This window comes from Pituophis catenifer, unplaced genomic scaffold, assembly GCF_029215685.1.
Source record: "Pituophis catenifer annectens isolate HBS135680 unplaced genomic scaffold, rPitCat1.0.hap2 SCAF_5, whole genome shotgun sequence".
Lineage (NCBI taxonomy): Eukaryota > Metazoa > Chordata > Lepidosauria > Squamata > Colubridae > Pituophis > Pituophis catenifer.
Window position 1 is genome coordinate 56,941,028 of NW_027256885.1, and position 72,089 is coordinate 57,013,116.

Here is a 72,089-nt window from a genome sequence, read left to right on the forward strand (position 1 = left end):
GTTGTCTCTCCGTTTATCCATACTTTTGCTTTTTGGGTGGAGTAGATCTTCTTAATCATATTTAGGAATTTCTCTCCAAATTTCATTGCTTCCAGCTGTAATATCAAGTATTTCCAATTGAGATTGTCGAAGGCTTTTTGCGCGTCTAGGAAGATTAGTGCCAATTGTTTATCTGGTTTTTGTTCGTAATATTCGAGGACATCAATTATTAGTCGTGTGTTATTTTTGATTTGTCTTCTTGGGATAAAACCAATCTGGTCTGGGTGGATGTATTCATGAATATTTTTTTCCCAGTCTCTTTGTAATGATTAGTGTAAACAGTTTGTAATCCACGTTTAGGAGTGATATCGGTCTATAGTTTTTAATTTGTGTCGGATCTGATTCTTCCTTAGGTATGAGTGTAATAGTTGTTTCAGTCCATGATTGGGGGATTTTGGCTTCCAGAAGTACGTCGTTAAAAACCTGTAATAGAATATCGTCCATTGGGTAGTGACATATTTTATAGAATTCAGATGGTATGCCGTCTGGTCCTGGTGTTTTATTGTTTTTCTGTTTTTTCCTTGCTTCTGTCAATTCTGACATTGTAATCGGTCTGTTCAATAACTCTCTTTGGGTTTCTTTTAGTTCCTGGATGTTAATTTTACTTAGGTACTGTCAGCACTTCAACCTGCATTTACTCTAGTGCTGACATAAGAAGGAGAAGAGGGGGCAGCTGGCAAGAGGACGCTTGACTTCTCACCTACTTATTTTCCCTGAAGATAATATCCCCTAGGAGATGAGATGGGAGGGGGGACATTCCTGGGAGCTTAAGTAGTAGATATGGGGAGAGTGATTTGGAAGAGGGCCAATGAGACGCAGAGAATTGGGGAACGGAAAGGGAAGGTTTGGGGTCAGGAAGTCAGAGTTGGCTACGCCACGATCGGGGACAGGTTGTCGTGCTTAATAAAATGAAAGATTTCTTCAAAGACTATCTGTTTGGAAATGCAATTTATTTTATTTGAGACGACATCGAAACCTGACAGGTACCCTTTAATATCTTCTTCTCGGATTTCTTCTTGTTTGTATAGGTTCTGAAAAAAGTTTCTTGCAATTCGTTTTTTATCCTCATTTCTATGATACATTTGCCCTTCCTCGTCCTGTAATTGGTGTATTATTCTTTTCTCCTTTTCTTTTTTCAGTTTATAGGCCAGCCAGCGTCCTGTTTTATTTGCGTGTTCAAATTGATTTTGTTTCGCCAGTTTGAGTTTCCTAGCTATTTCTGTTGTTATGGTTAGGTTTATTTTGTGTTCTAAGAGGTTTATTCTTTCTTTAATCGTTTTACTTTGGGGTTCTTTTTGTAAGTCTAATTCATATTTTTTGAGTTCTGTTAGTAAGTCATCTCTTCTTTGTTGTTTGTCTCTATTTTTCTTTGCTTTGTAGGCAATCGTTAAGCCTCTTATATAGGCTTTAGTTGTGTCCCATAAATTTTGGAGTGAAGTATGTTCTTTCATATTGAATTGGAAGAATATATTCATTTCTTTCTCAATCATTTCTACATATTCTTTGTCTTTTATAATTTATTTATCCATCATCCATCTCCTTTGTTTTCGGTAACCTTTCCATGTTACTATTATTGGGCTATGATCTGCCCATGTATTTGTCGCTATTTCGATTTCTTTTATATCTTTTCTGAGCTCTGTGGTCATCCAGGCCATATTTATTCTGGACCATGACTGGTGCGGATTGGAATAAAATGTGTATTGTTTCTTGTTTTTATTCATCTCCCTCCAAACATCTTGTAATTGCAGTTCCTGTGCCATGTCTTTAAATGTATCTGGGAGTGTTTTCTTCCTGGTTTTATTTTTTTTGCTGGTCTGATAGTCCTTTTCCTTGTCGGTAATTGCATTGTAATCTCCTATGATGCATATATTTTCATATTCTAATTCTTTAATTATGTTGTGTATTCTTTTAAAATATTCATTTTTGTTTCCGTTTGGTGCGTAGATTGATACTAATAGTATGTTTTTTGTTTCCATCTTAATGTCTATTATCAAAATCCGTCCACTTTCATCTGTATATATTTGTTTTGCTTGTATGTGTTTTTTAATATATATTGCTATCCCCCTCTTTTTTTGTTCTGCTAATGAGCTGAATAATGTTCCTAATCGTTTATTTTCTAATAGTTTTTGATGTTGCTTTTTAATATGGACTTCTTGCAGGTTTATGATATCCATATTTAATTTCTGTAGTTTTTTAAATGTATGTGTTCTTTTAGTTGGTATGTTTAATCCGTTTATGTTAATTGAAATCAGTTTTAATTCCTGTTCCATTCTTCCTTTTTATCCGTTCGTTGTCCTAAGTCTTCTTGTGTTTCTTGTTATGATTTGTGTTTTTTCCCTCGCTCCTTCTCTTTTGATCTTCTCTCTTTCCATTCTTCTCCTTTCTTCTTGTTCTCTTTCCATTTCGTCTGTGTGATGTTCCTGGGTCTTATTGTCTGGTTCTGGTCTACTTTCCTGTTCTTCTTCTAATATGAAATGTTGATCGAAAAATTATTGTGCTTTCTCTAATGTATCAATTTTATGTTTTTTATCTTGCCAGGAGATCAGAATCCCTTCTGGCATCAACCAGCGAAACAATATTTTGTGTTTATTTAATTGTGTTGTTAAAAAAATATAATTTTTCCTCTGTTCTCTTATCCTTCTTGGGATCTGTTTTAGGGTTATTATTTCTTTCCCCTTATACATAATTGATTCTTCTCTCATTACTTTGTAGATCTCTTCTTTCACGGTTTTCCTTGCAAATCTGATATGAACTTCCCTGGGTAGCTTATGCCTGCGGGCATAATTTGTATGGACTCTATAAATTTCCTCCATTTCTCTTCTAATCTCTTCTTTCTCTTTCTGGGTAGCTTCCGCTATGATCCCTGCCATCAATTCTCCTAAATCTTCTTCTTTATTTTCAGTTATATTTTGAAACCTGAGATAGAAGGAAGCTTTTTCCATCTCTAGGAATGTAATTGAGTTCTCTAGTTCTTTATTTAGTATTGCTTGATTTTGCTCCATGTTGTCTATTTTCTTATCTGTTTGATCCATTTTAGCCTCCATGTTCTGAATTCGCTGTTCATTTCTGACAATATCCTGTTGTATTCTCTCAATCTTATTGTCCATTTTTTTAATATTATCTTTTATTTCTCCCACATCTGTTTTCAATTCTTCATGATTCCTTCGAGTTTCTTCATGATTATTAGCTATGGACTCTTGCGTTTTATTCATCCCTTCCTGTATCATGGCTAGAACTGATTGGATATTTTGTATGTTAAATGTGGAGGGAACCTTTTCTTTCTCTGTATTTAGCATTGTATCAATTGTTTTTTGCTGCACAGGTGAGGCTGTAAGTGATGTCTGATTTGAGATTGCCTTTTTACTTGTCTTCATTGTCATTGTTAGGGCTGTTGTTGTCATCCTTATTTTCTGTTTCACACTTTCCCAAATTTTCATACACTTATCTGTCTTATGGGATCAATGTATTTCTACTTCTGTATTGATATTTAATTTATTAGGTATATATAAGTTAGAATATACGTTGATATATAGAATATCCTATTTAATTTTCATCCAAATTGGTCTATAATTTACTTTTCTGTTGTATGATCGCTATTTCCAAATAATTTTTAGTATGATTGTTTGGGATTCTATACAGTTCTTTCAAATTTCACTTTTCAATATCGTTATATATGGGGTAGAAAGATCAATTAGGAGGAAGAGGGAAAAATCTAGTATTTCAGCAGTTCATCTGTCTATCCTTATTGTTATTAAATCTATTACTGGATTAATACTTATATATAGAGTATTATAACCACTAGATATCAATATTTGCTATAGATAGTAATATAGATAGTAAAATAAGTTTAGTCACTTTACGTACACTGGGATAGTAAGTAGAATTAGTCTAAACTTATGACTTCTAAATAATATCAGTAAACGAAATCAATAATTAGGTATATGAATAAATATATGTGAATATAATTAAAACTATATCAATCAGTATATCAATATATAAGCCTACTTTTTACACAATATCAATCTTAAATTAAATAATTAAATATATAAGAAATACAGTAAGTGTACTCAATAATATATCAGTCTCTTAATGTCTAAGTCTATATATACATAAATATAATACTAGTTTAATTATTTATATTTACCACCATAAAAGACTATGTCTCAAAGTTCCTCTGAAAAGTACTTATATTCTATGTTAAATCAATTAATGTTCGTTGTCTCTCTGTCCTGCAATTTCTTTTCGCTCTTATGTCCTCTGTTTGGTTGTGTCTATTGAATTGTTTTCAAACTCACCGCTATTGATTGTCTTAAATTTCCTACTGTTCAAAGTTCAAAATATTCGCCAATTTATAATCCGTTCAGCTTTCCTGGCTTGTTAATTAGTCAGGTTGTCTTCTATAGCATTTGTGTATTGACACTCACCAGTCTGTCTCCGACAGAGATTAATCCACCCTTTCCTCTCTCTGATGTTCTTCTTTCTCCGTATGTATGGATTTGATTGGAATTTTAAAGTTTTTAAATCTGTTTAAAGTCCAGGGTCTAGATACAAATAGCAACTATTAGTGCAGTGTTACAGTAGACCCAAGTGCTTAGGTTGTCACCGCCGCCTGGCAGTCGTCTTCTTCCTTCCTTTCGCTGATCCACACTCTCCTATTTCTCCAAATCCTCCGGCTTCTCTTTCGTCGCTCCCCGCTCTGTGTTCCGTCGCTTCTATTTGGTTCGTGAAATTCTATCTTTTCCAGTCCTTTTCTCAATAGGTCTTCAGGCGTTTCTCCATTTCCACCGTTCTTCTATTTTGCGCTGTCACTGTCAATTCAAAATGGAGTCGCTCCTCTTCCTGCTTCCTCGCCGCTCGCCTGGCTTTTGTTCCACCGCTAGATTAGAGTCTCACTTTTCTCCGCTCACTTTTCACTTTTCAGGCAATCTTGGAGGCTTCAGAGTTGCCACAAAGCAGAAGAAAGGGAAGGGAGGGGGAAAATAGTTAGATGGGGTTTTGTAGCCAAAACAAGAACGTTTTCCTGTGGGAACCAAGGACATTCGGACAGGTGGCTGGCCAGGGCAAGAGTGAAGTAACCAAGCAACCAGCCAGCACCTTGATTGGACAGCGTGACCACTGACGTGGGGGAAAGGGGAAATTTTTACTTTTTAATTAGGATGAAAGCCACGGGAACTTTCAGAGTCGGCTTTCACCAGTTGTGCCAATATGATGTATCTAATAAATTGCTCTTTGAGGAATTTGCCTGCCTCTGAGTTTTGCTTTCTATGGGTGCATTACTTGGAACGTTGACATCCAGTTTCTAAATAAAAAGGATTCACTGGCCAACTCTATGTTTTGATACACTCTTTTATCAATAGCCTATAATAGATTTGCATCTGTGTGCTGGGATGATCTTTTGATAGAATAAAGTAAATATTTTTGGCAGCTGACATTAGTTATCACAATCTGCCAGCAAATCAGCAGAATCTGTGGTATGTGCATGTTAAACACTGTAAGAAGGCATATGCAGCATCCTGAAGAAAAGATCTGCTACTTCTGTAAGTGCCATGATGTCATACAAATAGACAAAATGGGTCCATTTTGAACACTTGAACACTTCTCCCCTATCTACTTTTGACACCCATGTAGCATATATCAGCTATTTAATGGAGCAGGAGGATATCCTGTCTAGACATTAATGGATGGATTTTTAATTATGAATTCTACTATGAATTGAAAGATCAACTGCTTTCAATCATTGTAAAAGTGATTATGAATTATCCCAGTGGTGATTAAAATATTTAAAAAAATAGAAATATTAAAAAGATGAATTGAAGGTACCCAAAAGTAAGATGTTGCTGTTAAGCCACTTCTTCTTCTTCTTCTTCTTTTTTTTTGAATCAAGTTTTATTGATTTTTCCCCCCACATTCACCCGCATCTTTTTTGAACAGAGTATTGGCCATATCTTATCTTATACAATTTTTCTTTTTCTTTTTTTTTTTTAATATATAATTTTTATTAATATATTCTATACACTAATACACAAATAAAATATACAATCCTGCCACCATGGTATAATATGATTACATTGTCCATAAGTATAAAATCATTCCTTTATACATACATATTTGCCATCATATATATACATCATCATATGTCTATTCTATCCCACCTTTTCTGGACCCAATCGTACCATACTTTCCAACTGTTATAAAATTCTGAATCTTTTTTACCATTGATCAATCTAGTTAGTCTATCTGATTCCGCACACTCATTAATTTTATATATTATTTTCAAATCTATCGGTAAGTATTGATTTTTCCACTCCTGCGCATACGCTAATCTTGCTGCAGTGATAATGTGAATCAACAAGAACCATATATCTGATTTAACATTCAAAGGTTTTGCCCCCAATAGGAAAATCTCAGGTCTTAATTCCAATTTAATCTGTGTAATTTCCAAAATCCATTGCCGTATTTTTTTCCAATATTTAACCGCCTGCGGGCAGGTCCACCATTGGTGAAAATAGGTTCCATTGCTGTAACCACACTTATTTATTATTTTATTTATTTGATTTGTATACCGCCCTACTCCCGAAGGACTCAGGGCGGTGAACAGCCAACAATAAAATACATAAATACACAAAATTTAAAAACCCGATAAAATCAAATTAAACTTTTTGGCCCAGACAAATTAAAATACCCCAATAATTTAAAAACAGATTAAAATTTACATATTTAAAAAGGGAAGAGATCAGGCCAAGCCCGCTTGATGGAATAAAAAGGTCTTCACAGCACGGCGGAAGGAGCGCAGATCCGGGATCCTCCGTATCTCCGGGGGGAGCTCATTCCAGATGGTAGGTGCCCCCACAGAGAAGGCTCTCCCCCTAGGGGCCGCCAGTCGACACTGTTTGGCTTCCAACAGCAGGCAGATGTCCCGGGAAACATTTTAGCTAATCTCGCCGGGGGTAGATGCCACCGGTAGATCATTTTATATATGTTTTCTTTATATGAGGAGGCCATGGTTAATTTCATATTTTTCAACCAAATCTGTTCCCATTGCTGGAAGTCAAGGGGATATCCAAAATTTCGCCCCCATGCTATCATACAATCTTTCACTACATCCTGTCCTATCTGCAGAGACAATAAATATGCATAACATTTAGATAATATCCCTTTCCCTCCTTCTAATAAGATCTTATCCAATTCTTGTCTTTTACGGTAGATTCCTTCACTATGTAAATCTTTTTTATACCTGGAGTGCACTTGCGAATAAGACCACCAGTCTATCTTATATCCTTGAAGAGTTAATAATTCTCGTGACTTTGGATTACCCTGAACATCCAAGAAACCTTCATACGTCAAGGTTTTCTCCCCTTTATACAATGTCGGGTAAACCTGAGCTTCCTGCGCCGAAATCCAACATGGAACTTTTATATATACTCTTCTTCTAACCTTTTCCCAAGTGTACCCAAGCGTCCTACGTAAATAGTGATCATCAAAGTGTCTAGGACGGCCGGATGCTCCCGGCCATAGAAAATAGTGCCAGCCATGTTGAAGACCGGTTCCCTCAAATGTCAAAAGTCGTCTCTTTTGTAGGACCATCCATTCTTTCACCCAAATCAAGTTCGCTGCTTGGTGATAGAGCTCCCAATTTGGGAGTCCAAATCCTCCTCTATTTTTGGGTTCTTGTAACATTTTAAGTCTAATCCGCGGCCTCTTTCCCTGCCAGATAAATTTAGATATACTCCTATCCAAATTTGTAAAAAACTCTTTATTCAACCTTACCGGGGCTGTTTGGAATAGAAATAACCATTTGGGTAACACGCACATCTTAATGGTTGCCACCCTTCCCAAAATTGATAGCTGGAGATTTTTCCATCTTTCTAAGTCTCTGAGCATCTGGCTGTAAAGAGGAAGATAGTTATCCTCCTTTATGGAGGAACATCTGGCGGTCAACCATATACCCAGATACTTAATTTTATTTGTTATTCTTAAGCCCATTAACTGCTCCAGCTGTTGCCTTTGCATCTGAGTCATATTTTTCACTAGGATTTTAGTTTTTTCTTCATTCATCTTTAACCCCGCTACCTTCCCATACTCTCTAATCAAACATAATAATTTCAGGCCCGAGTCCAGTGGCTGATCCAAGATAAATGTCAGCGTTCCAAATTAGGCTCTCTTCCAGCGCTGACATAACAAGATGAACTTTTACCTAGTTTTGTATGTACAGATAGTGTTTCCTGGGAGACGAGGGTGGGGGCTACATTCCTGTGAAAAGAACGTGCCGGGAGGTAGAGATGGATTTGCATGATGGCCAATGGGACATTGGGGTTGGAGAGCGGAAGAGGAGGGGGTTGGAAGGAGGGGCCAGTTTGGCTGCAAAAATGAAATCAGGATTGTCGGCTTTTTATGTTCTTAAATAAAAATGTTTCATTAGAGAGATTGCGCTTGAAAATGAAACTCATTTAAGATAGCACCGAAACCTGACAATAAATACAAGATCGTCTGCATAAGCCTGAACTTTAACTTCCTCCTGCCTAATCTTCATTCCTCTTACTTCCGTGTTTCCTCTCACTTCTCTAAGCAGGGGCTCTAAAGTTAATACAAATAGCAATGGGGAAAGGGGACATCCCTGTCTTGTACCTCTACGAATTTGAATTCTCTCCGTCTCCTCTCCATCTATGAGAACTCTTGCAGTCTGCTCCCGGTAGATAGCTCGAATTGCCCGAATAAAATTCCCACCAAACTCCATATATTCCAATTGAGAAATCATAAATTCCCAACTGATTCTGTCAAATGCCTTTTGGGCGTCAACAAAAATTAAGGCTAATTGTTTATCCGGGCGATTTTCGAAAAATTCTAATGTATTCATGATAATTCTAAGATTATCTCGTAGATATCTATTAGGAAGGAAGCCGTTTTGGTCTGAGTGAATGAATTGGTTAAGAAAGCAGGTAAGCCTAGCTGCAAGAACCCCCGCAAATATCTTATAATCGGAGTTTAGTAATGATATTGGCCTATAGTTCTTAATAAGAGATAGATCAGTTCCTTCTTTTGGGATAATAGAAATATAAGCCTCAGTCCAAGATACTGGAACCTGAGCCTCTTTCATAACCGCATTGAATAAATCTGTCATGTGTCTTCCTATCACGTCAAACACTATTTTGTATAATTCAACTGGAAGGCCATCTCTACCCGGGGTTTTGCCATTCGCCTGTGCTTTCATAACTGTTTCTACTTCCTCCATCATAAATTCCGCATTAAGAATTTCCTTCATTGTTTCCGAGACTTTAGGCAAGTCTGTCTTTTCCAAATATTTCCGAATTTCACAGATATTTTCCTCTCCTTTCTGATAAAGCTGTGTGAAAAAATCCTGAGCTACCATTCTCTTGCCTTCCTTAGTACAATGGAAATTCCCAATTACATCTTTCAGCCCTTCTATTCTCCGTTGTTCCTGCTCCTTTCTAAGCCGGTAAGCCAACCATTTTCCTGTTTTATTCGCCCTTTCAAAAAATTTTTGTTTAGTCCACTTTAGTTTATTTGCTAATTCCTCTTGATCTAATAATTTAATCTGGTGTTGCCAGTACTCCCTTTCCTCTATCAATGTTGTCTGGGTTAATCCATTTTGCATCCTTTCTTCCACCCGTTGTAATTTATTCAAGAGGTTGTCTCGGTGTTTCTTACCCGCCCTACGTTTGTCAATCATATATTTGATTAACCATCCCCTCATCACTGCCTTAACCGTATCCCATGTATTGTATATTGAAGTATCCTCTTTCTTATTTTCCTGGAAAAAAAGATATAACTCCTTCTTAAATTTACTCATGAATTCTTCATCTTTCAGAATACCTATATTCATTCTCCATCTACTCTTCCTACAATGTGGGATCTTCCAAGTTACCATTAGCGGGTTATGATCCGCCCACTGATTGGGCCCTATTTCCACTTCCGAGACCAGCCCCCTCAACTCAAGAGACATCCATATCATATCTATTCGGGTCCACGAGTGGTGTCTGGGAGAGAAATAAGTATATTGATTTTTATTGGGATTTCTCAACCTCCACAATTTTTCAAATTCAAATACATTTTACTCAATTACAATTTTTGCCAAAATCTTCTTCTTCTTTTTTTTTTTATTTGATTTATATGCCGCCCTTCTCCGGAGACTCAGGGCGGCTTACAATGCGTTAAGCAATAGCCTTCATACTTTTGTATATTTTATACAAAGTCAGCTTATTGCCCCCACAATCTGGGTCCTCATTTTACCTACCTTAGAAAGAATGGAAGGCTGAGTCAGCCTTGAGCCTGGTGAGATTTGAACTTGCAGTAATTGCAGGCAGCTGACGTTAATAACAGTGCTTTAGTCTGCTGTGCTACCAGGGCTCTTCATATTCCCCCCCCCCATTTTTTCTTTAATTCATATCTCAATATTTCTATGCTTATTTGTATAAACAACATCTTCATTCGCTCTCAAGTTCTAATTTTCCTACTTATTCACATTTATTCTCTTTTATTTTTTAACAATTTCTTCTTTATCTTAATATTTATATGTGTGCTCGGGGTTGCCTTTCTTCCATTTCCTCTTTTTTGTTATACAGCAATCTTTCTTCTCAGTCTCTTCCGTCTCCCTCTCTTCCTTCCTTCTTACTTTCTTTTCCTCTTCTCCTGCTCCTTACTACTTCCCCTTCCTTTCTCCTTCTCCTCCTTTCTTCCTCCCTGACTAACCCTCTCTCCTACTCTGATTTCCCCTCCCTCCCTTCCTCCCCTCTCTTCTATCCCTTTCTCTCCTTCCCTTCTCTCCCATCTCTCTACTTCTTCTTCCATCTCTCTCTATTGCTGTATAGATAATATTTTCACTATGGTGTCCAGGCAACCCCGACCTTTCTTTCATTTATTAAATATCTTTCTCAAAATTCCTCTTTTTTTTAATTATTAATAATATATGTTTATAAATCACATCTTGATCATTTCTAATTTTCCCCAATCTAATTAGTTCTTAATGTAATCTTAATTCACCTTCTTTTCCCTTTTTTGATTACATTTCAAATATATAATTTAAAATATTACAATTATTACAATTCCCCCAATTAAATTTATTCATATTATTACAACTTATCATTTTATAAACCTCCAACACTGCAATTAAGAATATGACAATTCTTGCAATTTCTCTAATTTTCAATATAGCATGTTTAAAACATGAAACATAAAACATAAATCTTACTTCATTTACTTCATACATCTCTGTTTTCCTGTCATTTTAAGTCACTTAATTGGTATCACTATTTTATCTTTTTTCTAACATTCATCTTATCTGTTACATCTTACAGTTCTAAATGTATTCCCTCTTTCATTTCTTTCTCCCTTTCTTCCTTTCTCCTCTTCTATTTTTTTTCTTTTTCTTTTTCCTTCCTTTCTTTTGTGTTTTAAGATTCTGAGCTCTCCTGTTCTGCCCTATATTTCCCATTATTTCTCCTCTCTCTTTCCTTTTTCTTATATTTCCATTGTTAATCCCAGTATATTTGTTTTGTATTTTAAAGTCATAAAATCTTTTGTTTTGCCCTTTATTTCCCATTATTTTCCATCCCTTTTCCCTCTTTCTTGTACTTCCACTGTAAATCCCAGTGTAATCATTTAATCTTTTTATATTTTTTCTATTCCATTCTCTTTTCCTTCTTTGTTTCTTTCCCTTTTTTCTATATTCCCCATTATTAATCCCACTGTTGTCCTTAAGGTTCTCCCTTTTATTATTACACCCCATATCATTGTTTAATTTTCCATAGTCAGTCTCTTTGTCTTTGTCTTCTTCTTCGTTATCAATCTCTCTTTCCTGTTTTTCATTGGTTATTTCCTTTTCAGCTTCCACATATTCTGGCTCAGTCTTTGATTCATCAAGTTTTGATTTTCCATGCAAGATTATAATCATTTCCTTTATTTCCAAGCACATCATCTTCATCATTTCCTTAACTTCCTGCCCCATTTTATTCTTTCTGGGTTGATATTGTTCCAATTTAAAGCCACATTGTAATCCTCCTTTTTTAATCATCAAAGTCTAACCTCTTGTAGTCACACAAATCCTCCTTGGTTCTCACAGTTTATCATTTTGAAAGTTCAAAGTTTTATTTTTTTTTCTCACTAGTTCAAAGTTTTCCCTCAAAATAAAAAGTTTAGTGCCATACTCTTATTTCTCCTGAAGATGTCTCTCTACAATCCACAATTCCACTCAGCTGGTTAAAAAGTGTCCATTTTGTATTGTAATCCGCTTTATCAATCTTTATGAATTCAAAAAAGAGAAAAAGAAAGTTTTCCCACTTCTTCTTTAACTTTTATATCCAACCAATCAGTTTATAATACAATCCAAATCTGAAAAGTCCAAATTCCAACTTTACATTTCCATTCACATTCAATTTTGAATCTTTAGTCGGGCTCTCCTATAGAGCGCTTGTCATTTCTGTATTTTCTCTCTATCCGTTATCTCCCCCCATCGCTATTTAGCCGCTATTGTTCTATCCCCATCCCCACACACACACAAACAGCCAGCCGGGGGTTAAAGAATTACTTGGCACACACAAGGTTCGTTATCAGGAACTTGGCAGCAATACGATAACCGTCTGCCAAGTGCTTTACTTCAAGAAGAGGGAGTTTTCCTCCACCAGATAAACACCAACAAATACACACAGTTTTCAAAAACAGTCCAGCTCAAACAGAAACCTTCAGCAGATTCAGGCGTTGTACAAAGTGACTAGCAAGAAGCTTTGTCCGTCACAGAGTCTAAATGGCCACCACACTCTGTTATATAGCCTGTGGGGTGTGGTCCAGTGACTCAGCTTAATCCCTGGCACGCCTCCTCATCTGCTGCAAACGTTTATCTCGCCTTCGTTGGCGTGGATCCAGGAACGACGTATCACCGTCATCGCTGTCATCGGAGACACCTGGCTCCTGGCCAATCTCCTCCCCCTCGACAGACACCTGAGGCATAGCCAGAGATGAGGGGCCTGGAGAGGGAGGCCTGGCCGGCTCCTCTCCTTCATGTTCGGAGCCTTCTCCCTCCGATAACATGGGCTCGGGGGTCGGAGCCACAACACTATCCCCCACCACAGGGCCCTTTTCCTGGGGCTGCCGGTTGGGATGTGGTCGGGACGGGAACTGGTCATGAAAGGCCCGTACCAGGTCAGGGGCCTGAACGGCAGAAGCGTCCACCCAGGTGAAATCCTCGGGCCCGTATCCCTTCCAGGCGATGAGGTATTGGAAGCGCCCCTTCAGCCAACGGGAATCCCAGATGCTGTCCACCTCGTACGCCACGGAGTCGTCCTCGTCGGCTGTGACGGGGGGGCAGGCGCCGATGGGCGTCGGAGGTGACACGGTGGGGCCTCAGGGACCAGGAGGGACCGATGGAAAACAGGGTGGAGCCACATGGAGCGGGGCAGAGTCAACCGGTAGGTCACCGGGTTGATGACTGCCTCGACGGGGAAGGGACCAATAAAGCGGTGGTCCAGTTTCCTCACCGGCCGGTTCGTGGGGAGGTGTTTTGTGGAAAGCCACACCCGATCCCCGACTTCCAGCAGTGGCGTAGCCCGTCGTGAGTGGTCGGCGACCCGTTTGTAATCCTCCTTTGCTCGGATCAGCTGCTGCCGCACCAGTTGCTGAACGGCCTGCAGTTCCGAGAGGAAGTCCCGGGTCTCAGGAACAGGGGAATCCGGAATCGCCAAAGGGAAGAGCTGGGAATGGTAGCCGACGTTGGCATGGAATGGGGTCATCTGGGTGGAGGTGTGCTGGGAGTTGTTGAAGGCAAACTCTGCCAGGGGAAGGTATTCGGCCCAGTTGTCCTGCTGCTGGTTGACAAAACAGCGGAGGTACTGTTCCAGGATGCCGATGATCTTTTCCGTGCCCCCGTCCGTCTCTGGATGGTGCGCCGACGACAGGCACACCTGCACCTCCAACGCTGCCATCAGGCTTTTCCAGAAGCGGGCCGTGAACTGGGCCCCGCAGTCCGACACCACCCAGTCCGGCAGGCCGTGGAGGTGAAAGACGTGCTGCAGGAACAGACAGGCTGTGGTGCGGGCTGACGGCAGACCGCGGCACGGGATGAAATGTGCCATCTTCGTGAGCATGTCCACCACCACGAGGACAGTCGTGAACGTGGCGGACAGCGGCAGGTCTGTCAGGAAGTCCATGGAGATAGCTCCCTACGGTCTCTCCGGTGTCAGCAGCGGCTGGAGGAGTCCAGGTGGTGGGCCGGACACGGCTTTGGCCCGTCGGCACGTAACACAGGACGTCACGTACGCATGCACGTCGTGCCATACCCGAGGCCACCAAAAAGTCCGCGTCACCAAGTTCAATGTCTTAAAGAAGCCAAAGTGCCCCGCCGCGGGGTTGTCATGGCACTGGTTCATGATGAGGGCTCGGAGCGGACTCGTGGGCATGTACAGCCGACCCCGGTGCTTGAGCAAGCCCTCCTCCACGGTCCATGAGGACGCGGGGCCGACGTCCGCTTTCCGCTGCTGCGACCAGTCATCCCGGCGTTGCGCTTCTAGCACCTGAGCCCGCAGGTCCACCGGTTCCTGGACCGCGGCCAAGGATTCCGCTGGCAGCACCGTCCAGGGGGGAAGGGAGTCCTTGGGGCAAAAGTATTCCGGATTGCGGGATAGGGCGTCCGCCCTCTGATTGAGGCCGCTCGGGATATACGTAACACGGAAGTTGAACCGGGCGAAAAACAACGACCACCGGATCTGCCGCTGGTTCAACTTCCTGGCCGTGGTGAGGTGCTCCAGGTTCCGATGGTCTGTCCGCACCTCCACCTGGTGTCGGGCCCCCTCGAGGTGATGCCGCCATGCCTCAAACGCAGCCTTGATAGCCAGCAACTCCTTTTCCCAGATGGTATAATTGCGCTCGGCAGGGTTGAGCTTCCTGGAGTAGTAGGCGCAGGGAAAAAGAGTGCCGCCATCCACTGGGGCCTGTAGCAGCACCGCCCCAAGAGCCACGTTGGACGCATCCGTCTCGACCACAAATGGACGGTGCGGGTTGGGATGCTTCAGGACTGGCTCTATGACGAAAGCCCGCTTGAGGATCTCGAAGGCCTGCTGCTGCGGGGCCCCCCACCTGAACGGGACCTTTTTCCGTAGGAGCTGGGTCAGCGGCAAGGTCAGGGTGGCGAAGCCCGGGATGAAGGTCCGGTAGTAGTTGGTGAACCCCAGCAGGCGCTGGACATCCTTCATCCGACGTGGGGGTTCCCAACTGCACAAGGCCTCCACCTTGTGCGGGTCCATCACGATGCCCTCGGGGGTGATGATGTGCCTGAGGAACTCTATGGAAGTCTGGAAGAAGTAACATTTCTCCAACTTCGCATAGAGTTGGTGCTCCCGCAGGTGCTGCAGGACCTGGCGGACATGCTGGAGGTGGTTCTCCTGGGTCCGGGAATAGATCAAAATGTCATCCAGGTAAATCACCACGAACCGGTCCAGCATGTCCCGGAACACATCGTTCATCAAGTGCTGGAAGACCGCAGGGGCGTTGGTCAACCCGAAGGGCATGACGGTGTACTCAAAGTGGCCGTATCAGGTGCCAAACGCCGTCTTCCACTCGTCTCCCTCTCGCACGCGCACCAGGTTGTAGGCCCCTCGGAGATCGAGCTTGGTGAAGATCGAGGCCTCCCGCAACCTCTCCATAAGCTCCGGGATCAGCGGCAGGGGGTAGCGATTCCGCACCGTGATGGCGTTCAGGCGCCGGTAGTCGCAACACAGATGTAAGTCCCCCGTCTTCTTCTTCATGAAGAGGACCAGGGCCGAGAGAGGGGAGGACGAAGGCCAGATGAACCCTCGGGCCAGGTTTTTGTCCAGAAAGTCAAGCAGGGCGGCCAGCTCGGACTCTGACATGAAGTACAGGCGTCCCGAGGGCAGGGGTGCATTGGGCAGCAGGTCCACCGGGCAGTCATAGGGTCGGTGTGGGGGCAAGAGGTCCGCCTCCTTCTCGCTGAACACGTCAGCGAAGGACGTCAGCTCCAGAGGCAAGGAGTCGGCCGGCGTGGAGACGTCCTGGCCGGCGCAGGTGTGGCGGAGGTGGTTGACGCACTGCAGGCTCGGGAACGAGATGACGTTTCTTGACCACGCCACCTGAGGGTCGTGCGCCCGAAGCCAGGCCATCCCCAGGACCAACGGGAAATGGAGGTCCACCATTACATAGAATTGGATTGCCTCCTCGTGCATCCCCACGGTGAGGCGCAAGGGCTGGGTGGCGAACTTGATGGGCCCCGCCATGAGTTCCCGCCCATCGATAGTCTAGACCCGCAACGGAGGGTCCACCGGAACCAAGGGGACCTTATAGTGGGCCACAAAGGCCTGGTCCATGAAGTTCATCGTGGCCCCCGAGTCCACCAGTGCGTGCGCCTGGAGCCCCTCCGACTGGTTGGCCAACAAAACCTGGGTCTACAGAATCAAATGCCGAGGGGGCTCACAGTCCACAGCCACCGACTCCGGCGGGGCATGGGTACGTGCCTGGCCCAGGGCTTCCCCTAGACCAGGCCTGGCCCATTTCCCAGCTGGTCACGCCGAGACTCTGGAACAGGCATGGGCGCCCCACCCCGCTTCTTGGGGCACGAGGCGGCAAAATGTCCAGCCTCGCCACAATAGAGGCACAACCCCCCCCCCCCCGACGTCTCCGCATCCGCTCCTAGGCCGTCAGGTGAGGTTTGGGTGCTCCGAGCTCCATGGGCTCCTCAGCCGTCACCACAGAACGCAGGGTGGCCCGGGGCGGTGTCGGTGTGGGACGCGGGGGTGCAGGAGCTGCCGGGAGGTCCTGAAGGGCCCGACGAGGCCGTCGCCGGAGGAGGCGGCCGTCGAGCCGCAGGCACTGGGTCACCAGCTCATCGAGGGTCAGAGGCACCTCCATCTGAACCAGCTCGTCCTGCAGCTCATCCAAAAGGCCGTCCTGGAAGGCGTCCATGAGCGCCGCCTCACTCCAGGCAGAGTCCTGGCCTAGGAGTCAGAACTCTGCAATATAGTCCTGCAGGGGGTGCTTTCCTTGGTGGAGGTCCTTGATGCGCCTCGCTGCCGTCTGAACCCGGAGGGGGTCCTCATACATTATGCGCAGGTGCTGCAAAAAACCCTGATAGTCCAGGAGCAAGGGGCTATTTTGCAGCAACAGGGGCATGGCCCATCGGGTGGCAGAGCCGGAAAGGAAGCTGATCGTGAATGCCACCCGAGCCCGGTCATCTGGAAAATCCTCCGGCCTCATTGCCATGAAGAGTTGGCATTGCCCCATGAAGGCCGAAAACATCTCCGGCTGCCCAGAAAACCTCTCTGGCACGTTCACTGTGCATCTCGAGCAGGGAGGAGGAGGAGGAGGAGGAAGAGCTGCAGGAGCATTCCCCAAAGCCAGTTGGGCAGTTAACTGGGCCACTTGCTGCTGCAGGAGCTGGTTGGCATCTTGCAGCTGCTATAACTGCTGTTGCAGCTGTTGGTCCATCGTGGTTAAACGATGGTTTACGTTTCAGGTGACGGACAAGATGTTCTATCCCCGTCCCCACACACACACAAACAGCCAGCCGGGGGTTAAAGAATTACTTGGCACACACAAGGTTCGTTATCAGGAACTTGGCAGCAATACGATAACCGTCTGCCAAGTGCTTTACTTCAAGAAGAGGGAGTTTTCCTCCACCAGATAAACACCAACAAATACACACAGTTTTCAAAAACAGTCCAGCTCAAACAGAAACCTTCAGCAGATTCAGGCGTTGTACAAAGTGACTAGCAAGAAGCTTTGTCCGTCACAGAGTCTAAATGGCCACCACACTCTGTTATATAGCCTGTGGGGTGTGGTCCAGTGACTCAGCTTAATCCCTGGCACGCCTCCTCATCTGCTGCAAACGTTTATCTCGCCTTCGTTGGCGTGGATCCAGGAACGACGTATCACCGTCATCGCTGTCATCGGAGACACCTGGCTCCTGGCCAATCTCCTCTCCCTCGGCAGACACCTGAGGCATAGCCAGAGAGGAGGGGCCTGGAGAGGGAGGCCTGGCCGGCTCCTCTCCTTCATGTTCGGAGCCTTCTCCCTCTGATAACCTGGGCTCGGGGGTCGGAGCCACAACAGCTATATCCACACCGGGGTAATTCTAAAATTTTCCAAATTTTCTTTTATTACCTGTGAGTTGGCCAATCACTCACCTGGTACCAGTACTCTGTTCAAATCTTCACTCCTGCACAGCGCTTATTCCGGATGCTTCGGCTTCATGGCGATTCGCACTGATCGCCTCCCCCATCACTGGATTGAAGAGTTTTTCTCGGGCTTTCCGAGGAACTTGCCTGTTCCTCTTTAGCTACCGAGCTGTCTCTCCTTCTTCACTGTCCCTACAGGACAGATCTGTTCCAAAGACACCTCCCCCCCCCCGGCCATGGTTCGTCTGGCTGGGTTTCGCCAGGTTCATCGGAGCCTGGTATTTTCCCAACCAGTCACGCCGCTCGCTTCCGGAAACTCCGCTGTTAAGCCACTTCTGAAGGCAAGAAAACATGTGAGTGGAGATCCTGAATGTGAGATATTTATCCTGCCCATTTCTATTTAACCCATACATGAAGTGAGTGAATAAATAAAATCACAATGTGTTTGGGTTTTTTTTTTCCCCTGAGAATGTATCTTATTAATGACATATGCAGTTCTTCCTAATGCTAATTTCATACCACAGCCAATATCGTCCCAGAAAAGTCCCATGAATTGAATGTATTGAACAAATATACCATTTTACTTTGTTCCAGCAGAGTACTGCATTAAATTTCATCAAAATTATGGTTTTTTAGAAGGAATTTATGAGATGCAGTGGCCTAGTGGTTAAGACACTGGACTTGTTGACTGGAAAGTGGGCAGTACAAGATCCCCAAGTACCCTGTGACAGGTTGAGCTCCCATTCTTACCCCAGCTCCTGCCAATCGAGCACTTCGAAAGCATACAAATGCAAGTAGATAGGTGGGTACCAGTTTGGTGAGAAGGTAACAACGTTTTGTGCACCTTGGCATATAGTCATGCTGGTTACTGTTCTGTCCCCAACCCCACGCACACACACCAACAGACGTTCAGGAGTTAAAGACCAAACCAGCTGGCAAAATCCTTTTCCTTATGATAACGGAACTTGGCAACAACCTAGTGGCTGCCTGCCAAAAGTTTATTATTTACAAAGAGGAGAGATAACTACTCCCCACTTCTAATACATCAAAGGAAAGCAGTTCAATAATTATGGAATTAAATCAAGTCCAGAGATACTTCCAGCAAAGTCTTAAACCAAAAGTCCGGCAATGCAGAATGGCGTGGAAGCTTTCAGCTTTGTTCGTCACAAGGTTTGACTGGCCACCACGCTCCCTTTTATATCCTGTGGGGTGTGGTCCAGTGACTCAGCCTAATCTCGGGCACTCCCTTTCTTCTGTTGTGCGCGCTTATCTCTGCGGCGCTGGCGTGGGTCCAGCCAAGACTTATTACCCTCATCACTGTCCATCTGTGGCTGCGTGGACGTGCTTGGCCCCGGCCCTATCTCTTGCTCTTCGGCGGACACCGAAGGCATTGCCAGAGAGGAGGGTCCTGGAGAGGGAGGCCTTGCCAACTCCTCTCCTTCACTCTCGGAGTCCTCTCCTGCCGATGACACAGGCTCAGGTAATGGAGCCACAACACTTACATGACCACGGGAGCTTCTTCAGAATAGAATAGAATAGAATAGAATAGAATAGAATAGAATAGAATAGAATAGAATAGAATAGAATAGAATAGAATAGAATAGAATAGAATAGAATAGAATAGAATAGAATAGAATAGAATTCTTTATTGGCCAAGTGTAATTGGACACACAAGGAATTTGTCTTGGTGCATACGCTCTCAGAGTACATAAAAGAAAAGATACATTCGTCAAGAATCATAAGGTACAACACTTAATGATAGTCATAGGGAAACAGTCAATATAAATCTTAAGGATACCAGCAACAAGGTTACAGTCATACAGTCATAAGTGGGAGGCGATGGGTGATAGGAACGATGAGAAGATTAATAGTAATACATTCTTAGTAACTAGTTTGACAGTGTTGAGGGAATTATTTGTTTAGCAGAGTGATGGCGTTTGGGAAAAAAATGTTCTTGTGTCTAGTTGTTCTGGTGTGCTGTGCTCTATAGTGTCGTTTTGAGGGTAGGAGTTGAAACAGTTTATGTCCAGGATGCGAGGGGTCTGTGAATATTTTCACAGCCCTCTTTTTGACTTGTGCAGTATACAGGTCTTCAATGGAAGGCAGGTTGGTAGTAATTGTTTTTTCTGCAGTTCTAATTATCCTCTGAAGTCTGTGTCTGTCTTGTTGGGTTGCAGAACCAAACCAGACAGTTATAGAGGTGCAGATGACAGACTCAATAATTCCTCTGTAGAACTGTATCAGCAGCTCCTTGGGCAGTTTGAGCTTTCTGAGTTGACGCAGAAAGAACATTCTTTGTTGTGCTTTTTTGATGATGTTTTTGATGTTGGGTGTCCATTTTAGGTCGTGAGATATGGTAGAACCTAGAAATTTGAAGGTCTCTACTCTTGATACTGTGTTGTCTAGTATTGTAAGTGGTGGTAGTATGGGAGGGTTTCTCCTAAAGTCCACCACCATTTCTACGGTTTTGAGTGTGTTCAGTTCCAGATTGTTCTGGTCGCACCACGAGGCTAGTTGTTCAACCTCCCGCCTGTATGCGGATTCATCATTGTCTCGAATGAGACCGATCACTGTTGTGTCATCTGCGAACTTCAGTAGTTTAACAGATGGATCATTTGAGATGTAGTCATTGGTATAGAGAGAGAAGAGAAGTGGAGAGAGTACACAGGCTTGTGGGGCCCCTGTGCTAATTGTACAGGTATCTGATGTGAGTCTGCTTAGCTTCACCTGCTGCTTCCTGTCTGTTAGGAAGCTTATGATCCATTTACAAGTGTGTTCAGGTACCGCTAGCTGGTTTAGCTTAGTTAGAAGAATGTCTGGAATGATGGTGTTGAATGCTGAACTAAAGTCTACAAAGAGGACCCTTGCGTAGGTCTTTGGAGATTCAAGATGTTGTAGGACGTAGTGCAGAGCCATATTAACAGCATCATCTGTTGATCTATTTGCTTGGTATGCAAATTGCAGGCGGTCTAACAGCGGATCCGTGATGGTTTTCAAGTGAGACAGCACTAGCCTTTCACAGGTTTTCATAACTACAGATGTTAGGGCAACTGGTCTGTAGTCGTTCAGTTCCTTGATGGTGGGCTTCTTCGGCACTGGGATGATAGTAGAGCGTTTGAAGCAAGAAGGAACATAGCACATCTCTAGCAATTAATTGAAGATACGGGTGAAGATGGGGGCCAATTGGTCAGCACAGACTTTTAAGCAAGAAGGAATTATCTTGTCTGGGCCTGGAGCTTTTCCTGGCTTTTGTCTGTGAAATAGGTCTTGCACTTCCTTTTCTGTGTGTTCTGTCCCCGTCTCCACACACACACAAACACAGCCAGCCGAGGGTTAAGAAAGCACTTGGCACGCACACAGGTTGTTATCTAAAACTTGGCAGCTATACGAGCATCGACTGCCAAGGGCTTTACTTCATCAGATAAACAGAAAATACATACAAATTGCAAATAGTCCAGTTCAAAACAAGGAACCTTCGGCAGATTTAGGCGTTGTTCAAGTGACTAGCCAGAGTTAGTTTTTGTTCGTCACAGAGTCTTAAATGGCCACCACACTCTCTTATATAGTCTCTGGGGTGTGGTCCAGTGACTCAGTTATAATCCCTGGCACGCCTCCTTAACTGCTGCAACTGTTTATCACGCCTTCGTTGGCGTGGATCCAGGAACGACAGATCACCTCCCTCGCTCTCATCGGAGACACCTGGCTCCTGGCTAATCTCCTCTTCCTCGGCCGGCACTTGAGGCAGTGCCAGAGGGGAGGGGCCTGGAGAGAGAGGCCTGGCCGACTCCTCTTATTCATGTTTGGAGCCTTCTTCCTCCGATGAGATAGGCTCGGAGGGCGGGGCCACAACACTGTGATCATTAGAGGTTGTGAACCCAATGGGATGGGGTCAGTTGTAGGAGGTTTCGCTGTTGGTGTGTCTGAGATGGGGTCAGTTGTAGGAGGCTTGGCTGTTGGTGTGTCTGAGATGGGGGTTGTGGAGATAGGTGGCTGTAGTTTCCTTTCAAACCTGCGGTAAAACACGTTCAGGTCATCTGCCAGTTGTTGATTTCCTTCAGCCTGGGAAGGAGGTTTGCCATAACCAGTGATATTTTTAAAAGTTTTCCACATGTTTGCTGGTTCATTTGTTGAGAACTGATTCTTTAGCTTTTCAGAGTAGCTTCTTTTTGCTGCTCTGATCTCCCTTGTTAATACATTTCTGGCCTGATTGTACAGCATTTTATCACCTTTTCTGTAGGCTTCCTCTTTGGAAGGACGTAGCTGCTTAAGTTTAGCTGTGAACCAAGGTTTGTTGTTAATGTATATTCTCAAGTTCCTGGTGGGTACACATAGGTCTTCACAGAAGCTGACATATGATGTTACAGTATCTGTGAGTTCATCTAAGTCTGCAGAGGTACTTTCAAAAACATTCCAATCAGTGCAGTCAAGGCAGGTCTGTACCTTTAACTTTGCCTCCTCAGTCCAGGTCTTCACTGATTTAATTGTTGGTTTTGTGGTTTTAAGTCTTTGCCTGTAAGCAGGTACAAGGTGAATCATGCAATGATCAGAGTGTCCCACAGCTACTTGTGGTAAGGACCGATAAGCATCTTTTAGTGTTGTGTAGCAATGGTCTAAAGTATTCTTACCTCTAGTGGGACAAGTGACATGCTGAAAGTATTTTGGTAACTCTTTCCTTAAGTTTGCTTTGTTTAGATCTCCCATAATAATTGTCAGTGAATCGGGGTATTTGGCTTCAGCCTCCATAATATGGTCAGCTAGAGTTCGTAATGCCTTGTTTACACAGGCTTGTGGGGGGGGGGACATAAACAGCAATTAGTAGAAATGAGGAGAACTCGCGTGGACAGTAAAATGGTTTGCAGTTGATAAGTAAAGACTCTAAGTTTTCATCACAGAATTTATATATTATAGTTATATCCTGAGACCAGCTGTTGTTGATATATAAGCATAAGCCTCCTCCCTTCTTTTTACCTGATGATTCTGCAATTCTGTCTGCTCTATGTATCTGAAACCCTGGAATTTGCATGCTGTTGTCATCAATATCATCATGTAACCAGGTTTCAATAAAGCATAGGGCAGCTGCGCTGTGAAAATCAGAGTTGCATCTGTTTAAAAGGAGTATTTCATCCATCTTGTTAGCAAGTGAAGATAAATTTGTCAGGAAGATCGAAGGCAGAGCAGTTCTATTTCCCCTATTCCTCAGCTTGTTTAAAATTCCCACCCTTTTACCTCCTCTCCGTTTCCTCCGTTTGGTTTTCTTGGTAATCCATAGCTCCGGTGAAATTGCTTCTTCCTGTGTTAGAATCTCCTCCGCGTTTCTAAAGGGGGGAGATCACAGAAAGCTGCTCCTTAAAGAAACGTTGCTTAATTCTTAGCAGATGGTCTCATAAGAAATCCATAGTGTGTCACAGAGAATAATTAAAAATAAAGAAACCAGGACTTCCGGCGGTGACGTCATCGTCCTAGGAACGAGGGGAACGAAGCTCCGTCCCCGTAGTTCCAATATTCCCGATTGGAAGCCTTTTTTAGGCACTATTGACCACGGAGAGGTCGATAGACTAAAGAGGGAATCTCAAAGACCTCGGAGGGACAGCAATCACCCCGAAGGTTCAGAGAAAGCCTCCTAAATCCAACCGGGAAAAAACCAGCCATTTTGGCTGGCCTGAACATTGACAACTGATTAGTGTGGAAGCGAAGATTGAAAAAGAAGACATCGGTAAAACTAAAATAAACAACAAGAATAAGAAAGGTATAACTACAAAGAAACAAAAGAAGGTGAGATTGAGACTCCAAAACCAGCGGCTTTACTGCCAGAAAAGCAGTGAGCGGCGAGGGGAGATTGGGCGGAAACTTAAAACTGACAGTGACAGCGCAGTTTTGACAGGCAGCGGAGACAAGTGAAAGTGAAAGACGAGTGAAAGCGAAAATGTGGTGGATTACCAATTTATAAAAGAACTTACAAAAGAAATCAGCTTTGAAGAGGAAAGTGTGTAAAATCAGAACTGTGATCGTGTTGGGAGACAATGAGGAGTTGAGACCCAGAAAAAAAAACCACGGATGGAAAGATAAGGCTGCAGCGGAGACTTCAATGAATGGTGGACAAAAGACTCGAAGAAGAGAGACTTTCGCTTTATAATTAGAGGCGGCGGCGAGGCAAAACACAGACAAGAGACATTGTAACCAGACGCCAGAAAGACACATTGAATCCCTCTGAAAAGGATACAAATGAGAAACTTTTTTACATAGAAAAAGCAAAAGTGAAAGACACTGACTTATTTAAACTAAATTTTTTTATAGCTTGCAATACTGGGTGATAGAAGACGGATAGAAGAAACAAGACAACAGAAGTAAAATCAATTGTTAATTGTTAACTAATTGTTTAAACGCAATATAGTGGATATTTTTGACTTACTATATACTTAATAATATATGTAATCAGTGACTCTTGTTTATTTTATATATTCAAACTTAGATTTTACTTAACTTTGATCAAGTAACTGATTTATATAAATAAGAATTATATTAAATATATTCATAAATAATTTTAGACATTGAAAGATTGATATAAATACTAGTAATAAGTGCCATATTTTTCTTAGATTGTTAGATACAGAGTTTAAGCATTGATACTGACATTGATATTGTCCAGTAATTAGAACCATTGTATTGCGTATTAATTATTAATTATATTGATTAGTGTTATCCTATTTTACTTTTTCCCCTTTTTTTTCTATGAGTAATTTGATAGACTTCTATAGAGATATATTGATTAATTGAAACCACTTTGATTATAATTATATATATTTATTATATAGACATTACTTTGATATAGTAATTTTTATAGTAATCTGAAATAATTTTAGAATCTTAAAATAACTTGGTTGATGACTTTAGACTATACAAAAGAATCAGTGATAATTAATTATTAGAATAAAAAGTGTTATTATTACCTGATATATAAATATTATAGTAAAAAGGAATAAGAAGAGAGTAATGAACTGCTGAACTATTGGATTTTCCCCCTACTCTTCAACTGACTTACCTAACCCTTATATAACGATATTCTTAAGTGAAATTATCAGAAATACTCAAACCAGTGACTATACAACAAAAAGCAAGAGAACAGATAAGATAGCTTACATACTGACTCCTTCCCTTAATTACACATACTGAACAAATCTAATATTAAAACTAATACAGAAACAAAAATACATTGATTCAATAAGAAATACATTACATGAGAATTTGGGACAACGTAAAACAAAAAATAAAGATGACAACAACAGGCCCATCAACAATAACTAAGACAGGCAAAAAATTAACATCAAATCAGACAGCTACAATATCCTTGTTAAGGTTATTGTTGTTGTGTTACCAACCAGCAGAGTAGATTGCACAGAGAAACGTTGCTGAGAGCAATGAATAAGAGATATGCAAACTGGTTTATCAAAAGCTTACTTTATAGTAGAAAAACAGTCTCATAGTCTTTAAACATATTCCAAGTCTTTGCCAGTAAATCAGTCCGGTAGTTACAGAATCTTCTTACCCAACAAACAGTAGTTGGTTAAAATAACAAACTCACTCTGGTTCACAAACCACGATGGTTGCAGATCCATCCAATGATAATTAGCAGATAACAACTCCTCTCAATGGTAGCTTATCATCAACAGCATCATCATAGCAGCAACCTCTCAACAGCATATCATAGCAGCAACTGAACACGTTGCAGTACCTTGCTTAAATATTCTCACAACCAGTAATTATGTAATTACAGCATGACTCAACATTAAAGCCACATTATACAGTTTCAGCTTAAAGTAACAGTACACATATATTGCCTGTACAACATAGTTAGGCTCAAACCATATCCTAACAATCCTCACCTGCACAACAAAAAACAATCGATACAATGCTATCCTCAGATAAGGAAAAAGCCTCCTCTACACTTAATATACAAAATATTCAATCGATCCTAGCTATGATCCAGGAGGGGATGAATAAGACACAAGAATCGATAGAGAACAATCATGAGGAAACGAGACGGAACCATGAAGAATTAAAATTAGATGTAGGAGAAATAAATGATAACATTAAAAAAATGGATGACAAGATTGAGAAAATACAACAAAATATCGTAAAAAATGAACAACGGATCCAAAATATAGAAGTAAAAATGGACCAAGCAGAGAAAAAAATTGACAATATGGAACAAAACCAAACAGTGCTAAACAAAGAATTGGAGGACTCGATTACTTACTTAGAAATGGAGAAAGCATCCTTTTACTTACGATTCCAAAATATCACGGAAAATAGAGAAGAAGATTTAAGAGATTTGATGACGGGAATATTAGCGGAGGCCACCCAGAGGGAGAAGGAAGAAATTAGTAGGGAAATAGATGAAATTTACAGAGTCCATACAAATTTTGCCCGCAGGAATAAATTACCCAAGGAGATCCATATTAGATTTGCATGTAAAACAGTGAAAAAAGAGATTTATAAAGCAATGAGAGAGGATACAATTAGTTACAAGGGAAAGGAAATAACCTTAAAACAGATTCTGAGACGAATAAGAGAACAAAGAAAGAACTACAGCTTTCTAACAACACAATTGAATAAGCATAACATTATGTTTCGCTGGTTGGTGCCAGAAGGAATTTTGATATCCTGGGAAGATAAGAAATATAAGATTGATACACCAGAGAAAGCGCCAGAATTTTTCGACCACCATTTCATACTAGAAGAAGAGCAGGAAACCAGACAGGATCCAGAAAACAAAACCCAAGAACAAACCACAGAGGAAACGGAGAGAGAACAGGAAGAAAAAAGATAAACTGAAAGGGAGAAGATGGAACAAGAAGGAGCAAGGGGGAAAACACAAATGATAACAAGGAACACAGACTTCGGCTAAGAAACAGATAAGTAAGAAGAATGGGACAAGAAATAAGGTTAATTTCAATTAATATAAACGGACTAAATTTACCAACCAAAAGGTCATATACATTTAAAAAACTACAAAAACTAAACATGGATATCATAAATCTACAAGAAGTGCATATCAAACGACAACACCAAAAGTTATTAGAAAATAGGAGATTAGGAACATTATTTACTTCATTAACAGAACAAAAAAAAAGAAGAATCGCAGTATACATCAAAAATCATATACAATCAAAACAAATTTATACAGACGGAGAAGGCAGGACTCTGATGATTGATATTAAGATGGAAACCAAAAACATATTATTAATATCAATTTCCGCGCCAAACGGAAATCAAAAAGAATATTTCAAAAAAATACATAACATAATTAAAGACCTAGATTATGAACATATATGTATTATAGGGGACTACAACGCAATTGTAGATATAGAACAGGATTACCAAAGCAGCAAGAAGAATAAATATAAGAAAAGAACACTTCCAGATACTTTCAAAGATATGGCCCAAGAATTACAACTACAGGACACATGGAGAGAATTGAGCAAAACCAAGAAACAATACACATTTTATTCAAATCTGCATCAATCATGGTCCAGGATAGATATGGCCTGGATGACTACGGAGTTAAGGAAGGACATAAAAGAAATTGAAATTGCACCAAATGTATGGGTGGACCACAACCTGATAATAGTAATTTGGAAAGACTAACAAAAACAAAAAAGATGGATGATGGAGAAAGAGATAATAAAGGATAAGGAATATATAGAAATGATCAAGAAAGAGATGAACATGCTTCCGGTTTGGCTTCCGTCGCCGTCGGACGGTCCTTTGAGACCACCAGCCCCGTCGCCCGTAAAGAGCCGCCTTTACAGCTGAAAGGCGGCTCGAAAAACTCCATTTCCTTAAGGAAATGCGAGATAGAGCAGGCGAGGGCAGGTAGAGCCCTCTGCGAAGTCCCCAGAGTTCTTTTTTTACTCTTGGGGACGAAGCAGGATGAGGCTCCCTATTTTCCTCGCCGCTGCTCCGGGCTTCGGGAGAACTCTGCTCTTTGCAGAGCTAGGCGACGGGACCAAGCCATTTATTGAAAACTAACAGATTGCTTAAACAAATAGGATGAAATTCGGATTTTGGACCCTAAATCGCAAGTATTTCTAACAATTTTATAAGAGATTTTAAAAAGCGAAGAAAAGAGGAAAAAAAAAGTTTAAAGTGGCGACTGACTGAGGCTTGAGAAGAAGAAAGCTGAAAGCGAAAGTCCTTCCGCCTGAATAGCTTAACAAGTTACAAAGTAGCAGAAATAATAGCGCTGGCTAGAATTGAAAAGAAAAATTTCTACTTTATGTTTCTTCCTTCTTTTTTTTTTTTATTGCAAAAGTTTTACAATTACATTTTCACCCCTTTCCCCCCCCACAACCCACCCCAAACTTCCCAACCTCCCTAACCCTCCCTAACCCTCCCCTGCCCCCCCCAGACTTCCACACAGTATACTCATATCAGGTAAAAAAAAAAACCCCTTAATATAAAGCTTGTATAAAACTTGAACCCCTCCCTCCCCATTACAATTTTTCTTTTTATCTTAATTATATTAAAATATTTCTAATACATTATTTTCAAATAAAAGCTATTTGATACTTCCTAGTTTGATATTTGTTCTGAACATATTCTATCCACTTTTTCCATTCCCATTCATAAGTCTCTTGTGAACAGTCTTTTAAATATGCTGAGATCTTCGCCATCTCTGCAAAACTGGCCATCTTCAAAGTCCATTCCTCAATAGTGGGCAAAGCTTCGTTTTTCCAATATTTACCTATCAACAATCTCGCTGCTGTTATCATGTACAATATCAATTTTGTTTCACCCGATGTAAACCCCTTAACTATACCCAATAAAAACAATTGTGGAGAAAATTGCATTTTTTTCTTTAAAACATTCTGCATGACCCACCAAATTTTTATCCAAAAAGCCTTAACTTTCTTACAAGTCCACCAAACATGATAATATGTAGCATCTAAGCAGTCACATCTCCAACATTTTGGCTGAACATTAGGGTACATACACGACAATTTCTTAGGGTCTAAATGCCATCTATAAAACATTTTATAAAAATTTTCCCTCAAATTCTGCGATTGTGTAAATTTAACATTCTGAACCCAAATTTTTTCCCATGTTTCCAACATCACTGGTTCTTCAAAATTTTGTGCCCACTTAATCATACAATCTTTAACTAATTCAGTTTCTGAATCCCTTTCTAACAAAACATTGTAAAGCCTTTTAATATGCATTGGACCTTTCTCTTTTTTTTTTTTTTTTTTTAAAACAAACTTTATTCGTATTTAAAAAAAAAGACATTTAAAACAATTATAAGAAAAACTGAACAAGTTTTTCTTAATCAAACACACAAATTACAAGTACATATACTATACATATATAGTGCTCAATTTCATCTATCAACTACTTTCTAATGTTATATATACATATATATATATACGCACAGTGACTATATTTCCTTCTATATCTCTCTGACAGTGCAGTTGTTTATTTACATTGATTTCTCCTAACTTTCATCTCTAAGCATTCCCTCTCTCTGACTTATCCACTGGTACCAGCTATTCCATATTTTAAAATATTTTGAATCTTCCTTATCCTGTAGTTTTAGGGTTAATTTATCCATCTCTGCGCATACATAGATTTTCTGTATTACTTCCTGATCAGTTGGCAAACGGTCTATTTTCCAGAGTTGTGCCAACGCTAATCTTGCCGCTGTTATAATGTGGAGTATTAGGTATTTTATGTCCTTCCTAATATTCTTATTGATCATGCCGAGTAAAAAGACTTCAGGTGTTAATTCAATTTCGTGATTTGTTATTTCTAATATCCATGTTTTTATTTTGTTCCAATATTTTTTGATTTTTGGGCAAAGCCACCAAGCATGGTAAAAAGTTCCCTGCGCTTTTTTACATTTCCAGCAAGCCGGGTTCACATTTGGATACATTTTTGCTAACCTTGCGGGTGGCAGATACCATCGGTACCACATTTTATAATGATTTTCTTTGTATGATACCGATTTTGTCATTCTATAATTATCTTCCCAAACTCTTTCCCAATCTTCTAATTGTATATTATGCCCTATGTTCCTCACCCAGGCTATCATCTGCCCTTTGACCAACTCTTCTGCCAGATCGAATTCGAGTAAATATTTGTAGATTTTTGAAATTAACTTCCCTTCTTTTGATTCTAATAGTTTGTCTAATCGATTTTGTTTTAAATCTATTCCTTCTTCCTCTTGGTCTTTTCTGTATCTTACTTTTATTTGCGAGTAGGGCCACCAGTCTATTTCTATTCCTTGTTCTTTGAGCTCTTCCCTAGTTTTCAATTTCCCCTGAACATCTACTATTTCCCTATATCTTAGAATCTTTTGTTTTGATAATATGTTGGGGTGAGTTATTGCTTCTATAGACGATAGCCAGCCAGGAATTTTCATGTAGTGTTTTTGTTTAATTTGTAGCCATGTGTTAATTAAGGATCTCCTAATTGTATGGTTATTAAAATGTTTATATATTTTATTTCCTGAACTCCATATAAAGGCGTGCCATCCCTTCATTAAATCATGCCCTTCTAAATTTAGCAATCTTTGATTATCTAAGGTTATCCAATCTTTAATCCATAATAAACTGGCAGCCTTGTAATATTTATCCCATGCCGGGAGTCCAAATCCACCTCTACTTTTATCATCTTGTAGTATATTCAATTTTATTCTTGATTTCTTCCCTTCCCACACAAATTTTTTAGTTATTTTATCCAAATTATCAAAGAATTTCTTATCTAATTTTATTGGAATTGTTTGGAATAAATAAAGGAGTCTTGGCAGTATGTTTGATTTTATTGCTGCTATTTTCCCCAATAAAGACAATTTTAGTTTCCCCCATTTTTCTAAATCTTCCTTTATTTTCTGGACTAAAGGATCATAATTGTCTTCTTTTATTGTTGTCGTTTTGGCCGTCAAATTTATCCCTAGGTATTTAATTTTTTTAACTGTCTGCAGACCGGATTCTTTTACTAATTTCTCTACTTGTTTTGTTGTCATGTTTTTTGTTATCATTTTTGTCTTTTCTTTATTAATTTTTAAACCTGCTACCTTTCCAAATTTTTCAATCTCTTTTATTAATTTTGGGGTTGTTTCTAATGGGTTTTCTACGAAAAAAACAAGGTCGTCTGCAAATGGTTGGACCTTGTAATCCTCTCTCTTGATCTTTAATCCTTGAATTTCTTTATTTGCTCTAATTCTGATTAATAAATTTTCCAATGTTAAAATAAATAGTAAAGGGGAAAGTGGACATCCCTGCCTTACTCCTTTATTTATTCCAAAGAATTTTGTTGGGTCACCATTCACCAAGACACATGCTTTCTGATTCTGATATATCGATGTTATCATTTTAGTGAATCTTTCTCCAAAATTCATACTTTTGATTTGTTGCTTCATAAATTGCCAGTTAACTTGGTCAAAAGCTTTTTGTGCATCCAGAAAGATCAGTGCTACCTGTCTCTCTGGATGCACCTCATAATATTCTAGAACATCCAATGCTATTCTTAAATTGTTTTTTATCTGCCTTGTAGGCAGAAAACCATTTTGATCCTGGTGTATTTTATTTTGTAATATTATTTTCATCCTATTGGCAATTATGCTCATGAAAACTTTATAATCGGTATTCAACAAAGAAATCGGCCTATAATTTTTTATTAGTGTGGTATCTGTCCCCTCTTTGGATATTAAGGAAATGTATGCTTCTTTCCATGTGTTGGGTAGCTTTGCCTCCATTAGGGCCTCATTATATATTTCTAACAATATTCCATTTAATGAATCTCCAAATGTCTTATAGAATTCTAGTGGTAAACCGTCTGTCCCCGGGGTTTTATTATTTTTTTGCCTCTTCAGTGCCTCTTTTAGCTCCCCCATCGTAATCTCCTTATCTAATAATTCTCTTTCTTCCTCTGTTAGTATTTGCAATCCCTCCCCTTTTAAATAATATTCAATTTCCTCCTCTGTTACTATATCCTTTTCATACAGTTTTTGATAATATTGGACTATTATGTCCTTTTTTCCCTCTAGGGCCCATTGAATCCTTCCCTCATCATCTCGTAATTTCTGAATTGTTCTTTTTTCTCTTTCCTTCCTCAGCCTATACGCCAGCCATCTCCCTGGTTTGTTTGCGTTTTCAAAGTAATTTTGTCTTATATATTTCAATGCTGTTACATATTTCCCCTGCTCTAATATGTTTAGGTTATGTTTTGCTGTTAACCAATTTAACCTTATTTTTTCATCCCCTGGGTTTCTTTGCAATTTACATTCCCAATTTTGAATTTCTTCTAATAATTTGTTATATTCTTTCTCTCTCTCTTTTCTCCGTTTTACATTATATGATATCGTGAGGCCTCTTACATATGCTTTGGTTGTATCCCATAGGTTTTGTAGGGAAGTGTGTTGCTTTGTGTTTTCCTTATAAAACCATTCTAGCTCCTTTTCTATGTAATTCTTATATTCTTTTTCTTGCAGTATCTGTGTGTTCATAGTCCATCTATTCTTCTTTCTCTGCTGACCTCTCCACTTCATCATTATCGGGTTGTGGTCAGCCCAATTATTTGGTAAAATATCTACTTCTTCTATCTCCATTATTAACATCTTAGTTACCCAAATCATATCCAACCTTGACCATGATTTATGCGGATTCGAATAATATGTATAATTTCTTGCTTCGGGGTTAAGACATCTCCAGCTATCTACCATATCTAACTCTTCCACCATATCCATAAAGGTTTTAGGTAATACATTTTTTTTATTTTTGTTTTGCTGACCACATTCATAATCTTTTCTTACATCTAAAATAGCATTAAAATCCCCAATCAGACAGACATTCTCCATTTTTTGTTCTATAATTTTCTCATGCACTTTTTTGTAGAATTCTAATTGTTGACTATTTGGGGCGTATATTACTACCAATAATATCTTTTTGAGCTCAAGATTTAGCTCTACCATGACTATCCTACCTTCTGTATCCACATACCTCATATTACTGTCTATTCCTTCCTTAATATATACCACCACTCCTCTTTTTTTTTCCTCTGCCAATGAAACGTATTCTTTACCTAATTTTTTATATTGTATATATTTGATATCCTGTTTTCTTATATGTACCTCCTGGAGGCACACAATGTCTGATTTTTGTTTCAAAATTTTTTTGTAAATTTGGTGTCGTTTGGATGGTGAATTGAGTCCATTAACATTTACAGATAGTATTTTTAAAGTCCGTTCCATTTTTTTTTTATTAACTTTCCTGTTGTTTCTTCTTTATTTCTTCCTGTTCCTTTTTTTTGCCTCTTGTCTGCACTCCTTCCTCTTCCTGGGTCTCTCCTTCATCTGCTTTCCCTCCTTGTTGTGGTGTTCTTTCCCGATCTCTCTTCTGTTTTCCTTTGATATATCGTCCTTCCTCTTCTTTATTACCATTTGTTACTTCAGCACCCATCATTTGGTCATATAATTCTTTTGCTTTGCTGTGCGAATCCACCTTGATTTTCTTTCCCTGCCACGTTACTAACATTCCTTCCGGGGTTATCCATTTGAATGGTATATATCTTCTGTTTAGTAACGTGGCCAGGAACCAATAATCTCTTCGCAAATCTCGTATTCTTTTAGGTACTTGCTTTAGGGTGATTATTTCTTTATTTCTATAGTACATTGGTTCGTCCTTTGTTATCTTATATACAATATCCCTCACCTTCCTTCTTACAAATCTTATGTGTACCTCCCGAGGGAGTTTGTTTTGTCGGGCGTAGTTAGTGTGGACTCGGTAGACTTCATCTAGTTCATTAATTATCTCGTCTTTTTCTCTCTGGAGTGCCTCTGCTATCATCTCAGCCATTACCATCGTCAAATCTTCCTCCCGGTCTTCCGCTACGTTCTGGAAACGCAAATAGAATGCTGCCTTCTCCATTTCTAATTGGGCCACAGTGTTCTCAAGTTCCTTATTTAATCCTGTCATTTTTGTATCTAATGCTTCTAATTTTTCTTCCGTCAATTCAGTTTTTTGTTCTATTTCTTTTATCCTTTGGTCATTTTTTTGAATGATTTCTTGTATTAAGTCCATTTTTCCATCAATCTTTTGAATGTCATTCTTGACTTCTCTCTTTACCTCGTCCATGTCTTTTCTGGATTGTTCATGGTTTCTGGTCATACACTCTTGCATTTTGGCCATAGTTTCCTGAATTGTTATGAGCGTGGCCTGCATTGTTGGCATATTAGGTGTACTGGGTTGCTTGTCTGATGCAAACATTCCCTCCAAGGTTTTCTGTGTCACTGGGGAGGCCACTGTTCCTGTTAAAAATGGTGTTGGCTTCTTAGCTGTTTTCAACGTGGTTGTGGTAGTGCTAGTCATTTCTTTCAAAATCTTGTATTGTTCTCCCAGTATTTTATCAACTTTCTCCCAAATCACCATCCAAATTTCTATAATTTCTATAATTCCTTTCTTTTCTTTTCTCTTTTTCCCCCCTCCTTATAAAAGATCAATCCAATAAACCTTCTTTAAATAAATAAATTCTTTTAAATAATTAATTCTCTCTATATAAAATTATATATAATTCAGTTAAGAATGTGATAAGAATATAGATATAAATCTAAATATAAATATGAATATAAATATAGCTACAAGTATAAATATATATATAAATAAATATCTTATCTAATTAAAGACTATACAATTGATCAATTCTTAGTATCTTAATATCTAATAATTAGTTATTCAATAAAATCCACAAACAGAAAATATTCTAATAATATATACTGGTTAATATATAATAATTAATTAATTAATAGTAATATGATATTCTAATAATAGTACTTCTAAATCTCTATGTATTATAAATATTTTCTAAATTGATTAAATACACTCTATATTTCTTAATTAATTAATTCCAATAAATAGCATTAATATTAATTCATCTATACTTAAGTAAAGAAAATAATGATAAGCTGGAGCAGTGCTTTTCAATGTTTTTGTTGGCCTCGGTATGTTTTCAATAAAGAAAAAAGAAAAAACAGGTTCTTTTACAACTCTTGAAGTCTTTTCCAGTTACAGTATGGCGGCCTCTATTCTGCACAGTCACTGTATGTAATCCTTACTTTGCCAAGACTTTCTCACTCCTTCCGCTCAGGCAGCTAAAAACGGGGGTAAAAAAAGAGAGTCCATTCTTCTTTTAATCTCCTCTGTTTAAGTTATTTCTCCTCACCTTCGTTTTGTCTGTTTTAAAGTTTTTTAGACTTTCTTCGCTGCTCCGTATTTTGCCCCTTCCTTTTTGCTCGCCTTTTCAGTTGCCGCCCGGTTACACTTTGAGATCTTCCTTCTTCACGCTGTCCCTCCGGAAAGAAAAGAAACTTTCTCCTCGGTTTTGCGCCAAAATTAGTAATCCAAATTAGTTCCGTTTCTGTTCGACCTCAGCAGTTCTGCACTGTACTCCCTCCTTTGCTCCCGATGGTCTCAATAGGCTCGTTCGGGTCTCTGGGCCGACTGTGCTCACCGCACCAGCCGACTTCTTCCCGAGCCTGGATTGAGGGCTCTTTACGGTACGGCGGGAGATCGCACCTCTCCTCGCCTCCCCCAAAGCTTCCCCTCTTTATTCCCGGTCTCTTCGGGACCGGTCTCCGCCAAAAGCAGGCACCAAAGCTCGGAAAATCGGCAACAGAGAGAGAGCTCTTCTCTTCTGTGCCGCCACGACTCTACGTCACCGCCGGAAGTCCAGGACCTTTCTCTTTTATATGTCTAACCAATTCTTCCTCATGTAACATAATACCAGTTTTTTGGTCCTCTTTCCATCTCAATTGCAATTGATTATATTGTAGCCAAGTTAGGTTAATCCCTTCAGCCAACAGTGTCTGAAGCGTCTTCAGCTGCCATCTGCCCGCATCTGTAAAAAGAACCTCTTTGTATAAAAACCCCCCGAGTGACATTATATTTGTATTCCACAAAGTATGACCAAGATCCAGCCATAGCGGTATTTTATAATCCCATTTGAGTCGGTGCTTCTTCCAAACTCTCATCAAGGAATCTCTAAGTATGTTTCTTCCTTCTTGGAGACTTGATATTGATACTGTTTGGAGAGAAGTCTTTTTTAAAAAAAAAGAGTTTGTCTGTGTGGCAGGATGGCATTAAAAATGACAAAGCCAGACAAACAAGCAGTGGGGGGGGGCCCTCCCCCATTTATAAACCATATGAACAAGTTTTGAACTTGCAGAATCAGAAGAATGGTTTTAAAGAATTTGTTTTGGAGGAGATGGCAAGACATGATGATATTGTGAACCAGAATCTTGAAAAATTTAGGCAGGAAATTAAAGAGTTGGTACAACAAAAATATGCCAATTTGAAACAACAGTTTGTAACAGCTTTGAAAACTTTTTCAGAAATAGTTAAAAAGATGGACAAAGATATTAATTTAGAATTAGAGTCTAAAATGAAGGAAGCTGATCATAAGATTTATAATTTGGACAATAAAATACAAAGAATTGAAAATGACTTGATAAATATTCAAGACATGAGCTCAGAAGTAAAGTCTAAAAAGGAAGCTAACCACGAGACTTATAATGCAGATAATATAAAACAAAGGATTGAAAAAGAAATTACAATGATGCAATACAGGTCCATGGAATTTGCGGTCAGAATTAGGGGAATACAGGAAGATAAAAGAGAAGATTTGAGAAAGATGTCTGCTGAAGTTCTGGCTTTGATTTTAAAGGTTAGTCCTGAAGAGGTATCCTGTAAGATTGATAAGGCCTATAGAGCAAATTCTTGGGTGGCAAAGCAAAGGCAGTTGCCTAGAGATGTGGTGATTTACTTTACTGATAAAGGAATAAGAAACGATATTGTGCAAAAGTCTTTTAACTCCACTCTTGAAATGCATGGAAGGAAGATTTGGATATATAAAGAGCTGCCGTCTAAGATGTTAAAAGACAGAAAGGAATTTGGATTTTTGGTGACTGAGCTAAAGAAACAAAACATCCCATTTAGGTGGGATGCTCCAGTTGGTATAATATTGAGATACCAAGGAGAAAGATATCAATTAAATACTGTTGGAAAAGCGGAAGAATTTTACTACAAGGTTCTTAAAAAGGATTCAACATCTCCATGTATGTCATCAGTGTTAGGACAGGAGGGGAATAAAGAAACGCAAAATGAACAAGAGGTTGAAACCCAGGCTAAGCAGATGGAGATGGAGGTAATGGAAAAACAACAAGTCACAGAGGCCCTTTCGGATGAGCCGCTTTTAGATTCTCCTTCAGAGGTTATAACTGGATTACCTATAAATACAAGAGAGGCGGCTTTGGATTTTAATGTGATGTCTTATCAAGTTACAGACCAGCATGGAAATCAATCAGCTGATATACAAGTCCTAGAAAGGCAACCAGGATGGAGATCTAAACCACAAAAAGTTAAGAAAAGAAGAAGCAGGTTCTACAAAGCTAAAAAATTTTAGACTAAACAACAGTTTATTGCCAGTTACTTAAGAGACGATTAATATGAAAATATAGCTGCGGCAAATTATTGACTAATACTATTTTGAGAAGAATAACAGATATCTGTAGTGCTGTGTTTTTGGAATGTGGAAGATGGCCTCTAACTGAGTGGATTGGAACTTTCTATTTTGGACTCTTTGAAAAATGGATTACGTATATGTTGAGCTATAAGGCACGAGAACTATGGGACTGGGGCATGCAGAAGATCTGGTTGTTACCCTAACATGGTGGTTGGAATTAATAATCTAGATGAAAGACACTACAGAAGATACTATATGGAATATAAATATAAAGTCACTCGGGTGGTTTTTTATACACGAAAACATTTATTATTGATGGGGGCAGATGGTAATTGAAGATACTGATCATACTGTTGGAATCAGAACTTGGGGAATCATTGGCCCCCACGGAGAGGGCTCGCAACTTGGGCGTCCTCCTGGATTCACGGCTGTCTTTAGAAGAGCACTTGACGGCCGTGACCGGGAGGATTTTTCATCAGGTTCGCCTGATTCTCCAGTTGCGTCCCTTTCTGGATCGGGACTCTTTACGCACGGTCACTCATGCCCTTGTCACCTCCCGCCTGGACTATTGCAACGCTCTCTACATGGGGCTCCCCTTGAGGAGCACCCGGAGGCTCCAACTGGCGCAGAGTGCGGCCGCGCGGGTGGTAATGGGAGCGACATGGCGTTCCCATGTAACACCTCTCCTGCGCGAGCTGCACTGGCTCCCGGTGGTCTTCCGGGTGCGCTTCAAGGTTTTGGTTACCACCTTTAAAGCGCTCCATGGCTTAGGACCCGGGTACTTGCGGGACCGCCTACTACCACCAATAGCCTCCCACCGGCCGGTACGCTCCCATAGAGAGGGGCTCCTCCGGGTGCCGTCAGCCAAACAATGCCGACTGGCGGCCCCCAGGGGGAGAGCCTTCTCTGTGGGGGCACCTACTATCTGGAACGAGCTCCCCCCAGAGATACGGAGGATCCCGGATCTGCGCACCTTCCGCCGCGCCTTAAAGACCTTACTATTTCACCAGGCCGGCCTGGCCTAATTTTCCCCCTCTTTTATAAAAGATTTTTAAAATTTTAAATATCTTTTAGTATTTATATATTCAATTTTAAATTGGTTTTAAAAGTTTGGGGTTTTAAATTTGTCGGGGCCAAAATTATTTAATTTGATTTTATTCTATTTTTTAAATTTTGTATTGTATGTGTTTTTATTGTCTGGCTGTGCACCGCCCTGAGTCCTTCGGGAGTAGGGCGGTATAGAAATCTAATAAATAATAATAATAATAATAATGTTACCTTTACATGGGCGATGGAATTAACAATCTAGTTGAAAGACATTACAGAAGATATCATATGGATTACAAATTTAAAGTCATTTGAGGATTTTGTCTATATATGGAAATATCTTTTAGTGGTGTGGGCAGAAGAACAAAGATATTAAAATATTGTGAAGGGTAGACCTGTAGGAAAAGGGGTGGAGATAGGTTAGGTTACTGATTGTTTAGCTTAGTAAAAGGGAGGTTATGTTTAGATATGAATATATGTAAAAGATCTGAATTAAGAGATATATGTTTGGGGGTGGAGGATAAGGGTAGATTAAGAGTTGAATAAATGTCAAATTAGGAATTATTATAAAGTTTTATAGCTGAAGGTTGCTGTGAAATGTTTAGTATAAGGGGATATAATAACAATGTTAGAAAGAAATGGTTAGCATGTGGGGGTGGTGTAAAAGGTTGGTAAAGTACTATTCAATTTGATATTAATGATTTTATTTTGAAGAAGCCATGGGGGGAGGGGAGGGGGAGGGGGGGTTAGGGAGGAGGGGGAGGGGGGAAAAAAGGGGGGGGGGAAATTTGTATTTGAAAAACTTTTTCAATAAGAAAGAGATGAACATATTTTTCCAAATAAATACGAAAGAACAAACATCATTGCAAAATCTATGGGACACTAGTAAAGCGTATATAAGAGGTTTAACAATCTCCTACAAGGCGAAGAAAAACAGGGACAAACAGCAAAGGACAAACAGTTTGCTAACAGAACTTGGAAAATACGAAGTGGAACTACAGAAAGAACCACACAGTAAAATGATTAAAGAAAAAATAAAGTTTACTAAACATAAAATAAACTTAACAACAACAACAGAAATAGCAAGGAAAATTAAAATGGCAAAGCAAAACCAATTCGAGTATGCAAATAAAAAAGGACGTTGGTTGGCCTACAAATTAAAAAAAGAAAAAGAAAAAAGAACAATATACCAATTACAGGATGAACAAGGACAAATGTACCACAGGAATGAGGGGGAAAAAAGAATAGTAAAGAACTTTTTTCAAAATCTATATATACAGGAAGAAATTCGAGAAGAAGAGGTTAAAGATTACTTAAGCAAAACTAACATTCAAGAAATAAATGAAATTCAGAGAGAACTATTGAATAGACCAATTTCGATGTTTGAATTAACGGAGGCGAGAAAAAAACAGAAAAATAATAAAACCCCAGGTCCAGATGACATACCACCGGAATTTTATAAAATCGAGCATCAATCAATAGATAACATCTTATTACAGGTCTTTAATGAAGCATTTACAGAAGCAAAAATCCCTCAATCACGGACAGAGACAACTATCACACTTATACCAAAAGAAAATTCGGACCTCACCCAAATTAAAAACTATAGACCTATATCTCTCCTAAATGTGGACTATAAACTATTCACTCTAATTATTTCACAGAGAATGAAAAATATTATCACGGACTACATCCACCCAGACCAGAACGGATTTATCCCAAACAGACAAATTAAAAACAATACAGGAACGATAATTAATATTCTTTTTTTTTTTATTGCAAAAGTTTTACAATTACATTTTCACCCCTTCCCCCCCCCTCAACCCACCCCAAACTTCCCAACCTCCCTAACCCTCCCTAACCCTCCCCTCCCCCCGGACTTCCACACAATATACTCATATCAGGTAAAAAAAAACCCTTAGTATAAAACTTATATAAAACTTGAACCCCTCCCTCACCCTTAAAATTTTTTTATCTTCATTACATTGAAATATTTCTATCTTGATATATCATTTTCAAATAAAAGCTATTTGATACTTCCTAGTTTGATATTTGTTCTGAACATAATCTATCCACTTTTTCCATTCCCATTCATAAGTCTCTTGTGAACAATCTTTTAAGTATGCTGAAATCTTCGCCATCTCTGCAAAACTGGCCATCTTCAAAGTCCATTCCTCGATAGTGGGCAAAGCTTCATTTTTCCAGTATTTACCTATCAACAATCTTGCTGCTGTTATCATATACAATATCAATTTTGTTTCACCCAATGTAAAACCCTTAACTATACCCAATAAAAACAGTTGTGGAGAAAATTGAATTTTTTTCTTCAAAACATTCTGCATGACCCACCAAATTTTTATCCAAAAAGCCTTAACTTTCCTACAAGTCCACCAAACATGATAATATGTAGCAACTAAACAATCACATCTCCAACATTTTGGCTGAACATTAGGGTACATACACGACAACTTTTTGGGGTCTAAATGCCATCTGTAAAACATTTTATAGAAATTTTCCCTCAAATTCTGCGACTGTGTAAATTTAACGTTCTGAACCCAAATTTTTTCCCATGTTTCCAACATCACTGGTTCTTCAAAATTTTGTGCCCACTTAATCATACAATCTTTAACTAATTCAGTTTCTGAATCCCTTTCTAACAAAACATTATAAAGCCTTTTAATATGCATTGGACCTTTCTCTTTTATGTGTCTAACCAAATCTTCCTCATGCAACATAATACCAGTTTTTTGGTCCTCTTTCCATCTCAATTGTAGTTGATTATATTGTAACCAAGTTAAATTAATCCCTTCATCCAACAGTGTCTGTAATGTCTTCAACTGCCATCTGCCCGCATCTGTAAAAAGAACCTCTTTGTATAAACCCCCCCCGAGTGACATTATATTTGTATTCCACATAATATGACCAAGATCCAGCCATAGCGGTATTTTATAATCCCATTTGAATCGGTGCTTCTTCCAAACTCTCATCAAAGAATCTCTAAGTATATGGCTTTTAAATACTTTATCCACTTTGTTGTCATAAAATAAGTAAGCATGCCATCCAAATTCAAGATCAAAACTTTCTATATTCAGTATTCCAGTCTTTTTCCTTCCAAACCAATCACTTGCTAAGGTCAAAGCTGCTGCTTCATAATATAACTGTAGGTTTGGAAGTTTAAGACCTCCCCTTTCTGGAACATCTTGCATAATTTTCAATTTCACTCTCGGTTTTTTCTCGTTCCAGACAAACTTATTTACTCCAGTTTGCCAGACTTTCAGTTGTTTATCACTTTTAAGCACCGGAATCATTTGAAACAGAAAAAGAAATCTTGGCAAAATGTTCATCTTAACTGCTGCTATTCTTCCAAGTAGAGACAACTGCAGTTTTTTCCAAGTCTCCATATCTTTCTGCACCTCTCGCCACAACACCTCATAATTATTTTGAAACAATTTCATGTTTGATTCTGCAACCTGAACTCCTAGATATTTTACCTTTGGTACAATCTCAAAACCTGCCCTCCTTTCAAGCTCGTGTTTACGATCTTGTGTCATATTTTTAACTATCATCTTAGTTTTTTTCTGATTCAGTCTAAAACCTGAAACTTTACCATAGTCTTGTATAATGTCCTTCATCTGGATTATTGATTCCATTGGCTGTGTTAGGGTAACGACCAGATCATCTGCAAATGCCTTTATTCTGTAATCCTCTTGCCTTATCATTATACCTTTCAAGATATTAGAGTCCCGTATTGTATTTAACAAGACTTCTAGTGTTAAAATAAATAACAATGGGGACAGTGGACATCCCTGTCTTGTTCCTTTTTCAATTTTAAACTCTGTTGTCAAACTTCCATTAATAATAATCTGTGCCTTTTGCTCTTGGTAAATTGCTGAGATCGCCTGTATAAATTGATCCCCAAAGTCCATCTTTTTTAAAGTCTTTAGTAGAAAATTCCAGTCCACTCTATCAAAGGCCTTCTCTGCATCCAGGAAGACCAGCACTGCAGGGATCTGTTTATTCTTCTCAAGATATTCCAATAAGTCTATTACTTGCCTTACATTATCCTTCATGTATCTACCCTCAATAAATCCCGCTTGATCATCATGAATCACCTTTTGAATTACTGGCATCAGCCTGTTGGCTAGTACTTTTGCATAAATTTTATAATCAGTATTCAGAAGAGATATTGGTCTATAATTCTCCGTTTTTTTTGGACCTACTTGCTCTTTTGGTATCAGAGAAATATAAGCTGTTGTCCATGATGGGGGTATTTTACCCCCTTGTTGAATATTACAAAATAGATCTCTAAGTTGTTCCACCATTTCTGCTTGCAAAGTTTTATAATACACTGCAGTCAAACCATCCGTTCCAGGAGCTTTAGCTGTTTTTAATTGTTTAATTGCTACTATTATCTCCTCCTCTGTTATAGGATAATTCATTCTTTCCTTTTGTTGGTCAGTAATTTTTGTAACTCTTTTATTATCTAAGTATTTTTCTATAAATCCATTCTGCACATCCTCTTTAGCATATAGTTTAGTATAATAGTCCACAAAAGCTTCTTTAATTAAGTTTTGTTGAAAGATTTCTTTCCCTCCAATATCAATACTATCAATAGTCCGTGTACTCTGCTTTTTCCTTAATATGTAGGCCAACCATCTGCCCGGTTTATTGGCATTACAAAATGTATTATGTTTCGCATATTGTAGGTTTGTTGCAACTTGTTCCGCCATAAGCATTTGAAATTGGTCTTTCAAAAGTTTTATAACACCACGTATTCTTTCATCTGTTGGGTTTTTAATAAGTAGCTGTTCTTTGTTCTTTATTTCTACTTCCAATTCAGATCTTTTCTTTTGTCGAATCAATCTATGTTTAGAGTTCATATAAATGAGCACCCCTCTCATATAAGCTTTGCTCGCATCCCACACAATTTCAATTGGGGTACCTTTATTCAAATTTAATTCAAAAAATTCTTTCAAGTGCTTTTTAAATTCTATTATATTTTTTTCATATCTGAACAAGTTTTCATTTATTCTCCAAGAACGTCGCTCAGTCTTGCCCATCTCGATTTCTATCCATACGGGGCTATGGTCGGTCAAGGTTCTTGGGAAAATCTTTGTTCTTTTTGTCTTAACAAGTAGATCATCTGACAACAAAATGAAGTCAATCCTAGAGAAGGATCTATGTCTGTCGGAAAAAAAAGTATAATCCAGTTCTTTTGGATTATGTATTCTCCAAATATCTTTTAATTCCAAGTCTTCTTTCATATCAAAAAAAGTCTGTGGCAATCTAATCCTAGATTTCGCCAAACTCTTTTTATCTAGTTTAGAATCAATTACTCCATTCCAATCTCCCATAATTAGAATAGATCTATAGTCCCATTGCAGTATTTTAGTATGTAACATTTTATAGAAATGGTCCTGTTGTTGATTGGGAGCATAAAGTCCTATCAGAAGAATTTGGCCATTTACTGTAAGCAATTCAGTTGCTATAAACCTACCATCTTCATCTGCTTCTATGATTTTAGCTGTTAGTCTTTTATTTACATAAATAACCACACCATTCTTTTTTTGCAAAGTTGAAGATATAAAATGTGTTCCTAATTTAGAATTTATCAGATATTTTTGATCTTGAGTTGTGATATGCGTTTCTTGTAAACAAATTATATCATTATTAAATTGTCTCAAGTATGCAAATAACTTCTTCCTTTTCTGTACTGAATTCAACCCATTCACATTCCAGGATAAACACTTAATTGTCATCTTTATCTTTATCTTTCTGAAGCAACGAGCAGAATAACCGAATATCTTCCGGAATCTTTGGTCTTGCTCCCCCCATGGCCTCAGTCTCTTGTGTAGTACTCTTAGCTCCCTTTTTATATTGTCTTTCCTGTTGTTGCTTTTCTTTAAGTTGCTTAGATTTTGCACGAGTTATGCGCTGATCCTTAACTTCAACCATCCGAACCGGGTCCAAGATTGGGGAAGATTCCAACAGGGGCTCTTCCAAAAAACCTCCTTCAGCACCCTGCGTTTCCTCTAACTCCACCTGCTTAGACTGTTCTTGCAGTTCTTGCTGAAGTTGCTTCTTATCACTCTCCTTAATCTCCAGGACTGTAGATGTACGTGGAGATGGTGTTCTTTCTTTAAAAATAGTAGTGTAGAAATGCTCCGCCTTCTCTACAGTATTCAAACGATGTCTTTCTCCCTTGTACTTCAAAATTATGCCAGTTGGGGCATCCCACCGAAATGGTATCTCTTGTTTTTGCAGTTCTTTTACTAGAAAGCCAAAATCTTTTCTGACTTTCAGCATTTTAGGTGGTAGCTCTTTGTAAACTCCAATTTGTGCACCCCCCACTTGCACAGAAGTAAGAAAGGATTTTTGCAGGATATCATTTCTTATTGCTCCATCCGTAAAATATATGACCACATCTCTAGGCAATTGTCTTTGTCTGGCCACCCAGGAATTCATTCTGTAAATTTTGTCTATTTTGTAAAAAACCACATCAGGATTAATTTTTAATATCACTGCCAAAGCCTCAGCACAAGTTTGTCTCAAATCCTGTCTGTCATCCTCTCTGATTCAGCTCAGTCTGTCTTGATTTGAATGGTCGGAATTCTGTGTCCATGTTCGCTTCCGGCAATCCCTTCCAGATCCAGTTCAAAACGCGCGCCAGAGTTTTGTCTTTTGCTGTGGCTCTCGCGATGTCTGCAGCGGAGATCTGTGCACTTTCCATCGTTTCGATCAGTAGTGTGGTTGATGCTGGAGCTGGGTCTTCTGCTGTTTCCGGAAGTGGGCATCTGCTGAGTGCATCAGCATGGTCGATCGTCTTCCCGGGCTTATAGTTCAGCTGGTAATCATAGGCTGTTAGGAACTCTATCCAACGGAGCATTCTTGGTGATAGTATGGGAGGTGTGAGTTTGTTTCCGGCGATGATGCCAAGTAGTGGTTTATGGTCGGTGATGAGTTCGAATCTCCGGCCATACAAATACTCGTGGAACCTCTTTATTCCAGCTACTGCAGCCAACGCTTCCTTATCTAATTGGCTGTAGTTCCTTTCCGGCTTGGACAATGTTCGGGAATAGAATGCGATGGGGGCTTCTCTTCCGTTTGGCATGCAGTGGCTCAGTACAGCTCCAATGCCGAAAGGTGACGCGTCGCAAGTCAGCCTGATTGGCAATGTTCCGCTGTATTGTACCAATACTCTGTCCGACGTTAATAGTTTTTTGATTTTTTCGAATGCCGTTCTTTCTTGTTTCCCCCACCTCCATTCTGTTGTTTTGTCCAGTAGCCAGTGGAGAGGTCCAGCAGTTGTGGCTTTCTGCGGTAGGAAAATATTATAAAAGTTCAGTAATCCGAGGAAAGCCTGCAGCTCCGTTTTGTTTTTTGGTGTAGGTGCTTCTTTAATGGCCCTCAGTTTCCCCGGAGTGGGTCATATCCCTGATTCATCTATTAAGTAGCCCAGGAATTCTACTTGTTTTTCTGCCAAGTTGCATTTGTTCCTTTTTACTTTTAGCCCCACTTCTTGGAATCTAGATAGTACTTCTCTTAAACGCTGCTGTAGCTGGTCTAAATTCCCTGCCGAGATGAGCACATCGTCAAAATATGGGACAACTCCTTCAATCCCTTGTAATAGGCGTTCCATCAGGCTTTGGAACAGCCCTGGGGCTATGCTGACTCCAAACTGTAACCGCTTGCACTTAAAGGCACCCCTGTGTGTCACGATTGTTTGGGCTTTGGCTGTGGCATTGTCCACAGGAAGCTGTTGGTACGCTTGTGCCAGGTCAAGCTTTGCAAAAAATTTTCCTCAGCCCAAAGAGTGGAGCAGATGTTGCACCACTGGCACCGGATAAGCACTCTGCTGTAATGCCTTGTTTATTGTGCTTTTATAGTCTCCACAGATGCGTACCGACCCATCTGGCTTAATGGGGGTGACGATGGGTGTCTGCCATCAGTTTTTCCTCCCAGCCACAGTCGTTGATGTGGTCGATGCCCGTTACAGCCAGTCCTAACGGCTTGAACCATTCCAGACCTAATAGGCTAGGTCTATCTCGGTCCACGATGGTGAGGGGCAGCTTTGCTTTGAAGGTCTTGTATGCAACGTTGAAATTTCCTGTGCCAATTACCGGAATCCGATTCCCTTGGTAGTCTATTAGTGTCAGTCTTTGACATTTGAGTGCGCTGGTAGTGATGTCAGGAACTAGACGTTTGATTGTTGCCCAGGAAACCATGGATAAGCAGGAACCCGAGTCGACCTCCATTTTGCAGGGTCTCCCCTCAATGACTACGGTCACCGCCATCTTGTTCGACTTTCCCATGCTTGCGTGACCCACTATTAAGGTTTGGTGGGTCTCTCCTCTCTCCGATTCGGAATCCTTGCTTCTGCGACCTCTTCCAAACGGCTGTCTTTTTCCGCTTGCCTTGAACTGTCGGTTGTTTGACGGGGGGCTTGGCGGACGGTTTGGTCGGTTCTTTTGGAACACTGGCTGGGATGCTCTGCAGGCTCTCACTATATGCCCCTTCCGGTCACATCTCTGGCATATGGCATCACGGAACCTGCATTCTGTCCTTGGGTGGTTTCCCTCGCATGCTGCGCACCAGAATTCTGACTTCCCTTTTCCTCGTGGCTTGCCCCTTCGGTCTGTTTGGAGGTGATGGACTTCATCCTCTTCTTCTTCCTCTGACCCCGTTTCTACGTCCTCGTAATGGATCGAGGATTCTTCTTTTCCTTGCGGCCCTTTGTTCATCTTTTTCATGGCTGCCACGGATTTCTGGGATGCCTCTGATGCGGTGGCTTCTTCCATCGCTTCTTTGAAAGTTATTTGAGGCTTGGCCAGTAGTCTACTTTGCAGTGTGAGGTCTTTTAAACCCAACACCAGCCGATCCCTCATAGCTTCTTCTAAATTGGAAGAGTCATAGGCTGCAGCTATCTCCCTCAGGGTCGCAACGAATTCACTTATTGATTTGCCTTCCCTCTGGTCCCTCCGGTAGAATCCATGTCTCCTTACCAGGGATGAAGCTTGGGGAGCATAGTGTGCCTTCAGGATGTTTTGTAGGGCCGGCCAGAACATTGTTCTTAGCTCGGTTGGGGCTGCGAGCACTTTTGCCATCTTGAATACGGCGGCTCCGCAATGCGTGAGGAATATAGCTCTCTTTCTTTGTTCCGACAGGCTCAATAGGTCGTTTCCCTCCAGGAACATGTGGAATCTTTCCATGTAAGATTCCCAGTCTTCTCCAGCTTGGTTGAAAGGTGCGGGTGGGCTGATTGAAGACATTGTGGTAGCCGATGATCTGACCGGTGTTAGTAGTTGTTGATCTGGATGGCTGATGATTGCTTGTTGGAGGTTCAGTGCTTTGTTCTTTGTCCTTCAGTATCCCACCTTCGTCGCCAGTGTTAAGTCGTGGGCGCAAGAAGGACCGGACACATAGTAGAATCAAACACTTTTATTAGCTCCGTAAATCGCAATGGAGATTGCTGGCTGTGGCAGCTCCTTTTATAGCTAGGAGCTGTCCGCGGCTTCAGTCACTGACGTTGCTCTGAATTTCCCGCTCCCATTCCTGATTGGTCCGTTCAAATCTGCCATTCAATACTCAACAGTCTTATTCACGATGGTCGCATATCTCAGTGGTTTGCATATGGCCACATAACGGTCATAGGCCATCACTGCTAAATGGAAACATTCTGAAGCTCCCCAAAAGAGTAAGAAAAACATTTGTGCAGCACAACCAACATAGCTAATTCTCTTGTCCTTTGAAAGAAAATCCACCAGCATTCTGGGAACTGTAACTGAAGCATAGCAGATATCCACAAAAGACAAAACTTGGAAAAATAAATACATTGGTGCCTGAAGTGATAGGTCTACCATGATGAGGATGAAAATGAGCATATTTCCTACCATAATCATTGTGTAAATCACCAGAAAAATAAAGAACAGTGGCATTTGCAAGTCAGGATGGTTGGCTAAACCCAGGAGAACAAATCCATTTTCTTCTGTAATATTCATTGGCTTTGCTGGCAATTTCTGTTTCTATTGAAAGGTTAATCATAATAATACATTGTTAATATTACTTGCTTTTTAAAAATAATTCATTCTAATAAATCTATAAAATTCCCCTAAATTTACTTCCAGTCTGAAAGTACAGTACTTTATTTAGATATAAAATTGATTAAGGTGAACAAAACTTATTTCCAGGTAATATTTTATATAGGGTTGCATATTCAGTTAGTTACATTAGTTCCAATATATCTTAAAAGATCAACTAAATTGCATTTTAAATCTGACTAAGTTCTGAAGAAAGTTAGCACCCACCCCCCTCCTAGAAGAAAGAAATATTTTAGGAAATGTTGGAAAGGCAGAATATTATATTTCCCTGGATGAGAAAGGGAGAAACATGTTTTAAAGACAAAGCAGCTCCCTGCAGCTCCCTGCCGCCCCTTCAGCTCCAGGGTAATGGGATTAAGACATGGCCCTCAGGACATGATAGAATGAGACCTCTACCCATCTAACAACAGAACTCACCACATGGCACCTGGGGATGTAAGCCTCCCTTGTTGGCAGCAGACCCATTGAGTCTATGGGTGAGTTTTCCTGGACCTTGGTCATTTGGAATAAAGGTTTTAAAGGGGTTTTGAGTGTTGAGCTCAAAGGCTGCTTGGAAAGAATGTGAGTACCTCTAAATTTTAATTTTATGTTAATTGTGAGGATCTAGCCCAATAACTCTCAATACAAAGTAGTAATTGTTGCAGTTTATTTTATTTGTAGTTATAAATATAGCACAGGCTTAAGCATACACTAGTAACTGACCTATGTCCTTTCTTCTCAGGTATATGGCTGGAACTGATCTGGTACCCATGTGGCCGGTCCTTTTGTACCCAGGGGGAGGAGTCAATGTAAGGTGGGATTGTGGGAGTGATGGGTTGTGTAGTAATGTTAACTCTTGATAGACCATGGGGCAATGGGGGCATATATAAGTTAGACATTTCACGTGACAAAACCCCCTCTAAATGTCTAACTGGTGGGGGGTACGTGGCTTCTCTATATACACACACATATGGTTTACATGTAGACACATAATTTTGACATAAGATATGCATGTTGCTTGTGTTGTAATGGCTTGGTGAGTATGTCTGCTGTTTGCTCCTCGGTGTTGCAATGTATGGCCCTGATGAAACCGATCTCTGAGAGTTGCCTGACGTGTTTGCATTTTATATCTATGTGGCGTGACCTTTGACCAACGGTGTCGGCTTTTGATATTTTGATGGCGGCTTTATTGTCCTTGTGGATGACTATAGGGTACAACGGTTCTGTCCAAATGTCATTGAGTAGGTCATCGAACCAGGTTAGGTTGTTGGCAGCCTTGGACATGCAGACAAACTCTGCCTCGGTGGTGGAGGTGGCCACTAGTTTTTGTTTACCTGTATACCAATGTATGGGGCTGTTGTTGAGGAAGAGGATGTATCCAGAAGTGCTTTTCCGGCTTTTGATGTCTCCTGCCCAATCGGCATCTGCGTAGCACGATAGTTTTGGTTCCTTGGATATGTCGGGTTCAAGGCATAAGTAGGCATCCGCACTGTATTTCAAATATCTGAGTATCTTCTTGATGATACTACTACCAGTGGTAGACTGTGGGTTGGCTGACATGTCTGGATAATAGGTTGACTGCTAATGCGATATCGGGCCTTGTCCAGTTAGCTATGTATAGTAGTGAGCCTATGGTGGACCTGTATAATTTGTTATCTGTGAATGGCTCTGCTTCATTGTACATATTCTTTAGGAAGTCCGGTTGCATGGGGATTTCGCTGGGTTTGGCTTCTGACATGTTACATTTGTGTAACAGCTCTATGATTTTCTCCTTTTGGGAGAGTCAGAAACCCTTATCTGTTTTGATTATGTGGACCCCTAAGTACTTATCTACTGTCCCCAATGATTTTAGTGAGAAATGTTTCCTTAGTTCAGCAGCAAAATTGTCACATCTGGATTTCTGCTTCCCTATGTATAATATGTCGTCTACGTAAACGAGGACATTTTCGATTGACCCTTTTTCCCTTTTTATGAAGAAACATTTGTCTGCTGAGGTGGCTGTGAAACCCATTGATTTGAGGGCCCTGGCTAGGCAGTCATATCATCTTTTGCCTGACTGCCTGTGACCGTATAGACTTTTGTTTAGGAGCCAAGTGCTACCTCTCCCATCATCAATTCCTGGAGGGGTCTTGACATAAATTTTCTTCTCCAAATTGGCATGCAGGTATGCTGTTTGTACATCGAACTGGTATACCCCTAGTCCTAGTATGGAAGCTATTACTAGGGCGCTCTTGACACTCTCGGCTCTGACTGTGGGGGAATAGGTGTCTGTGTAGTCCTCTGGGTATTTTTGGGCGAAACCTTGGGCAACTAGTCTTGCTTTGTATAATACCTTATTATCTTCTAGTGGTTTAATCTTGTATACCCACTTAGTCCCAATCGGTTTTTTATCTTCCGGTGCTTTGGCTGGTGTGTATACTTGTAGGTCCTTGAGGCTCCTCATCTCCCTTTCCATGGCTTGCTCCCATTTCTCTTTTTCTTCTTGAGGAAGTTTGAGTATTTCCTCATATGAGTTGGGGGTGATGTTGTTCGTCTGTATGGAGATGATGTAATCCTCGAGTCTCTTTGGTGTTTTGTTTCGGTTTGCTCTGACTGGTCTGTCCGATGTTGTGTCTGTCTCATGTAGACATTTGGCTTCTTTATCTGTGAGTTTGTCAAAGCTTAGTGTGGGGTGTCCTTCCTTCCATTCCCCAATCTTGAGTCCATGGTGTTTGGGTCTGTGGGTTTTGGTTTCCCCAGCTTTGTCTGCGTCCTGGTCCCTTTCCTTCTGTTCATGTCTGGATATGTCTCCCCCAAAGAAGGTGTCATTGGAGTGCAGTTTAGACCAGTTGGAGTGTTCATGAAAATCTGCTGATCTTGACACCCCGAATTTATTGTTGCAGTCTATGAATCTGAAGCCTTTTGTTCCTGGTTCGTAACCCATGAACCTTAGTCTCTTGGAGACCTTGTCTCCTTTTCTCCTTAATTGTTTGGGTATATGTACGTCTGCTGGAACACCAAACACGTGGAGATGTGCCAGGTTAGGTTTTCTTTTGTGCATCATCTCATATGGTGTTCTGTCAATTACGCTGGACCATAGTCTGTTTAATGTGTAATTTGAATAATGGAGAGCTTCTGACCAGAAGGCTTGGCCCATCCCTGCATCTTCTAAAACACACCTCATCATGGTTTGGAGGACGCCATTTTTGCGTTCTACCACACCGTTCTGGAAGGCCGAAAATGGGGAGGAGGTGAAATGCAGTATGCCACGTTCCTTCAACCATTTTGAAAAGTCCCTGGACATGAACTCGGAACCGTGGTCTGTCATTATCTGTCTGACCCTGGTATTGTGTTGAACCTCCACCCTCTTATAGAATTCTTTGAATCTCTGGAACGCCTCATTTTTGTGTTTAAGTGTGTATACAAAACCGTAGCAGCTAAAGTCATCCACAATGGTCAAGAAAAACCTCTCCTTGTACCTGATAGATGGTTTCAGTGGCCCTACCAGGTCCATGTGTATTAATTGGAAAGTGGAGTCAGTGGTCCGCCCTGATTTTTTTTGGTCTCGGCCTAGCCTTGATCTTTTAGCATTTACAGACAGAGCACTCAAGGTAATTTTCACAACTCTTTATTTTCAATACTTCAGTACATTCAAACATTTTTTTGATGACTGGGAACCCAATGTGGCCTAGTCTCCTATGGAGGAGGTGAGCGCAATTGTTGTGGACGGGTTTCCCTAGGGAAATTGTGGCACTTTCGGATAACTTACAACTGGTGGTCTCCTGTTTGACCCCCTCTGTTTCTCCGTTCTCCCTTCCCTCACTGGCCATGTTTACGTTTACGCACTGTTGATCGCCCTCGTTCGGTGTGAAGTATGGTAGACCATTGTGTACTGTTACTTCCCCGATGTTTTCTCCATTGCAGGACATGTATACTCTACCTTCCCTGAATACCACCTCAATGTTAGTGTCCCGACTTAACTTTATGGTGGCCAGTACATTGTATGGTATTTCGGGTACGAACAGCACCCCCTCTATTTCTCCTATCCCTGGGATGTATACGCTCCCTTTTCCAATTACTCTGGTGTTGCTCTGGTTGGCTACCTTTATCTCAAAGTTCACCTCAGTAAAAGTGGTGAATAATTTGGCATTGTATGTAGTGTGGTTGGTGGCTCCTGAATCTATGAGCCAAATATTCTCCTTATCTCCCTGACTGAGAGTTGGCCCCCCGTACCTAAAACCATACACAGAGCCCATGTTGCTGTCTCGGGAGCTGTCCCTGTGCTGTCTACCTCGCCTGGGGTTGGGAGACCATCCGCGCCCTCGTTCCTTTGTGGGTCTGTGATCTGGAGAGTGTCCCCTTTGGTATTTTCGTCCGGATTCAGGCCTTTCCCTGCGCTCATTATACCCCCTGTCCCTGGTATTTCTGGGGCAGTCCCTTTTAAAATGGTTCCTGGAACCACATGAGAAACATTCAGGGATGCTATTTATTCTGTCCTGAAACTCAACCCTTTTGATGGGTCTGTAGTCTTTTCTGGACAGGTGGCGGTCCCTTCTTAAACTATCTTCAGCAATCAATTTGTTGGTGAGACTGTCTAATGATATGTGCCCTATGCTCAGACTGTCTAGCTGTGTGACAAAGTTATCCCAGCTGGGATCTAGTGAATTTATGATTATACTCATCATGCTTTCTTCCGTGATGGTCTCACCTCTCTGTAGTAATTCAGCCCTGGTGGCATTGAGTTTTAATAAATGCTCACTCATGGACACCCCTGGCCTGAGTCTGGCAGAGTGAAAGTTTCTTGATATTCTTGTGGTGGTGGCCCTGCTCCTACTGTAGAATAAGCCATAGAGTTTCTGCATAACCTCATACACGGTCAGGTGGTTACCTATGCTGGGATACATGGTGGGTGATATACTTGCTAACAACAAACAAAACGCTTTGTGGTGTATACAATCAGTCTCAAAAGACCATGGCTTATTGGGTGGCTTAGAAATCAGAAAAAGTACATTCTCCCTCATAAATACTGTTTGGAGTTGTTGGCCCACTCCAGGAGATTTTTCCCATCTAATTGAAGCTTGGGAAAGCCATTGGGTAAAGTCCCAGAGTTGTGAGAACTGCTACTTACAAAAGGCAGCTGTCCATGGTCCTGGATGTGTGGGAACTCACAGTAAGGGACTGGTATACAGGCTGACAGGTTAAAAAAACAAGCAGTCATTTTTTTTTCTTCACTCCCAACAGGGAGAAACTGAGCATGCACGAAGCTCATTCTCTGCTGGGATCCGTTGGGTGAGGAGCTCACGGCTGCGGCTCCTGGAGCTAGGCCCAGCCCTGCCAGGGGAAGGTCGGACTCACCCCTGGGAGCCCGGAGCTGGGCAGTGGAAGTCCGGAGCTGGTCCTGGGCTGTGGGATTGTCATCGAGCATCAGCGGGAGGCCCGGAAGATTCACGTTCGCCGGGTGGGGCCTCCAGAAGATCGGCTGTTCGGTGGTTGCGGCGAACAGCTCTGGTCGGTAGATGCTGGTCGTGGGTCGGGCCGAGAAGCCCGGCGGAGGCTTCGGTGCTGGTGAGTGGTCTGCTTGGCCCCTGGGTCTCGGGTCTTGTGCCGGTTGGTTTGCGGTGCGCCATGGGGTTGATGTGTTGATGGCGGGTGGCTGTGTCTTGTTGGTGGCTGGTGTCGCGTCCCTCTGGTGTGTCACGGTTGGTGTCTCGGCGTCGGTGGGCACTTGGGTGTTTCTTCGGACCTCGGTGGTCATTCCAATGTCCGGAGGAAGTTTGGGTAGTTTTTAAACGGGGCCAAATGCCGCCGCGAGGGTCTCGATGGCCCTTTCTATTTCGAGCTCAGTAGGCGAGCTCCTGGTGACTTGTTTCTGTTTTTCTTCATTATTTTTGGATGGCCCCTTATTTTTTTCGAGTTCGGGGCTAGTTCGCACCAAGAGGTTTGAATCCAGGCCTCCCATTGGCTGTTGGCCATTCCAAGATGGCCACCGCAAAAAGGTCGTGAAAATAGACTCGGCTGCTTCTGGTGCGCCGGGTTGGGGTGGCTCTTCTCTTACCGGGGTGGTGGCTTCTTGGGTTGGCTCCGATCCTTCGATCGCTGCTCCATGGCTCTTGAGTAGGCTCTGGAGGTTCGCGACGAGGTCCTCGTTAGAGGCAGGCATTTCCATTATTTTCAGTAGCCTTGCCTGAGGTCATCATTCTCTCGTGATGTGCCTCTGTGGTCATCATTTTCTTCTTCCCGCTGTTCCTCACCCTTGGATGGTGTGCTCAAGTCTATGGTCCGCACCTTCCCAGTTGGGGTGGTCTTTGGTATGGCTCCGGTGGGTGTTAGTTGCGCTGCCATCTGCCTGGTAAAAGCTCTGGTGTTTATTCTGCTGTTCTTCGTTGAGTACACAGCTTGCTCAGACATGGCTGGGAGTTATGGGCAACCATCCTCTGCTACCATTTTGTTAATTGTGAGGATCTAGCCCAATAACTCTCAATACAAGGTAGTAATTGTTGCAGTTTATTTTATTTGTAGTTATAAATATAGCACAGGCTTAAGCATACACTAGTAACTGATTTATGTCCTTTCTTCTCAGGTATATGGCTGGAACTGATCTGGTACCCATGTGGCCGGTCCTTTTGTACCCAGGGGGAGGAGTCAATGTAAGGTGGGATTGTGGGAGTGATAGGTTGTGTAGTAATGTTAACTCTTGATAGACCATGGGGCAATAGGGGCATATATAAGTTAGACATTTCATGTGACATTTTATAGTCCAGAAAAAGCATGGGAAATGTGTGTATGCCTGTGTGTGTGTGTGTGAGTGAGGTGATCCTTCTCCCAATCACAGCTGGATCTTGCTTCCTCTACCAAGAGATCCTGGAAAGTATAGGAGGTCAGGCCAGAGCACAGGACCTTCTGTTAGGGAAAGGAGTGAGAGTGTGTGGAAATGGAATGGAATAGTGAATGAAAGAGTTAAACTTGGACAACCAGCGGGGAAGTCACTGAGCAAAAGCCCTGTGAGAGCCCCCACAAGAGGAGAGCCCTCCAGCTGCAAGATGTCGACGACTTCCTACAAGAGCTAGAAGCCAGATTTGAGGAGGTGGAGGAGGATCAGTATGCGGAGGATGAGCTAAAGCAGAGAGGGCGACCCATTAAGGAACACATCTGTGAGTTCAGGAGAGTCGTGGGAAGGCTAACCCCTTTGCCGGAGTGGCTATTAGTTCATTTTTTCAGAACAAGCCTGGATAGGCAAATTGCCCAAGTAACCGCCTATCAGGACATCTCGAACCGACTCTCTGTGTGGTTCCGAGTAGCCATAAAAGTTGACGGCGGATTGTGTGCCAACGACATGAGAAAGCAACTGGACCTCAAGGACAGAGGACAACCAGACTGGAGATCAAATGACCGATGGGAGGCCGCAGCACTACAGCCGGCCCCAAGACCAACTCTCCCACAGAGCCAGCTGAAATACTACAGATGCAGAGGGATAGGCCACATTGCATCGGCATGACCAACTCCAGCTCTGAAACCCAAGCAAGAACCACCACCCAGGGCACAACCAAAACGAGGCCCCAGGTGTGCTGCCAACACATCCCGAAAAGCCCTCAAGGCTGTAGAGGTCCCTCCCCACCCAGTTAAAGGAGGGGGGAACTCCAGCAAATGACGACCAATCGCCGGATCCCTATGCCAGTGAGGACGAAGGCGAAAATGACCCAATGGTGAGTGAACCGATCCACCCCTCTGTCTTCCCAATACGCCTCACAGCCCCAAAAACAGGAACCCAGGGTACTTATCAAGCCATAAGAGACTCAGGCTACACTAGATGCTTGATTAACTTAAACATGGTTCTGAAACTGGGGATTAGAGTGAAAAGACTGGCCCACCCAATCAGGTTCAAATAGGTCGATGGGTCCCTATTGGGGGGAGCCTATGCCACCCACCTGACCGAACCAGTGAAGCTAGAGGTAGCGAACCACTGGGAAGCAATACAATTCGTAATAGCCCCCAAAATGACAAACGTGGTAATACTGGGGCTCTTCTGGCTAGACAAGTGGGCCCCGACCATCTGGTGGCAAGGGGGCAACCGGAGGTTTAGGATAGCAAGAGGACCCCAACCCCCTATACACCAGCAAACAGTAGCATTGCCCATGCAGGAAAACCCCCCAAAGGCCCCACCAGAAGAATTGGCAGCCACCTCTGACAAAACCCCAGAGGCCGAACAGATCCCCAGAGAATATCAGGATCTTGCGGAAGTGTTCAGAGAGGCTGAGTGCAACGCCCTACCCCCCCCCCCCCATCGTGAGATGGACTGTGCCATCAAAATCATCCCCGGGGCAAAACTACCCAAACCCAAACTGTATGCCATGACGCCCCGGGAAATGCAAGAAATGTGCAAATACATAGAAAAAAATGTAGCAAGGGGGTTCATCGAGCCAGCCAAGCCAAGGGTCACAGCCCCAAGTCCTATTCAAAGAAAAAAAAAAGATGGAACCATGAGATTTTTTGTGGATTTTAGAGGAATAAACTGAATGTGTGTACACAACCTATACACCCATGATGGTGAACCTATGACACGCGTGCCAGAAGTGGAATGCAGAGCCATCTCTCCGGGCACAAGAGCCATCACCTGTTGCTCTTCCAGGCTCTAGTACACCGGCCAGCTGGTTTTCATGCACGTGGGAGCACCCGGGGCTGCCAGCCTAGGATGGCTTATACTTTGGCTGGGTCCATCTCTATGCCATCATTTGACACTTGGCTGCCCGGTGCGCATACGCATGCCAGGAAAATGATCTTCCGGTTTCTGGCACATGAATGTGCGCCGGCCACCTGGTCTTCCGGTTTCTGGCGTACATGTGTGTGAGAAGACCAGCTGACCGGTGGGCATGTGCGCGCCGGAAACTGGAAGATCATCTTCCTGATGCACTCATGCTCACTGGGAGGCTGCTCTTCTCATCTCTGGCTTGCTCATGCGCACTGGCCAGGTGGTCTTTACATGCACATGTGCACCAGAAACCGGAAAACTAGGTGGCTGGTGCACATGTGCGTGCTGGAAACTGGAAGATCTGGATAATGACAGATTGCAACTTAATATAAATGTGTATCATTATTATTTATTTATTTATTTATTTATTTATTTATTTAATCAAATTTCTATACCGCCCTACTCCCGAAGGACTCAGGGCGGTGAACAGCCAAGATAAAATACAGATAATACAAATATTAAAAATCCCTTAAAATTATTAAATATTTTGGCCGAAACACAGATTAAAACACCCAATTTATAAAATCACGAATTAAAAAATTTAAAAAATAATTTAAAAGAGGGGAGTTAGGCCAGGCCAGCTTGCTGAAATAGAAAAGTTTTGAGAGCACGGCGAAACGTGCGCAGGTCCAGGATCTTCCGTATCTCTGGGGGGAGCTCGTTCCAGATGGTAGGTGCCCCCACAGAGAAAGCTCTCCCCCTGGGGGCCGCCAGTCGACACTGTTTGGCCGACGGCACCCTGAGGAGCCCCTCTCTATGGGAGTGTACTGGTCGGTGAGAGGCTATTGGTAGCAGAAGGCGGTCTCGTAGATACCCCGGTCCGATGCCATGGAGCGCTCTAAAGGTGGTAACCAAAACCTTGAAGCGCACCCGGAAGACCACCGGGAGCCAGTGCAGCTTGCGCAGGAGGGGGGTCACATGGGAGCGCCACGTCGCTCCCATAACCACCCGCACGGCCGCATCCTGGACCTCCGGGTGCTCCTCAAGGAGAGCCCCATGTAGAGAGCATTGCAGTAGTCCAAGCGGGAAATAACGAGAGCATGAGTGACCGTATTTAACGAGTCCCGATCCAGAAAGGGATGCAACTGGCGAATCAGGCGGACCTGATAAAAAGTCCCCCTGGCCACGGCCGTCATGTGCTCTTCTAAAGACAGCCGTGAGTCCAGGAGGACACCCAAGTTGCGAACCCTCTCCGTGGGGGCCAATGACTCGCCCCCAATAGTCAGTGATGGCACCAACTGACTATATCGGGATGTCGGAAACCACAGCCACTTGGTCTTGGATGGGTTGAGCCTGAGTCTGTTTCTCCCCATCCAGATCCGCACGGCCTCCAGGCACCGGGACATCACTTCAAAGGCATTAGAAATATATAAGTTGATTGAATGTAATAACTATGATTAATTCTATTAGTTTTATTTGTATTAGAATGTATGACGCCCAGGTGCCACACTGTTCACGCATTGATATGTTTGTTGAAAAATAAAAAAAAAAAAAACTTTAAAAAGTAAGCAACCAGCTGGGGGAAAAGGTCTACCTCTCCACAAAATACTTGAGGTTAAAACTCCTCAGCAAGAAGCTGAGACCCAAGTTCATGGGGCCATTCCCCATAGTGAAGATTATCAACCTGGTCACGGTGCAATTAAAATTGCCCTGACTGCTAGGGAAGATACACCCGGTATTCCATAGCAGCCTTTTAAAACCTGTGGTCGGGTCGACCCTGAGGCCACTACCCCATGAGCCCCCGGACCCCATGGTCATAGGGGCCAATCCCATTATGAGGTGCAACGCATCCTCGACTCAAGGTGGCATAGGAGACAGCTCCAATACCTAATCAAGTGGAAGGGCTACCCCTTATCAGAGGCGTCTTGGGTAAAGAGCAGAAACATCCAAGCTGACCACCTCATAACTAAATTCCATGAAGACAACCCAACAAAGCCTGGGGGGGTGTCGCACCCCTAAAATCTATACCTGTACTCAAACTGTTTTTGCCTTGCACAGGTCGTCTTCAGGAAATGAGGGAAGCCGAATGTCAATTTGCGAAGCATTCCTGACCTGCTCTCAAGTTGCCATAGGCAAGGGGATGGGGAATCGAACATCACAGCTGCATCGAGGAACTTGCACTTCAGTCAAAACAAAGCACATTCCAGCCGGCCACATCAAGGTCATATCCACGCAGACCCACAGTGGCTAGAGGGAGGGACCTCTAAAACCCACAAAATGGCTTCATTGAAGAATGTGACTGATGACACACCTTGGGGGGGAGGGGGAAACAGGGTCAGAGGCGGGGCACAAATTAAGTGAGGTCAGAGTTGGCTTCACTTGGACCATGCCGACATGAAGCTCCTAATAAATTTCTTTTGAAGCTTGGCTTGAGGCTCATGATTTAACTAGGGCATCGGTTGGAACCCTGACAGAGAATATTTTACCTCCCTGGATGAGAAAAGGAGAAACATGCTCTTGGAAAGCAGACCCCACCTTTGTTTTATAGCCCCAGAAAGACTGGTGTCAACCTATCTACAAGACAAAAGGCTGGGCCAGCTTATCTACAAAACAAAAGACCTTCACCCTCAGGACATAATAGGATTAGCCCTCTACCCATCTCACCACATGACACCTGGGAAGATTGCATTACCCAGCAAGGTTCAACCAAGCCTGGGACTCAAGACAGCCTACAAAGTTACCCCTGCATGGCCCCATGGAAGCCTGACAACCAATCAGAATACCGTATTTATCGGCGTATAACGTGCACTGGCGTATAACACGCACCTTAATTTTAAGAGGTAAGTTTCAGGAAAAAAAGTATGGTAGTGAAAGCAGTTGTTTAACTGAGGGCCTTATGATAGGGCATAGTGCATTGCAGGGACGTCAGAATGAGTGAGTGGTATTCTTTTTACCTAAATTTAAATTAAAAAAGTAGGGTAGTATTGGGTGTGTAAATTTCCAGTACTCTGTTTTAATGTGTGTAGTATGGTAATACTGTTGTCATTATCACCTGAATCACAGCCACAGTCACAATGCACTGCACACAACTGGCTCACCCACAATGTAAAAGCAGCTGTGCTAGACCCAAAATGGCCCCTGCAACAAGCAGGAACCTCACACAGCCACAAAAAGCCCCAAAACCCAACTTTCACACTTTACACACACAAAATTCCACATACAGCTTTGTGAGATTTTGTGTGTTTGTGTAGTTAGAGTGAAACACTACAGAAACACACTAAATCTCAGAAAGCTGCACAAATATTATTTTATTTTTATTTATTTTTATTTTATATAAAAGCAGCTAAATTTAAAACTTCCTAAACTTTAAATGTCTAAGTCTAAAAAAAGAACAACTAAAAAAAACCCCAATTAACTATTTTTTTTAAAGCTCCCAAAGGGGAAAAAAACTTACCCAACAGAACAGGGGTCTCCAATCTTGGCAACTTTAAGACTTGTGGACTTCAACTCCCAGAATTCCTAAGTCAAGGCAGACAGGCAGAAAGCTGCTCACCGATGAGCTTGATTGCAGCCAGGGATATTCAGTTGATTGCTGATGCATGGATTGCGATCGTCATGCAATCAGCAACTAAGGTAAGGAAGCTGGAGGCTGGGAGGGGGGGGGGGAGAAAAAAAGAAACTTTTTTCCTTATACATGGCTCTGGCGATCCTGATCCTGAGTTGCCTGATTAGCAGGCAATTCAGCTGGGATGTCAGAGCTTGGCTGCTCAGAGCCATTTAAAAGGGAAAAAAGCCTCTGATGATCGCGGGGCTCAGCTGGGCATGGGGGGTGGGGGCAGGGATTTTTGCTACCGGTTCTCCGAACTGCCCGCCGCCATCGCTACCTACTCGCCCGAGCCGGTCCGAACTGGGAGCATTTCACCCCTGCCCAACACCCCAACATACCCCAGGCTATCTCCGACAGTGTCTCAGATGCTGTAAACTCGCCATTCGTTCTTTTTACAGTATTTTTTAATACATATCGGCGTATAACGCGCACATGTGATTTCCAAATTATTTTCAAGATGAAAAAGTGTGTTATACACCGATAAATACGGTACATTTCTTTCACAGGAACAGGAAGCAAGTTCAAAGCCCAAGAGAGATTATAAATCTCTCTCTCTCTCACCCATGTGCTCAATTGCCCAGGACCTCAAACCATGTGGTCCTGTCCACCATTAAACCATCTTTCCAAAAAGCCTCCATGTTTCCAGTGTCTTTCTCCCCACTTGGAACGGAACCCAGATGGACATTTCTTCCAACAGCTGTTTTTCATTGTTAATTGTTTAGCAAAAAGTTCATCTATTTCTTCTCCTTGGTTGGGTGGCCTGTAGTATATGCCTATAGCAATGTCATTCTTTTTTCCTTTTATATTGACCCATATGGATTGTAGGAGGTTTTCATCCTTGGTTTTGTAGATTTCTGTAGAGATGTAGTGATATTTTATATATAATGCAATTCCACCTCCTCCTTTGTTAGGTCTGTTTCTTTTGAATAGTTTGTATCCTTCCATCAATACATTCTGTGGAAATTGGGATCGTAGAAACACCCAGGAGCATAGAAGAGTCCAAAGGCAGATGCATGAATAAATGTGATAAGTTTATTTATTCATATAACAAAACATATTAACTATATACAAAGGCTGTCTTAATATCCATTAGGATAGGGGGCACACAGTGTGTGTGACTACCCCTATCAAAGATCATGTCTCATGGAGAACAAACGTAAAAGAGAGAGCAAGGTGGAAAGGTTAGAGGGGGTTTTATACTCCGTGTAAGCCCCTCCTCTCCACATAGGGGTGGGGGCACTTTCTGCCTCCACTAGTGTCTGTATGATATATGTGCCAATGGCTTGCAAATACTTGACACATTCCAATCATGAGTTCCATCCCACCATGTTTCAGTAATGTCTATATCATATCTCCCTTCATGTACTAGTACAGGGGTGTCAAACTCGCGGCCCTCGGGCTGGATGCATCATGTGTTGGCCAAGCCCACCCCAGTTTTAGTGAAGGGGGAAGAAGTTGTGATACATCTCATGACGATGTGTCATCTCGAGTTTGACACTCCTGTACTACTACTTCAAGTTCACCCTGTTTGTTCCCTAAACTTTGAGCATTCATGTATAGGCATTTGAGTCCTTTATGGGTCTTGGGTATGTTTCTTATATCTCCTACTTTGTAAGTGGGTTTTCCATCCTTTCCATCACTCTCTACTTCATTGTGTTTTTCCTCCCCCCCTTTGTTCTCTTTACTCCCTACCTCCTTATGTGATTGGTTATCTAGTGGTTTTTGCTTGGAATTAGGTTCTAAAGGTCTAGGTTATTTGAGGCACCACCTTTTTCCAATCACATCTACCCCTCCCATCAGATGAAGCAGGAGGTGTATTATTCCAGGTCTCATCTGCTAAAATATTCCATCTTATGGGACCCAGATGATGTTCTGCTGTGCCTCCAGCCCTCTGGAATGGCATTCCTCCCCACCAGGTGGGTTAGTCTGAACCTCATTAGCCTTTTGGAAAACCATGAAAATGTGAAAAAAAATCCCAGTAATTTTGGGGATCTCATGGAGAGCATGCAGGATGGTTGTACAGAGAACCCCCAAATTATGATGTTTCATTTAACAATGGTCTGGAATTACAATGGCCTTGGAAAGGATCCTTCACAGGCTGTAAAGCACTTCCAGCAATCACAAAAGTTGCATCACCTCTCCCATGGTCATGTGATTGTCATATAGTTCTTTGGCAATTTGATAACATTTACAAGAGGTTGACAAGTGCGCCACAATCATGTGATCACCATTCACAAACATCTCTGTTGGTTTTCACAAAAAGTCAATGGGGAAACCAGCAGGAAGGTTGAGAGCAGCTGCTGCTACCTTCCAAAAGGATTCCCACTTGTCCTTGGTAGCTAGATGAGTTTCCAAGAGATGGGACTAGTTGGGGAAATGGATGAAAATTTGAAAGATGTGTGTTGGTAGATAATGCAAATTATTTGGACTGTTATGGGGAAGAATATAAAAAGATATGATTATGTCAGAGGTATGTTGAAAAAAAAGCTGGCATTCTTTATATAGCTTTATTTAACCCAAAAAGAAATAATGTGATAAACAGGTATGCATGTCATCATATTAAATAACACTTTTATGATGTGGCACTTGTGTCTATTAAATAATTAAATATTGAAACAAACGTTAATACACACAGTTGATACATTCTGCAAAAAGAAAAAGCTCCAACATGGATCTGGTCCTGTGGGGTGTGAACTAATTTTTAAAAATGCTTTTGAGATCAGCCTGCCCACCTGAGAGGTGGGGGACATGATTCAATGGACACTTCCAATCACAAGAAGAAAGAAGTTTCATTCCTATTTTAGTCTTTGTGCTCTAATTCAATGGTAACGCAGTAAAATTACCATTGGTAATGTCAGCGTTCCAAATTAGGCTCTCTTCCAGTGCTGACATAACAAGATGAACTTTTACCTAGTTTTGTATGCACAGATAGTGTTTCCTGGGAGACGAGGGTGGGGGCTACATTCCTGTGAAAAGAACGTGCCGGGAGGTAGAGATGGATCTGCATGATGGCCAATGGGACATTGGGGTTGGAGAGCGGAAGAGGAGGGGGTTGGAAGGAGGGGCCAGTTGGGCTGCAATTAGAATCAGGAATGTCGGCTATTTCTGTTCTTAATAAAAAGTGATTTATTAGAGACTCTGCGCTTGATAATGGAACTTATTTAAGACAGAACCGAAACCTGACAGGTAATTGGTAAAAATGGTAAAACAAACCAATTCTTTCCCTTGCCCATTTCTGCATCCTTCCATGGATGCATAAGTTTGAAATGGCATTTGGATTTGCTATTTTGCTATCATGATTATTTCAGTTATGTACACTGACATTGGTAATTTCTTTTTACTGGGTAAGTGAAACTTTAAACAGTAGTATAAACAGAAATAGATTAAAAAATAGAAAATTCAATAGTGAGACTCTCATTTTTGGATGTTGAACTTTATTTAAAATGTGAGCTAAAACAGGGGTGAAAACCGTGAAATGCTACTGGTTCGCCCGACTGGAGCGCTCCAGTCGGGCGAACCGGTAGTGATAAAAACTACTGGTTCAGGCGAACCGGTAGTAAAAAAAAGCTACCAGTTCAAGCAAACTGGTAGTTAGCTACCAGTTTGGTTGAACCAACAGTTTAAAAAGCTAGCAGTTCCTCCGAACTGGTATTTTCAACAATCAGCTGTGCAGTGGGGTTTAGCTTTGCTAGAAAGCAGGAAATCCTGCTTTCTAGAGAAGCTAAATCATGCACCACAGCTGATCCCGCCCCCTTGCTTCTATTTACCTTCCCAAGCCTCCTTTTGGCACGTACTGCACGTGCGCGTGCACAGAGCGCACATTTGGTGCACACTGCACATGTGCACGCAGCATGCGTTTGGCGCACAGCATGCATGCACGAGCAGCAAACTGGTAGTAAACCTGTTTGGATTTCACCACTGAGCTAAAATATAGTAGAGTTAGAGGTAGCCTTTGTAATGAGACTTTTCAGTAATGGTATTTGTTCCTCCTAGATTAAATCCATAAAGCAACAATAATTGCTGTATCGGGCACTTGGTTTGACAAATCCATGATTTCAGTGCCTAGGTTAAGTAACTGAAACTCTTGGAATTTAATTTCTCTTAGTCTTGTGGAGTTTTTGATCAGTTTTTTAGAGAAGTAAAACAAAATCATCCCACTCCACATAAAAAATAACTCACTTTGTTTAAGTGATAGAAATTAATAATTTTGTTTGGAGCCCTTTGAATATAACAATGCAGCAAGGCTGTATTAAAATTGCAATGAAGGTGATAAAATATTGGTTATCTATTATAGTAGCATTAATTCCTTAAAGGTATCTGAATCACTTCCATAACGATCCTCTAAAAACTAACTCTATTTACAAAGGACATTATATACCAAAGTGGTTTTTTTATTTATTTATTAATTTTATTTTATTTATTTGATTTGTATACCGCCCTACTCCCGAAGGACTCAGGGCGGTGAACAGCCAACAATAAAATACATAAATACACAAAATTTAAAAACCCGATAAAATCAAATTAAACTTTTTGGCCCAGACAAATTAAAATACCCCAATAATTTAAAAACAGATTAAAATTTACATATTTAAAAAGGGAAGAGATCAGGCCAAGCCCGCTTGATGGAATAAAAAGGTCTTCACAGCACGGCGGAAGGAGCACAGATCCGGGATCCTCCGTATCTCCGGGGGGAGCTCATTCCAGATGGTAGGTGCCCCCACAGAGAAGGCTCTCCCCCTAGGGGCCGCCAGTCAACACTGTTTGGCTGACGGCACCCGGAGGAGTCCCTCTCTATGAGAGCGTACTGGCCGGTGGGAGGCTATTGGTGGTAGTAGGCGGTCCTGTAAATAACCAGGCCCTAAGCCATGGAGCGCTTTAAAGGTGGTAACCAAAACCTTGAAACGCACCCGGAAGACCACCGGGAGCCAGTGCAGCTCGCGCAGGAGAGGTGTTACATGGGAGCGCCATGTCGCTCCCATTACCACCCGCGCGGCCGCACTCTGCGCCAGTTGGAGCCTCCGGGTGCTCCTCAAGGGGAGCCCCATGTAGAGAGCATTACAATAGTCCAGGCGGGAGGTGACGAGGGCATGAGTGACCGTGCGTAACGAGTCCCGATCCAGAAAGGGACGCAACTGGCGAATCAGGCGGACCTGATAAAAAATCCTCCCGGTCACGGCCGTCAAGTGCTCTTCTAAAGACAGCCGTGAATCCAGGAGGACGCCCAAGTTGCGAGCCCTCTCCGTGGGGGCCAATGATTCGCCCCCAATAGTCAGTGATGGCGTCAACTGGCTATATCGGGACGTCGGAAACCACAGCCACTCGGTCTTGGATGGGTTGAGCCTAAGCCTGTTCCTCCCCATCCAGATCCGTACGGCCTCCAGGCACCGGGACATCACTTCAAGGGCATCGTTGGGGTGATCCGGGGTGGAAATGTACAGCTGGGTGTCATCAGCGTACTGATGGTACTCCACCCCGAAACCACGGATGATCTCGCCCAGCGGCTTCACATAAATGTTGAACAGGAGAGGTGAGAGGACCGACCCTTGCGGCACCCCACATATGAGGGGCCTCGGGGTCGACCTCTGTCCCCCTGTCAACACGGACTGCGACCGGTCAGAGAGAAAGGAGGAGAACCACCGCAACACAGTGCCTCCCACCCCTAACTCTTCCAACCGGTGCAGCATGATACCATGGTCGATGGTATCAAAAGCCGCTGAGAGATCTAACAGGACCAGGACAGAGGAGCACCCCCTGTCCCGAGCCCTCCAGAGATCATCAACCAACGCGACCAATGCCGTTTTCGTGCTGTACCCGGGCCTGAAGCCCGACTGGAATGGATCCAGATACGTCGTTTCATCCAGGTGCTGGGGAAGCTGTTGCGCAACCACACTCTCAACAACCTTTGCCACAAAACGAAGGTTGGAGACCGGACGATAATTTACCAACATTGCCGGGTCCAGGGAAGGCTTCTTGAGGAGAGGCCTCACCACCGCCTCTTTCAAGGCGGCGGGAAAGACACCCTCACCCAGCGAAGCATTTATAATCCCCTGGAACCAGCCTCGTGTCACCTCCCGAGAAGCCAGCACTAACCAGGAGGGACACGGGTCCAATAAACAAGTGGTCGCCTTCAGTCTACCCAGAATCCTGTCCACGTCCTCAGGGGTCACAGGATCAAACTCATCCCAGATAACATTCTCAAGACCTGCCCCAGTCCCTCCCCCTGAGACTATCCAGTCGTAGTCCAGATCTTCCCGAATCTGAGCGATTTTGTCATACAGATATTGGACAAAATCCTCGGCTCTACCCTCCAAGGGGTCCTCCCGCGCTTCCTGGTGGAGCAGGGAGCGGGTCACCCTAAACAGGGCGGCCGGGCGATTATCTGATGACGCAATAAGAGCAGCAAAATAGCTACATTTCGCTGCTTTTATCGCCACTAGGTAATTCCTAATATGAGCTCTTACCAGTGTCCGGTCAGATTCAGAAAGACTGGCCCTCCAACTACTCTCTAGGCGTCTTTTCCGGCGCTTCAACTCCCTCAGCTCCTCAGTGAACCAAGGAGCTAAATGAGATCGGCGCCGGGTCAGAGGCCGCAAAGGCACGACCCAATCCAGAGCTCCAGCGGCCGCCCTATCCCAGGCGGCCACTAGGTCTCCAGTCGAGGCGTGTGCCAGAGCCTCAGGGAATGGCCCAAGCTCCATCTGGAACCTATCCGGTTCCATCAGGCGCCTGGGGCGGAACCATCTTACCGGCTCCGCCTCCCTGCGGCGGGGTGTAGCGGTTCGAAGGTCGAGACGAAGGAGAGAGTGATCAGACCATGACAAGGGCTTGATGACTATATCCCCTATCTCGAGATCACTCAACCACTGTCCAGAGACAAAAACCAGATCCAGCGTGTTTCCCCCCGTGTGGGTAGGGCCATGAATTAACTGTGTCAGGTCCATGGCTGTCATGGAAGCCATGAACTCCCGAGCCACCTCAGATGCCTCACCAACGGACGGCAAGTTGAAATCCCCCATGACCATAAGCCTAGGGGTCTCAACCGCCACCGTGGCGATGACACTGAGTAGCTCGGGCAGGGCTGCTGCCACATGGCAGGGAGCCAGGTATGTGATCAGCAAACCCATCTGAACCCCGTGGCCCCATTTCACAAGGAGGGATTCACAGCCGGCCGTCTGAGGAACAGTGGCCTCCCTCGGTCTCAGGGAGAGCTATCTATGCTAAATATGAATGCATCTATAGCCTCTTTTGAAAGCTCTCAATCTGTGTTTTTCTTTAAAGACCATTAATATTAGTGAGGCTTCTGCCTATACTACTCACAACAGGACTAAACCTTAGGAAAGAACTCAAATGGTTATTTAATGAAAGTATTTCATATTAATCAGGGAGCGAGGGAGGACCCCTTACAGGGCCATGCTGAGGATTTTGCACAGTTTCTGCAAGATAAAATCACTCAGATTCGGACCGGGTTGGACTCCGACTGGACAGAGTCCGTTGAGGTGACAGGGCCTAGTCTCGGTGGAGACATCTGGGTTGAGTTTGAGCCTGTTTCATTGGATGACGTGGACAGGATTATGGGTAGGTTGGGGTCTTCCACATGTTTACTGGACCCTTGTCCCTCCTGGCTTGTTTCGGCAGCCAGGGAGGTGACTGGAGACTGGATCCAGGCTATTGTCAACGCTTCACTAAAGGAAGGGGTCTTTCCCGCTGCGCTTAAAGAGGCGGTGGTTCGACCCCTCCTTAAGAAGCCTAACCTGGATCCTGACGTACTTAACAACTACCGTCCAGTCTCCAACCTTCGCTTTTTAGCGAAGGTTGTTGAGTCCGTGGTGGCACAGCAATTCCCTCAATTCCTGGAGGAAACTGACTACCTGGATCCTTACCAATCTGGTTTCAGGTGTGGCCACAGCACGGAAACGGCATTGGTCGCCCTAGTAAATGATCTCTGGCGGGCCAGGGATGGGGGTTGCTCCTCCATCCTGGTCCTTCTTGACCTCTCAGCGGCATTCGATACCATCGACCATGGTATCCTGCTGCAGCGGCTCAGGGGGATAGGGTTAGGAGGCACTGTTTTACAGTGGTTCTCCTCCTATCTCTCGGGCCGTCTGCAGTCTGTTTGGGCGGGGGGTCAGGGATCCTCCCAGAGGCCTCTCACTTGTGGGGTGCCTCAGGGATCGGTTCTCTCCCCTCTGCTCTTTAATATCTATATGAAACCGCTGGGTGAGATCATCCGTGGTTTTGGGGTGAGGTATCATCAATATGCTGATGATACCCAGCTTTACATCTCCACCCCTGACCACCCTAGGGATGCCCTTTCCGTGATGTCCCACTGCCTGGAAGCGGTGCGGGTTTGGATGGGGAGGAACAGGCTTAGACTCAACCCTTCCAAGACTGAGTGGCTGTGGATGCCGGCATCCCGGGATCTGGAGGTTCCATCCTTAATGATTGGAGGTGAAATCCTTGCTCCCTCCGACAGGGTCCGCAACTTGGGTGTCCTCCTGGATTCTCGGCTGTCTTTAGATGACCATCTGACGGCCGTAACCAGGGGGGCCTTCGCACAGGTCCGTCTTGTACGCCAGTTGCGCCCGTTCCTAGACCGGGATGCCCTCGCCACGGTCACTCACGCCCTTGTTACCTCTAGGTTGGACTACTGTAACACCCTCTACATGGGGCTGCCCTTGGGATGTGTCCGGAGGCTTCAGCTAGTCCAAAATGCAGCCGCGCGGGTAGTTACGGGGGCGTCTAGATACTCCCGTGTAACACCTCTCCTGCGTGAGCTGCACTGGCTACCGGTGGCACTCCGGATACGTTTCAAGGTGCTGGTGCTCACCTATAAAGCCCTTCATGGCTTAGGCCCGGGGTACTTGCAGGACCATCTCCAGCCGTTCTCCCATCGTCCTGTGCGCTCTCACAGAGTCGGCCTCCTCAGGGTGCCGTCGGCCAAACAATGTCGGCTGACGACCCCCAGGGGGAGGGCCTTCTCTGTGGGAGCCCCGACCCTCTGGAATGGATTGCCCACTGAGCTCAGGACAGCCCCCGACCTTCTTTCCTTCCGTCGCGAGCTGAAGACGTGGCTCTTCCGCCAATTAAACTGATCCGTTTGGGGGTACACTGGTATAATTTTAAATCGTTTTTAATTGGGTTACTGATTTTAATTTGGTATTGTATTGTGATTTGTATTGAAGTTGTCATTTTGTAAGCCGCCTTGAGTCCCTAGGGAGAAAGGCGGCATATAAATCGCAATAAATAAATAAATAAATAAATAAATAAATAAATAAATAAATAAATATTACCGTATTTTCCGGCGTATAAGACGACTTTTTAACACATGAAAATCTTCTCAAAAGTCAGGGGTCGTCTTATACGCCGGGTGTCGTTGTCCTGTAACCAGGCAGACCAGCCCGAAAGGCTCTGACGAGCCTTAAATGGCTCTGGCAATCCAAGCTCTGACGATCCCAGCTGAGTTGCCTGCTAATCAGGCAACTCAGCTGGGATCGCCAGAGCCATGTAAAAGAAAAAAAGTTTTCCCCGTCCAGCTTGCTTACCTTAGCTGCTAGTCGCAATGCTTGCCTTGCTTCGCTTGCCTGAATCCATTCCATCAGCAAGCCACTCCCTGCCTGCAATCAAGCAGGCAGGGAGTTGTGGACTTCAACTCCCAGAATTCCTCAGCCAGCAAAAGAAAGCTGGCTGAGGAATTCTGGGAGTTGAAGTCTACAAGTCTTAAAGTTGCCAAGGTTGGAGACCCCTGTTCTATTGGGTAAGTATTTTTCCCCTTTGGGAGCTTTAAAAAAAATAGTTAATTGGGGGTTTTTTTAGTTGTTCTTTTTTAGACCTAGCCATTTAAAGTTTAGGAAGTTTTAAATTTAGCTTTCATATAAAAATAAAAATAAAATAAAATAAAATAATATTTGTGCAGCTTTCTGAGATTTAGTGTGTTTCTGTAGTGTTTCACTCTAACTACACAAACACACAAAATCTCACAAAGCTGTATGTGGAATTTTGTGTGTGTAAAGTGTGAAAGTTGGGTTTTGGGGCTTTTTGTGGCTGTGTGAGGTTCCTGCTTGTTGCAGGGGCCATTTTGGGTCTAGCACAGCTGCTTTTACATTGTGGGTGAGCCAGTTGTGTTGTGTTGTGTGTGTGTAAAGTGTGAAAGTTGTTTTTTTGGGCTTTTTGTGGCTGTGTGAGGTTCCTGCTTGTTGCTGGGGCCATTTTGGGTCTAGCACAGCTGCTTTTACATTGTGGGTGAGCCAGTTGATGTTTTTTAATTTTTATTTGGTGTGCGTTGGAAGAGGGGTAGTCTTATTTTCTACTTGAGAGAACAGTCTCATACTAACCTATGGTGACCAGACGTCCCGCTTTTGGCGGGACAGTCCCGATTTTTAGCAATTTGTCCCGCGTCCCGCAGCGTTTTTAAAAAGTCCCGATTTTTGGAAAGAATGCAGGACAAGCTAGGGAACGGTGGGAGAACGGGAAGGGAATATACGGTTTTCACTCACCCTCACCCTCTGCCTCTGTTGGATCGCTGGTCCCCGTTCGCTCACCCCGCCCACTCCCAATCTATTGCTGAGTCCCAGCTGATGGCTAGAGGGAAAAAAACTGTTTAAATTCTTGCCACGGGGCTTCAAAGGGCCGCCCTACAGCTGATCAGTGTTAAAAGAAAACAAACGAGTAGACTGGTGCCTGCAAAAATAGAAAAAACAGCCCCTTTCAGCTTCAGCATAGGTTAATTACCATAAATTGATTTGATCAGCCTCCCGACTCTCAGCTGATTTGCTCTCAGCTGTTTTGCGGAGGGCTCTGTTGGTAGCTAGCTGCAAAGAGGTAAATTGCTGGAGCTATGCTGAAAAAGCGAAACTGAAAGTAAAGCAGGGTCTTTGCTGCAACGTGACAAAATGAGGCAGAGAGAGATTTCTTTTACTTTTTCTTTTTCCTCACCAAAAAAGGTAGGTGCAAAACTGATAGATTGATATAGTTTTGATTATATTCACATATATTTATTCATATACCTAATTATT